This window comes from Mya arenaria, chromosome 10 (genome assembly GCF_026914265.1).
Source record: "Mya arenaria isolate MELC-2E11 chromosome 10, ASM2691426v1".
NCBI classification, from domain to species: Eukaryota; Metazoa; Mollusca; class Bivalvia; order Myida; family Myidae; genus Mya; species Mya arenaria.
This window is the reverse complement of record NC_069131.1, coordinates 47003450-47075538: the sequence shown is the minus strand read 5'-3', so window position 1 is coordinate 47075538 and position 72089 is coordinate 47003450. Positions and strand designations below refer to the sequence as shown.

The following is a 72089-nucleotide window of genomic DNA, read 5'->3' as shown; positions in this document are numbered from 1 at the left end:
AGGAAAAGGAACAAAGGGAATAACTCTTGCAATTCGCTGAAATAGAGTAATTGTTCTTGTACACCGCAGTTCTAATCATTTAGGGGGAGGGGGCAAAGTCACCATGCTGGAATGACAACTTGAAGGGAAGAATAAGTTTCTTGATTATATGGGGAATTCATCATGAAAAAGTGACATGAAATAACCATTTTTGTAGTACTTTAATAAACATTATCATTTCGTATGAAAGTTACAAACATAAATAGAACATAATTATTGAACTGTTACATAAAAAGAGAACATTGTTTACTAGATGAAATGCATTTATAACATAACATGCCTTGTTTTTAGCTGTTTAATAATACTACAATGTATGAAATTGGACAAATTGCATAAAAACTGGTCAATGGAGTTATTATGTTAACTTCTCCATTTACATGGTAAAGAAGAGTTGAAAATGGATGTTTTTAGTTCATAGTGATATTAACACAAAAATAGCATGTGTCTTATAGGACAATGGCATTTTTTTCAAATATGATAAAATAATGCATACAAACTGAATATGTATCAGACTATGCATGAAAGAATAACTGTTTCTATTTTTCACAAAGGTTTTGAAATATAACAATGCACATATAAGCATAAATAGGCCAAATATGCACAAAATAATAATAAACAATGTGTGAAAGTGATACTGAACACTTAAAATAATTTCTTTGTGTATTAAATGAATATATACCAGAAAAGCAATACTGAATCAAGTCCAAAACGTATAATAACATGAAGAACACCCCTTTATGAATATCTTCATAACAAATCAGAGTACATGTAAACAATAATCATTTATATAATTAGTATCAAATGTGTCTACTTTAAAGTTTGTTTTCATTTGCATTAAATTAATATATACCAGAAAAGCAATTATAAAAATCCTTAAATGTATAAGAAACTGAAGACAACAAAGAATAACACCCATTTATGAATATCTCCAAAACAAATCAGAGGTCACCTAAACAATAATCATTCATACAATTAGTATCAAATGTGTCTAGTTTTTGTGTGTCTGTTCATTATCTTTAAATGAGCATCTTTAAAGTGAAACTCTTATTTGAAATCAATACATATAACGGGGCTTCCATTAGGAATTTGAAACTGGAAGTATAAACTTCCTGTCCATCAATTTTGGAAGTTTTACACTGAAATGTGGAAGTTAAAATCTCCCGAATACAATATCTTTTTCCACTATTTTTCAATTAGAATGTTAAAAATCAAGTAATTTGTAACTTTAACTTGCCAAATTCAAAGACTTATATTGTAAAAAATCATTTTATTTTATTTTATCAAAAGACTGATTGAAATTGTGACCATAAAAATATTATTGACACAAGGTTTGAATATTTTGAACTTCCAAGCTTTCTACTTTGGTGGTTTTCTTCAAAATTATGGTTTTGTAATTAAGTTTTTGTACTTCCTAGAAATCAATTTTGAAAGTTTTAACCCATTTCTAAGGAGTAATATACTTCCTTTAATGGAAGCCCTGCATATAATTGTATTTATAACACACATCAAATTGACTGATAAAACAATAACTACTTACTTAATAATGCATTTACTGAAATATTGTTTACTGATTTATAACAAGCTTGTGACTCTGTTTATAATAGCAGAAAGCATGACAAATATTAAATGATTGGTGATTGCTAAAAGATTTACTGTGGTCTTCTGTAGTATCACAAGGCAGAAATACCATGTTTTATGTTCATTCTTATTAGCAAATTGAACTCAAAATCCTTCATTAGAAACATTGTTGTTGACATCTATCAACCCATTTTGAAAAATCAAAACAATAATATTAATTGTGATAAGTCTTGTTTGGGAGTAAGAGTGCATCTTTAAAAATAGTGTGTGGTTTTTTTCACTTTATATGAAATATGTACCAATTCAATTTGACAAATGAGACAAAAAATTTAAGTTAGGAAACAGAAGTAGTAATTGTACATAATACAAAACAACAACAAAATTGACAAAGCTCAATATAACAGGAAATCTATTTGAAAACAAAAATTATTAAAGGCCATAATTATTTAAACTGAATTAAGGTATTTAAGTTATACACACTTTAATAAAAAGTTTTCACCGACAACATAGTTATTATCAAGTTACACTATGGGACTTTTATCCAAATTTTGAAGATATTTTACCGTGAATTAAAGTTATTTAAGTTTCATTACACCCAACCCCAAACTCCAAGGGCTACAAAGAGCGAAAAGTAAATATTTCGTCTATATTTGATTTTTGTTTCACATTATCAGAGCTTATAAAATAAACACAACAGTTTCTGGTGAAATAAACTTCAGTTAACAGAAAACCTAAGTTCAACCGAACAGCATTATTGATACACATGCAAAAAAATCATTTTGATTGATCTTGTGAGTCTTCTGAACAGAGCAGTATTTCGATGTTTGAAAATATAAAGCAGTTTTATAAATTCATAAAAAATAATTAATAATAAGACAACCTGCTGAAATCATTTTAAATATTTTCTTTGATGTCTAATGAACAATTTAAAAGACAATTTATGATAGTTTACCGTTCAATTTTGAAGAAAATATACATAATGTCATGTAACCATACATTTTTATAGCTAATAAAATGCTTAAAAATCAACCCTTTTCTTGTAAAAATTGATAAAGCTTTATTGGACTTATTCATAAAATGTAATCATTCAAATAAATGAATTTTACATATGATACTAACTCAGAATTCAGATTTAAAAACAATGAATGTACTTTCAAATTAAAATATGTAAAGAAACAAGAACACTATGTACATGTAGGCGGTAATGCCCCTCCAAAAATGGCAGAGTGAAAGTTCTCAACTATTTTGTCTTTTTAATATTATAACATGTAAACAGTCTCTGTAGGTAATCGATGTCTATTTGTTTTATTTTGTCAATGGTATTCTTACATTTAGAATTTTTCACAATAACTCTTTACTCTTCAACATTTGAAGTTTGGTCTGTTCCCATGCGTTTGTACTTGTAGTGTGTGCACAGATGATAAATACTCAATGCTGAGTCAATGCTGATTTGGTTTTTATGCCCCTTCAGGTTCTTTACCCATCTAGAATGTTTAGTGCTGTAAAGGAAAAAAATGTACTTTAAAAGCCTTTCTAACTTATTAGTATAGATAATAATACCGCCATACATATACAAAATAAAGTATAAACAGTTTAATATTTCTCGACATTATTTTTAAAAAAACAACAACAAGCTGATACATACATGTAGATAATATATAAAGAAAATTACTAGATATATCAATAAAATTCATCATCATCATCATCGTCATCATTGTCATCACCACCACCACCACCACCACTTGATTATTGAATACAGTGAGTTTATAAAACAACAAACACCAACTCAAATATATTTTATATGAAATACTCACATCATCTCAATCTGATGTGACTGCCTTGTGGATGACATGGATGTCAAATCTGTCTCAATGATCTAACATAGTATTTAATTCAGGCTGGAATTCTTCATAACCCCAGTTTGTTGACTTAGTAATATTCAGTCATTTTCCTACCTGAAAGAAATTAAACTTCTGATTATCAACCGGTAGAAACTACAACTGTGAAAGACAAATGCACATGTACCAATTATACATTCTGCACTAATATCCGTTTTAGCCAAGAGTAAATTGGTAAGCACAAATGTGTAGTTGTGCATATGGTTGATAATGATTCACAACAGTACGGGGTTTTAACGAGACCTACACCAAGCAAATGAATGTCGCTAGTGTCAAAGCTGTCGTGGCTTCCAGCCCGAAACTATGTATGTCTTTTCTTACAGGTTTATTTTGAAAATATGCAGTTTGTAAACAAATAATGGATATGTTCACATACCAAAACACATCATTTTTAAACAAAATTTTAAGCCTAATATTTTCTAAGATAAAACAATCAAATAAATGATTACATACTCACATCATATACATAAATAATGTGCATAAGTACATTTAAAAATATGAAACATGTACATAATGGATCAATGGGGTCCGGGGTTATGCCGGGGATAGCCAGGGAAACGGGCTGTGTTTTTACCTTTCAGGTGGCCCTGCAGTGCCGGTGGTTTTGTCTTCGAGCAAAATATAGCGGGGAATATGCCTTACCTAGGCTCCCTGGGGTGCAGGGGCATATGGCAGGGATTTGACCATCAGTTCGTCCTCGCAGGACGAGGATTGGACCGAAAGTCAAAGTAACCATGCCCCACCACCGCATTCACCCGGCACTGTGGGGACACCTCGAAGGTAAAAACATGGTCCTTTTCCCCCGCTATCCCCGGTATACCCCCGACCTGGGGGGGGGGGCGTGGTTACAACTGACTGATGCATAAGTAGATATAACATGTATATTTATAATAACATATAATTATAGTACATGTATGTAAAATATTAACACGCTGTCTTAACATTTAGCAAATAAAAATGATTTAAGAATTCCAAAGATAAATTAAAAAACAAACATTTTTGAACACATCAACGTACAAAACTACTCAAAGATACTTACATACATAGCCTTTTGATACGAATATCCCAGCTCCATGCCGATTGTTGACATTCGTTTTTTCGACAGAAAATCTTCTCTTACGCGTATAATTCACTTATAACCCATGTTTTACTGTAATGACTCAAATTATTAGGTGTATCGTAATCAACTGTCAGTGTGCACTTTGAGTGTTTACTTATTTTAAACGTATATTCATGATAAAATCATCATCCGAGTTTCCAACTGCTACGATGTAGAAATTCCATTATTGACCTATGAATAGCGGGGAAATACCTTCTGGTTCTAAAAATAGCAACATCCGGTATGTGTTACAACTCGGGGACAATCGTAATAAAATTTTACTAATGTCACCTTCAACACATTAACAAATAAAGTTAGGTGAACATTTAATTCCAATATCGATTAGATTAAAGAAAAAAAGATAACCCCATGGTTAATCAATGCAGTAAACATATCAAAACAAAATAAAACATAATTATTCCCATTCACATAATTACCGGTCCACACATTTTACATTTCCGGCACATGATATTTCAGATATTTCAGGTAACCAATCGGAAAACTTAAACGAATCGGGAACAGTAATTAAACTTATGTGTCGTTCTTCCGAAATAATGTTTTGAAGATAAATTAAAGACTATCTATTCAACCATAAAAAGCATTTTTAACATCCATGCAATCGCAACCCATTTGCATTTTTTAATCATTATAAAATAACAGTAAAACCCAACTGTCAACCAACTTAAAAACCGCTCCTACCACTAACTAAAATAAATTCCCATTCCATAATAGGCGCGCACTTCAGTGCGGCGCCAACAAATGCACTGGTTTTTGCCAGTGCATAGTACATTCATGGCATACTAGTCATGTTCAGATGTTTGTAACAATTCCACCAATTTCCTATGTAGAGAATACATGTCTTTGGTCAAAACCAGCGTGAATCATGACAAAGTTCTCTCACCTTTAGAATGAACAACATATGCATGCGCTTCTTTGCATATTTCACAATAGATAGTTTTGCAAAATTAATGTCATAAATAGATGCATACATTTGAAGTTTCTGCTAAATGATTTAACATTTTGTGCAGGTTTTATCTAGCTAACCTTCATGTAAAATTTGGTTTACATTTGAGAATTTCTGCTTAGCAAATCATCAATTCCATGGCTAATTTACATAAAAGGGATGTTACTCTTTAGTCAAGCCTACGGTAAGAGACGGCCTTTCTTTAAATACAAACCTTGTCTTTGATAGTACTCCATTGATAAATACTTAGGTTTTTGAAGCTACTTTTGTTGTAACATAGCACGACATTCCTTTTGTCAGTCAAATGACTGCCACTAAATCAGCTTGGCATTGTCGTCGTTTTGTGTGTCACTACTGTTATACCAAGTTTTTCATGAGCATTTAAGTGACTAAATTTTTGATGGCTGGCAATTTTTTTCTTGGTCTTTCAACAGCACATATGGTCAAAGGAGTGGATTGGACAGAGACAAAGCTGTTGCCTTTTTTGGGTACTTAGGGGTAACATACCTAGCCCCAATTGAAATTCTAGAATTGCCCCTGCATATTAGACTGATACTGGTACACTAAATTATTCACAGATTCAGACTTCAGCCGGTTCAGCCTGTGTTCAGCCTGTGAACTTCAGGAACACAGCATTTATCGTCAGCTTGAAACTGTTTCAAACTTTCAGTGTTTGACTTGGTTGAACATATTGATTCGTTCCATTACTTCTGTTAACTTTCAAATTAAAAGCGTCTACTTCGGAAGATTAAGCAGAATCCATATGTTTTACTCGTTATTTTGGTGATAAAACCATGTTAGTGGACTGGAAACCTCGGAAAGTCCATGTTTTTTTTACTGAATTTTCGCGGACGCGGAAGTTGACATGTCGATTGACTGGCTCCCGTTTCATCTTCATTCTCTATCAAAACCGAGAGGCAGTATAAAGGGAAGCAACTACGCACGTATAGCAACACCAAGGGAGGCAAGTCAGTCGAGTTTTTTCGGAAAATGCGGAATAGGGGGTAGTTTGTAACCAAACTGCCAGCTTATGAAAATGATTTGAACTGAATAACATATCGTATCAAACTTGAAAATTATCAATCTTTTATATCGTTATGTAATAATTAAATGTCAAATATCAGTTCAGTTCTACTTTAAAGTGTATTAAAACACTCTCCATTTAAGACCACATATACATATTCTATTTTATACGTACTTAGTATTTATATCAATGTATTATATTGTATAAACTACCTTTTAGTTCTTCCAAGCTTCTTCGCACCAAACCTTAGACATTTTGGTCGCTTTCATAACAAATGATATAATTAACGTTGGTAAGCTAGTACATATACAGTCGAACCCCATTGGCTCGAACTCCCAGGGACCGGCGAAAATACCTTGAGTATCGAAAATTCGAGCCAAGCGGGAATGCTATCCTTCAGGTTAAAGAAATCGGTCCTTTACATCAAGTTCGACCTAATGAGGAATTCGAGCAGAGCGATCTCGAGCAAACGAGGTTCGACTGTATATTGAAATACATCAATCAATAGCACATACCGATGCCAGATCAAAGACTTGATTTTCGATGCATGTAGCACCAGTTTCCGTTTGGACAGCAACATTTGGCGTTGTTGGGACATTTAACAGGAGGACAAACGTTGAAAACACGTTCGGTGATGGCAATGTTTGACAAAAGGCTTTGCCAATGGATCTGTCGGTGTTACACATGTAGCAAAATATGTTTTTGTAATCATAATCATAAACGGCAGTGTAGGCTAGACACGCTTTCTCTATCCAGGGGTTGTATATTTGCCATTTGCCAGTTTCATTGCATGTTGTAATAAGATCAGGATTACAAGTAGGCGGCATCCAGCCCGTAAGATAGTTATATATAATGTTACATCCCTTCGATTTCCTGATATCGTCGATTAAAGTCTCCGTATCTGCTGATGTGTAAGCGTCATATCTACATTTGATCTCAGCATTCCAAAACATAATGTCTTCCCGTCTGACCCCGTGACAACGAGCACAATACATGTTGTGATACGATATTTCTGTTGTAGTATCTAACACAGGTATGTGTGCATGCAAGTCCGTGAAGTTCATATAATTGTTGCATTTGTCCTTAACCTCAATGTCATCGGACGTGAGTGTGTCAATCGAAGGACACTTTCGAATCATCTTCATGCTTGAAGGATTTGAGAAGTAATCAGAGTAGCTATCAGTGCGCAGTTGTGCTGGTGCGCATGTTGCTTTCAGTCGGTTCAGAGAGTCTGACACTGGCGGAAGGTATCCAATGACATCCAAACAACACGTGTCTTTCTCGAAACATGTTGCTCTATCGCAGGAACAGGTTGAACAACAACCTCTCTCGAACGGTGGCGGTTTGAGCGGGAAGTCATCGTAGCTCATGTCTGTTTCATTCTTGGTTATAACCGGAGTGTTTGCATACGTGTACTCATCGGGATTTGTTCCACCAGTGGGTAACACCTGAGAGGTCGTCGCTTCTGGAGGAAGAGAATCCTTGTCCGTACACGTCAAAAGCTCGGTACAAAATTTCTGCTCAATTGAAACCAGAAAGCTAATAACGTCGTTACAACAGCCTACATGGAATGCTATAAAGAGTAAGGAGATTACTCGCATCGCCAACTGTGTGTTCATGCTGATTTCACGGTTAACACAAATAGACTATAAACTAAGTATGTATAGATCTTTCCGTAAGTAACCTATTTCGCAAATGCTCTGTATTATTTAACGCTATTAAACTATATACTTTAGATGTGGTTATTCCAATTGTACTTTTCAAAATAATCGTTGAAACGGGGAACGGTTATATACAACTAGCTTTCACTACAGATTAATAATTAAATATATTGCCAGTAAACGTAGTATCACTGATATACTATGTGATAACAGTATTCAAATATTTTCATTTATAATACAAGCGTACCACAGAGATAGTTTGGTATTCCCAAGATCCATCGATTTCAATGCTACCACAGCTCAAACTTTGACCGACAATGCTACTGGCGAAATATTAGCGAGTCGATTTGGAATAATAATCAACAACAAACCATTAGTAGTATTCATTAATTAATGAGGTATCGCATCAGTCTTCGTGGTTATTTATAAAGCTATCTGATCAGTAAACGTAAAGCTGGTTGTTTCATCGTTTACTTGGTTTCTTGTAATAGGTCATCAATCTATAACGGCTTCGTGGCAATGTCTGTTCAAATGGGTCATTTAATCATTCCCTTAATACCATTCTATAACCTCCTTTAGAAAACAAAATCAATTCTGTTCAATGGTATTATTTTGGAAGTCTCAGTGAAGCGATTTTTGAAACCGATAAACATATACAGCATAAACCGGCAAATTAGCAGAGTATTATGCCCACCTCAGATAAGTAGATCCAAAAATTTGACCATGCTAGAAATTCTTTTCGCCTACCTCAGATAAGTAGATCCAATAATTTAACCATGCTAGAATATAAGTATATTCCATGGCCGAGAGTGTAAGATAGGTTAATCCCGACCCGAGCGTAGGGTGTTTTTTCGGAAACGAGGTTTTCGCGAGGGTTGGGATGAACTTTTCTTGCATACCGGACGTGTGTTTCCGGTCATGTGACCGGTGCTGAAAAACTCATCTTACACACCCCATGTAAAATGAGTCACGCGCAACAACGCGCCACTTTTTATTTATTTTATTGTATGGTTTATGAAAAGTATAGTATGCAATTTCAATAAAGCGGAATCAAAAATATAATTATCACATGCTTACCCTTGTTTTCGGTGTGATATACCCATTGCAAATATTTTTATCTTACACATGTGTAATATAACGTATCAGACATTTCTATTGGCTAGACTAATCACACGCGACCTACATGTAGATATCCCTCCGCATTGTTTGTAAACACCAACGAATACTTACCTCAATAATGAAGCTGTAGGACTTCCGGGAGACAAATGGCTAACGAATCATAGTGTCAGAAAGCAAACTTTCTGATAGCAATGTTCCGCCAACCTGATAATTCAGATCACTAGTCACAGAAATATCAAGTCAGTCAACAAATACAGCCACATTAGTGACAAACAACACAAGAACATTTTAAAAATCTCCATCTTGACAAACGCAGTTGCTTCCCAGTTTAATCAGCTGTCGGTTACAAAAAAACACAAATAAGAATTCCGCAGCACCCTTAGTAAGTGAAGTTACACATCCCATTACTGGTTGAGTTTGTAAATCCGAACGGTTTTGACAGTTTTTTAACAATATCTTTGCGAGTTTTGGTTCTAGTAACTTCTAACTTGGCATTAATACTGTTTGGTTCAAACCTCAGCCTCTGCTGAAGTACACATTCACAAAATAGTTTGATTCATAAACGCAAAACGTTCATTTCAAGCATAGTAAATCACCATTCAATCGGTGAAAGTCACTAAAATGTTGTTTAAAACCATTTTGGGTACATACAATGAGATAAACAACACATCTGAAGATATTTAGTGTCTTTGATATACAAAAAAAAGAAACAAGGTATGTAACTCAAACTTACCCGATTTCACGGTAGAGTCCTGCGAAGAAGGATTACAAAAGTGTGACAAAAACGACTTCCCTCCATTGATGCAATCTGTAAGTTAATATTTAGATTACCTCTGGAGTCCTGTTCAAGTGAACGCAGTTTTGGCGCTTTCAGAAGACTCAAAACAAGGATCAACCATGTCAGACGCTTGCCCATATCGTTTGGCTTTGATATGTGTTCATAAAACATTCCAATCGACTGCACGTATACTCTGTGATTGCGATTCCAGACATTGAAGTGTTTTTGTTTTTTTAGCTTCTTATTCAGAAAAAAAGTTTATGGCGTATCTTGAATCAGTATTTGCTTACTTTATCAATCAACCCCGCGTTTTCCGCCGAGCCCGTCCCCGGCTCCTAATACCAATATATATAAATATATGAAGTTCTTTTCTTTACGCTCGCTTATTAAAAATAATAATACGAATTTTACGGTGGTTTTACATGGCCGAAGTGTCGTCAATGGCAAACTAAGAGATGTCCTAGAAAAAAATATAGGAGGGAGCATGCTCCCGGACCCCTCTGCACTGCCTCGGTTTGGATGTGCCTCTGGCTACGGCACTGGGGTTCAGAAAGTGGAACTAAATTGGTAATGCACCGTTTTAAGCATGTGATAAAAAAGATCTGACACTCGTCATTTTATACAAGATTTTTATGTAACCATTCATTATTATGCGATATCAATAGATAAGTTCCATAAACATTAACTTGATAAAATTATATCTTCAAACAAAACAAAAAAAAACCCTTAAAAGACGCGATATCGTAGAAACTTATTGACGTATGCAGTAAATACAAATTACTGCGCGTCATGACGTCAGTAAGCATCATCGCACGCGCTTTTTGGTGAATTGAACAACAATGCGCTATTTATGTATTTTCCTCACAAAACAATGTGATTTAAGGTATGCTTGAAAAAATATCTGTCATGTGTTTCCGTTCCGGATAGAAAAATCCGACCCTCGGGCACGCTGCGTTGCCGGTAACTCGGCAAGCCTCGTTACCTGGCAACGCAGGTGCCCTCAGGTCGGATTTTTCTATCCGGAACGGAAACACATGACAGATATTATTAATCCGTACAGGAAACACATGATAGATACTTATAATCGTACACTCTCGGCCATCATAGATGCTTTTTCTCCCACCTCAAGTAAACACAATTAAGTAAAAATGTATTGTTTTTGCTGGAACACTTTTGTGCGAAGTGAAAATAAATGCGTATGGATATGTGATAATTCGTGGTTGTCATGGATATGCGCACAGTGATCCAGATTATGTTAATAGTTAAATCGATCTTTATATAATTCTGAGGAGAGTGAAGCATTATTTCTTGAAGGTGCGTGAAAACCTTTTTATGGTGACATTTGAAGCGAGCAATAATTAATAAGCTTTCTATTTACACCAAGGCAAGGTTTCTATGATGCTACAGACGACAGTCTTCAACAGGGGAGGTAATTACAATGTGATGACCATTAAAAAGGAGTTCCATACGGCGCTTTATCTTTGCAGGTGGGCAAAAAGCATGGTTAAATTTTTGGATCTACTTTTCTGAGGTGGGAGAAAAAAAATTCTAGCATGGTTAATTTATTGGTTCTACTTATCTGAGGTGGGAAAGATTCTCAGCTTTGTAGGACATTATTATTTCCACATCATATTCTTCACAGGTCTGGGAAAAATAAGATCCTATTCTTCACAGTTTCAAACTGTGACATATATGATTGACCAAAATATATATATATCAGAGGATGAACATTAAAGATCTTTCTTTGAGAGCATTTTTAACAAACAGACATAATTTAATCAGTTCAGCTCTATTGTTAGATTTCAACAGCTGCATATATTTAAATACAGAAGGTCTTATAAAGTAACACTTATTGATATATTTCTTTCTTAAATTGCTAAAGGATTTACAAACACAAATAAAATGAGCTGTGTGAAGTTAGCTAAACATACGACATTGGACATTGGACATTCAAAATCGAATGTTGTGCTGGCACGACATTGGACATTGGACATTCAAAATCGAATGTTGTGCTGGCACGACATTGGACATTGGACATTCAAAAGTGAAAGTCGTGCTAGCACGACATTGGACATTCAAAATCGAATGTCGTGCTAGCACGACATTGGACATTGGACATTCAAAATCGAATGTTGTGCTGGCACGACATTGGACATTGGACATTCAAAATCGAATGTTGTGCTGGCACGACATTGGACATTGGACATTCAAAAGTGAAAGTCGTGCTAGCACGACATTGGACATTGGACATTCAAAATCGAATGTTGTGCTGGCACGACATTGGACATTGGACATTCAAAAACGATTGTCGTGCTAGCACGACATTGGACATTGGACATTCAAAATCGAATGTTGTGCTGGCACGACATTGGACATTCAAAAGTGAAAGTCGTGCCAGCACGACATTGGACATTGGACATTCAAAAGTGAAAGTCGTGCTAGCAGTTAGCACATTTAAATCAATGTATGACATGTTTTATGAATGAATGTTTTTTTTACCGACTTTAAATTAATTTTGATTGCATGCATTATTCGGATTTTTTGTTTGTTTGAGATATTGTCTTGAAATTATTTGAAAAGGGTCAGAGATCACAAAGCAATGAACCATTATAAAATTTATTAACACCAAGATAGCATTGTCATGACGATTCCATCGCAATATTTGAAACTTAAGCATGATTCAGATATATATGATGTCACATATGCAGCGAAAGATTCAAATGAATATACTTATGAATGGTCGTGGATTATATGTAGACAAACAGTGAGAATGCTTTCAAAATGGCATATTTTTAATAAGCTTAATTGTTTACACACCACTGCTACACATCTAGTACCATTTATAAAGGAAGTGAAGATAATTATATCCACAGTATATAATGACATATGGAAAATATAGACATGCATTGATGATTCCTACAAGTATAAATGTAATCGTCCGTACATCTTTTTTATCTGGTTTTACGTAAACACAAAAAAAATATTGTCAATGAGTCGATAAAGTAACCTATTCCTGCCTGTCGACTTGTTTTTTTATCGACTCAGTTAGTCGAACATGCTACGTCGTCTTCATTTGGTAAAGTTTATATGAAATAATTGTGTTCGATAAACCTTTTTGATAAGTCGACAGAATTACACAAAGCGTTTTATAATCAATCGCATCGACATTAAAGAATTCAAAATGACGTCTTCATCACATACGACATAAGTTCTTATAGGTTTTACAGAATATACAATTTATACATGTAAAATGTGACACCAGCGCCATTGGAAATGGCATCTTGGGCAGAACTGACAATGGTTGAAAGGGTTGAAAGGAAACAAAGCGCAAATAATTATATAAACCCAACAAATGTGCACTTCAGTATGTGTTTATCTACAGAGCTTTAGAATAATTATATTACATTAATGAATGTGTCTGCATTTACATGGGAATATGTATGTATATCAATCGAAAGGATTGTTTTAATACAACTCTCAATAACAATGTTGCGGACTTTCAAATACAAGTTTCTTTGTTAAATATGTGTTAGGTACCTCAAATGTATAATATTGTCGGACATGGATGTGACTTAAGGCAACATACACACACAGCTAAACTTGTCAATGCATAAACCATTGGCGATAATGCTACATTTTGATGCATGGGGATCCCATATAATTTTGGTATTATTTTAAAGGGTACTCCTGACAGATAATTAATGAGTAAAAATGACCTATGTCCAACAATCATTATTTGTATACTGGTTGTCGTTTCATTATATTTTTTCTCTTAATATTTACCACTTCCATTGGATGCCTAAATAATATTTGGTCACTATGAATAGACAGATATACATTATTATAAACCATATTTAAAAAAATAAAAGCCAAGTTGAATGTCGTTATTTAACACAATAATTTGAATGGACAAATTAGAATTGCAGCCTTATCACCAGTCCAAGATTTCGGATATATATATTTCTGCCACCTCAGAAAAGTAGATTCAAACATTTGTCCATGCGTGAAATTCTTATCTTCCCAACGGGCAAAGATAAACAAGTACCCGTATGGAACTCTTTTTTATTGCCTTCACTTTGCTGCATCCAGAACTATTTAAAGAACGATTTGACTATTAACATAATCTGAATCACTGCGCGAATATCTATGACAACCAGGAACTTTTGAATGTCCAATGTCCAATGTCGTGCCAGCACAACATTCGATTTTGAATGTCCAATGTCCAATGTCGTGCTAGCACGACTTTCACTTTTGAATGTCCAATGTCCAATGTCGTGCCAGCACAACATTCGATTTTGAATGTCCAATGTCCAATGTCGTGCTAGCACGACTTTCACTTTTGAATGTCCAATGTCCAATGTCGTGCCAGCACAACATTCGATTTTGAATGTCCAATGTCCAATGTCGTGCCAGCACAACATTCGATTTTGAATGTCCAATGTCCAATGTCGTGCTAGCACGACATTCGATTTTGAATGTCCAATGTCGTGCCAGCACAACATTCGATTTTGAATGTCCAATGTCCAATGTCGTGCCAGCACAACATTCGATTTTGAATGTCCAATGTCCAATGTCGTGCTAGCACGACATTCGATTTTGAATGTCCAATGTCCAATGTCGTGCCAGCACAACATTCGATTTTGAATGTCCAATGTCCAATGTCGTGCTGGCACGACTTTCACTTTTGAATGTCCAATGTCCAATGTCGTGCCAGCACAACATTCGATTTTGAATGTCCAATGTCGTGCTAGCACGACATTCGATTTTGAATGTCCAATGTCCGATGTCGTGCCAGCACAACATTCGATTTTGAATGTCCAATGTCCAATGTCGTGCCAGCACAACATTCGATTTTGAATGTCCAATGTCCAATGGCGTGCTAGCACGACATTCGATTTTGAATGTCCAATGTCCAATGTCGTGCCAGCACAACATTCGGTTATGAATGTCCAATGTCCAATGTCGTGCCGGCACAACATTCGATTTTGAATGTCCAATGTCGTGCCAGCACAACATTCGATTTTGAATGTCCAATGTCCAATGTCGTGCTAGCACGACTTTCACTTTTGAATGTCCAATGTCCAATGTCGTGCCAGCACAACATTCGATTTTGAATGTCCAATGTCCAATGTCGTATGTTTAGCTAACTTCACACAGCTAATAAAATGATATTCATCTTCGATGTCATAAGAGTTACAACACAAACAATATCTTTGGTTGCGTACAACTTTATTTCTATTGTATCTACCAGTTTTAATATGGAGTGGGTGCACGGACAGCCGTAGTCTACAAAAGATAAAAACGTAAAATCTTTGGTAAAATATCTAAATAAGGTTCATATTCCAGACAGGTTTTAAAATGTCTATACACATCTAACACCGTGCTATTTTCTATAGTACTATACCAATCTTGTTTAAAAGTATCGTGAATTCTACATTTGAAATTTTCTATGAATGATTTAACATCAATATTGTAAATATCATCAAACACATAACTAAAACCATAATCATTTAATATCTTTTTAACATTATACACCCAATTACGGCAACCTTTATCACTATCACTCTTAGCCTGTTTGTATACAGATTTTATGATAATATTATCACTGTTAGCAAACCTTAAACCAATAAGACAATATACGCACATATCTATGAATATAATATAATGGATATCTACCCAACTCTCCGTAAACAGTGGCATTGCAAGTGTTTGTTTTAACGTTCAATAATCTTTTACAAAATTTCAAATGAATTCTTTCTTATTCCTTTGATTTAATATACCCACAAACCTCTGCCGAATAATTTAATATAGAACCAACAAATGCGTCAAATAACTGACACATAATTTTGGGTTTACTAAATCTGAATCCCCAACTACTGACTGGTTTGCAGTTGAACATTCGCGAATAATCGACTGGAAATGGTCGAATATCCGACTGGCGAATATACGAATAAAAGTAAATCAAAACAGTGTTTGTCGCAAAGATACATATGTGTACATGCATAAAGAAACATTTGGCGATTATTTTTCCCATATGTGACCCTTAAAACCGTACATATAGACATAATCTGATTTCCCAACTACTGACTGGTTTGCAGTTGAACATTCGCGAATAATCGACTGGAAATGGTCGAATATCCGACTGGCGAATATACGAATAAAAGTAAATTTAAACAGTGTTTGTCGCAAAGATACATATGTGTACATGCATAAAGAAACATTTGGCGATTAATTTTCCCATATGTGACCTTTAAAACCATACATATAGACATAATCTGATTTCCCAACTACTGACTAGTTAGCAGTTGAATATTCACGAATAATCGACTGGAAATGAACGAATGTCCGACTGGCGAATATACGAATAAAAGTAAATTAAAACAGCTAGTGTTTGTCGCAAAGATACATATGTGTACATGTATAAAGAAACATTTGGCGATTAATTTTCCCATATGTGACCTTTAAAACCATACATATAGACATAAACTGAATCCCCAACTACTGACCGGTTTGCAGTTGAACATTCGCGAATAATCGACTGGAAATGGTCGAATATCCGACTGGCGGATATACCAATAAAAGTGAATTAAAACAGTGTTGTCGAATTCCCAACTGGCAACTAGCAGGTAGTTGAATATTCGAATCCCCAACTGGCAACTGGTAAGTAGTTGATTATTCGAATCCCCAACTACCAACTACCTTCCAACTTTACCGTCATACAAATGAGATCTTATTTTTCCCAGCTGTGAAGAATAGGATCCTATTTTTCCCAGTCGGGAAGAATATGATCTGGAAAAATAAGGTCTTACAGAGCTTACAGACGTGATCGACTGGCCGAGAAAAAAAGTGAGATAAAACCCTCCTTCTGGGGAAAACTCAGAAACCTCTGCCCGTTTGCAATCCAGATTTACAGGATTTGTCTCGTACCACTTGATGTCGGGCCTCATCACCCGTAAGCTCCTTAACAGTAATGTATAAAAGCATATAATTTATATAATTCATGTACACGTACTATATCAAGTTATACAAGTGTCAATTACAACGTTATGTATATAAGCGATAACAAATAGATCATTCATATGATGAAATTGCATAATAACAGAAAACTTTCAACATTTGCTTGTAAAATTAAACAAACAATTGTATCTATGTGAATGTATCGCTGAATGCCTTTATATTCATATACGCACGAAATAGTCGTGCGTATAATTCACTCGTGCTTATAAAACGTCACCAGGCAACACACAAGAGAAGATAATTTTCTTGTAATTCGTTTTACTCAAACGCAGAAAATATTATATATACTTGAATTAACGTATTCTAGAAACAGACAATTCTTATTTCAGGATTAAATGTGCAAGTTGAAGTATTCAATAATTAATCTCGTAGTTGACGCTTCTTGCCTAAACGAAGCACTTGGTGCCATGTGTATGGTATCAACAAAAACGCCCTAGTGATGGCCGCTGCTGGGTTTCCACGGTGTTTATTTCATCTCCACTAGTTTAGATTTGTGTCACCAATGTGCTGACTTAACAATCTCCTTTCTTGAGTGACCAAGAATTTCTATGTAGTTTAATAAATTTGCTTCTCTCGTGGCTGCCCCTCGAGTACTATCAGCGAAACCTCTCAAATGTATCAATGACTAGTGAAAGCTGGAAAAAAAATGATCGAAATTAACTTAACATTAGTTTTGTAATAACCTTTATTCCTAGACATTCAAGCATGAATAAATACCCTGATCACTATTTAAACTGATTGCTCACTGGCTTGTGACAAAACTCAGTAACGTCTTTTTCAATTTGTCTTAGTATTTTTTTTTTTTTTTTTTTTTCGCACACCCTCTTTCTTTTAACAAAAAAGCATTATAATACAATATCGAACATAACTTTGTTGTTGATTGTTACATTATAAACTCTACAACATGTTTTTTGAAAATACCTGGTATATGATTACTATAGTTAGTTCTGTATTGATATTGTTTTGTTGATAAGTGAACAAAAAAACAACAACTCAATATGATCTTACGCTCCTGGTGTTCAAGGCTGATTTGCCACTGACGGAAAGCAATGTCACACGAACAAAGCTTTGTACTGCCTTCTTAGGACATACAACTAATGTATTGAATCAAGCACAGCTTCTTGTATACATGAAGTTTACGGTGAAACAGGTGTTAAACCGTTATCAATAGAGTAAAGAGTATAGAGTTTCGAACTATTTCATATTTTATCACTATTGTACCCTAACTAAGTTAGCAACAACTAGATACACCATTAGGTTCAGTAATTCTATATCAGATATTATTTTACGTAGAAATACTTTTCTTTGGATTTCATTTGTCAATTTTTTTTATAAATTGTCTGAACAATTATTTGGACTCACATCGCTTGTAAAGCCAAACAGTCCAGACTTCACGTTGTGCGACAGTTGTGTACCTATGTCTGTTAGTTCGGCAAATGTATGGTTTGTCAGTCTTGCAATATGGATATTCTACACCATTAGTTGTTCTAAAGTGTTCTAAATGTCCTAAACTGGACTATGCAACAGGCATAGCGTTTATATATCAATACTCTTTAAGGAGAACATTTTTTGTTAGATAGATAGATTGATAATTCTTTATTTCCTCCTTTGAAGAAGAGATTGAACATGGCATTACATAATACATATACATAGACATATTTATAAGTGTGATCGAGTATGTACATATATACATGGAGCATAGTTGTATGACTTAACATGTGATTTATAAGACAATTATAATATAATTCCAATATCTATAAGTAAATATATTTACATGTATGTACAAGTACTTATGATTAAACAATACATATATAGATTAAAGGAAAATAACTGCGATAGTTAATTCGTGTTGCCATTATTACTACATATGAAATCACTCAAGCGCAAATTATGATTTTGTGAAATTATAAATGTTTTCAATGCCAATAGCCTAATGCCTAATTCAGCCGAAAGCGAAAATGATTAGACCGTGTATTATTTTTTATTTTATTTAGTGTTAACGCTTTGCTCTCAACCTGTTCAACACATATTATTTATAATTACTTGTTAGGTTATGCTGATGGTTATATATTGTCATTATGTTAAGCCACAGGGTGCACTGAACTATAATGAATGAATGCAAGCTTCTTGCATATAACATGCTTAAGTGGCATATATGGCGGTAATGATAAACGCAGTATTTAATATTTCAAAACTGATGTAATACGACATAGCGCTTTAAACATATATGTTCAAAATTGTGACTTTCGTTTTCGCCATCATTTTATACATTATAATGGTCATTATTGCTTCTTAAGACGACATTGGTATATAAATCATTCATATTATAGTTATAGTCATTACCAAGATTGTATTGTTCTTAAATCACATAAAATATGATGCTGATACATGTTATGCTTAGTCTAGGCTTTTCACTATCACCATGATTAATACTACTTTATGATAGAACTGACTGTATTATGATTTAATAAATTCAATAAAATTGTTACAAAAAATCAAGATCTTTAAATTGTTACCGCTGATCTGGGAGTGGAGGATATGCTCAACAGTAACACAACGCCTACTCTTAAGATTCAAGATTCAAACATAATACTAATTAGCGTACACATATACATGTTATTTAACATTATTATTTATTACTTAAGTGAAAATAGTAACTGCAGTGATTTAATGAGAATAAATAAAAGATTATAAGTATCTTCCATGGCCGAGAGTGTAAGATAGGTTCATTCCGACTCGAGCGTAGGGTGTTTTGCGGAAACGAGGTTTACCGCAAAACACCCTGCGCGAGGGTCGGGATGAACCTATCTTACACGAGCGTCTATGGTAGATGCTTTTTCTCCCACCTCAAAATTATGTAAAAATGTATTTTTTGCTGGAACTCTTTTGTGCTTAGTAAAAATAATTGCGTATGGATATGCGATAATTCGTGGTTGTCATGGATATGCGCGCAGTGATTAATATGTTTATGTTAATAGTCAAATCGGTCATTAAATAGTTCTAAGGAGAGTGAAGCATTATTTCTTGAATGGAGCGTGAAACTGTTTTATGGTGACATTTGAAGCGAGAAATACTTAATAAGCGTTCTAAATATTGCCAAAAGACAAGATTTCCATGATGCTGCAGGCAACAGTCTTCAACAAAGGAGGTAATTGCAATGAAATGAGCATTAAAAAGGAGTTCCATACGGGTTAGCATGGTTAAATTATTGGATCTACTTATCTGAGCTGGAAGAAATACTTTAGTATACAAGTGAAAAAAATATATAATAAAGTCTGATTTGATTCTCGTGTTGAACACCCGGTTTATTAGGTTTCTCATTCTCAAGAGCTGCAACACTTTGTCGAAAACTGACAAAAATCTTATACCATGAGCAAAGTCGACATCATGGCTCATACCACGAACTCATTTCACGTGTTCATTTGATGTGTGTGACACGTGCAGCGAGAGGTTCTGTGCCATGCAAATACGACTTCTTGGGTAAAATGCGGGATCATTATGCCACAATCTCACTCATTTAGGTTTCTTAAATTCTTATGTTAGTCTTGAAAACAAAAATATGCAACGACTAGTAATACGAAATCGCTTAAAGTGTGTTTTACGACATTTCATGTAAATTCCAAACTATATGTTTGGCTATTGTTTTTACCGGGAAACGCATATGATAAAAACAATCTTACACACATTCTTATATAGTGCACAATTCTACTCGAACAGGAAAGGTTAGCTCACTAACATATTTTCTTTAACTCGTTGAATGAAAGTGTGCATTATAGGGCGACTCGTGACAAAATCCTATATACATGTGCCTGTGCAATGTGTCATAAATATGAGACAAAACAGATTCTAGGAATTATTGGTATACAAAGGAAGCAGCTAAACAATCTGCCGTCATCATGAGCAAACCTCAGATCATTCAATTTCCACGCGTCCCAATGATACAGACATAGCTTCCTACTGGTATTGATTATACGCCAGCCACAATATTCCCCTACAAGGAAAAGTGTACAAGTCCGCATGGCTTTCAGAAAACTCCTAGCAAACACATTAACGATGTCTAGGAATAAGATGATATTGGATGACATTGGATATTTGTGGATAAATACGCCGGCATATTTGTGTCCATACTGGGGTGAGTAACAATGGAACATTCAGTATTGGATTGGTTATGGGTACTGTAATGGTAAATTATACACCAAAGTAATATAGCAGTTATATCCGTGTTCGTTTTGATTCTAATGCTTATTTAAGAAGTCTTTATCTAGCATTTTTTACCAATCCATCCATTAAACGTTGATAATGGTTAAACTCATTTTCGAACCAATGGGGGTGTCAGTATTGATCAAGAATGACTTGAATCCCATATTGATCAACGTTTTACGTACCGTACGTATTTGTTGAAACGTCAATATGCTGGCCGATCCAATTACATTTAGACTGTTTATGTGGCGATGAAAGTTCGCGGGTTTGCTTAGACTTACTCGAAATGTTTAAATTCAAAAATCTATTTGTTGTGAAACCGACTTTTAATAATGCGTGAGTCACCAAAGACAAGAGGTTTTCTTGTAGATGACAACGCTCGTCCGTTCGTCAAACAGCACCAAATCAACATGGTCTGATAACTTATCATTAAAAATTCAAGATGGTTTTGCTGATCTTTGTAATTCGTCTTGAGTTGTTTAGGGAGTAGTCTTTAACTGTTTTAATCAGTGTTCAACATTTGTTAGTGACGACAATGTAAAACGCCTATGAGCATGGATGACAAGCCCTTCGGAGATTTTCTTGAGAAAGACAAACAACAAAACCAACAAGAACAACACAACAATCTTAAATGTGGTACAAAGTAAAATTAAATCCAATACTTTTTTCAAGGATACAATGAAGAATATGACAAAAACTAGATATGTTGAAATGACGAAACTCCAATTGAGGTTAGGCTCGAACGTAAATCTCCATAAAGACCAAGTTAACATTAACCTATACAAAAAAGTTAAGTTTATTTGAATCAAAACGTAATACTTATGAATGCGTACACCCTAAAAGTGTTTCAAAACAAACATATATAAGTACAGTACTATGACAGATTTATAATAAGGCAATGTCATTCGAGATATGACTATTTTTTATATATTCTTATATAGCTCGCAATGTCTGATCCGAGTCTATTTATTTCGTAAACGTGCTTTAATAACAGGATTTCATGGTCGATTCAACATTTCATTCATTCTGCGTCACTTTGTTTAACTTGATTTATTGATCAATAAAGAGTCTTAAAGTTGTTCTCTTGGAAAAAGCACAATTAGTAACAAGACAGCCAACTAAGAAGTATTTGCTTGTTTAAGTACAAATACAAAAAAACGGGAACACGATTACGAACAGTCGCCTGTCATAATCTAGACTCAGACTCAGAAAATCAGATTAATGAAGGAACGAAAAATCGTCTTTTTACCATTTATTTTTATTAAGATATACGTAATATGAATAAATACATGAAACATGTAGGTACAAATACTGAAACACTCATTCGAATTCATGCGAAAATGTTAATAAATAAAACTATGACAGCATTTCTCCCGAAACTTTCCGAACACCACTCGTAAAAGTAAAATATTCAGATAGTAATATAATTCAGCAAAGCTCACCATGAATGCTCTGCTAGATGAAATGTAAAAATGAAACAAAGATTGCATTTTGAGTCTTGAGTCTGAACTCAAACTTTGAGACTGTTTGTAAATTACGGACCCTGTTTGATATTCTGTTCGTATTGCCGACCAACGAGAGAACACACGATAACAATATACACACAAACAAGGCATTTTAAGTATACGACTGGTCCATTGCAATTCATAAGATAGTCATTCTAAAATGCAGTCCAGGCTTCTTTTTTAATGATTTTTAGTCCAGGCTAAACATCTTTAAAAAAGAAGCCTGGACGGCATTTTAGAATGACTAAAGACGCTAAGTGTATTTGATTTTGCTCTGCATCAAAATCACAATATTTATAGCCATTCTTAGCAAGCGTCTTTTATTTAGTTTTATCAATACACGGTTGTCTTGGATATGTATTGATGAAGATGAAGGAGCGGTTCCCTCCTCGTTCCTCCGACTGCTATTGATCCTGTTGCACACAGATTGTAAGGCAACGCTATTAAAGGATATCGACAATCTGTCCTGAGTATTCAAAGCATTTGAGTAATGAGGGGCAGTGATGAACGAGTGTTGTAATAAGGGGCAATGATGAACGAGTGTTGTAATGAGGGGCAGTGATGAACGAGTGTTGTAATGAGGGGCAGTGATGAACGAGTGTTGTAATGAGGGGCAGTGATGAACGAGTGTTGTAATATTGACAGTGGTTGTTATTTCAATACAATCCTTAACATCTTGTATAATTGCACGGGTTAATGGCTGGAGACATTTAACTATACAATCTTTACCATCTTGTATTATTGCACGGGTTAATGGCTGGAGACATTTAACTATACAATACTTACCATCTTGTATTATTGCACGAGTTTATGGCTGGAGACATTTAACTATACAATCCTTGCCATCTTGTATTATTGCACGAGTTTATGGCTGGAGACATTTAACTATACAATCTTTACCATCTTGTATTATTGCACGGGTTAATGGCTGGAGACATTTAACTATACAATCTTTACCATCTTGTATTATTGCACGGGTTAATGGCTGGAGACATTTAACTATACAATCCTTACCATCTTGTATTATTGCACGGGTTAATGGCTGGAGACATTTAACTATACAATCCTTACCATCTTGTATTATTGCACGAGTTTATGACTGGAGACATTTAACTATACAATCCTTACCATCTTGTATTATTGCACGAGTTTATTGCTGGAGACATTTAACTCTACAATCCTTACCATCTTGTATTATTGCACGAGTTTACGGCTGGAGACATTTAACTCTACAATCCTTACCATCTTGTATTATTGCACGAGTTTACGGCTGGAGACATTTAACTATACAATCCTTGCCATCTTGTATTATTGCACGGGTTAATGGCTGGAGACATTTAACTATATAATCTTTACCATCTTGTATTATTGCACGAGTTTATGGCTGGAGACATTTAACTATACAATCCTTACCATCTTGTATTATTGCACGAGTTTACGGCTGGAGACATTTAACTATACAATCTTTACCATCTTGTATTATTGCACGGGTTAATGGCTGGAGACATTTAACTATATAATCTTTACCATCTTGTATTATTGCACGGGTTAATGGCTGGAGACATTTAACTATACAATCCTTACCATCTTGTATTATTGCACGAGTTTACGGCTGGAGACATTTAACTATACAATCCTTACCATCTTGTATTATTGCACGGGTTAATGGCTGGAGACATTTAACTATATAATCTTTACCATCTTGTATTATTGCACGGGTTAATGGCTGGAGACATTTAACTATACAATACTTACCATCTTGTATTATTGCACGAGTTTATGGCTGGAGACATTTAACTATACAATCTTTACCATCTTGTATTATTGCACGAGTTTATGGCTGGAGACATTTAACTATACAATCCTTACCATCTTGTATTATTGCACGGGTTTACGGCTGGAGACATTTAACTATACAATCCTTACCATCTTGTATTATTGCACGGGTTTACGGCTGGAGACATTTAACTATACAATCCTTGCCATCTTGTTTTATTGCACGAGTTTACGGCTGGAGACATTTAACTATACAATCCTTGCCATCTTGTATTATTGCACGAGTATATTGCTGGAGACATTTAACTATACAATCCTTACTATCTTGTATTATTGCACGGGTTTACGGCTGGAGACATTTAACTATACAATCCTTACCATCTTGTATTATTGCACGAGTTTACGGCTGGAGACATTTAACTATACAATCCTTACCATCTTGTATTATTGCACGGGTTAATGGCTGGAGACATTTAACTATATAATCTTTACCATCTTGTATTATTGCACGGGTTAATGGCTGGAGACATTTAACTATACAATACTTACCATCTTGTATTATTGCACGGGTTTATGGCTGGAGACATTTAACTATACAATACTTACCATCTTGTATTATTGCACGAGTTTATGGCTGGAGACATTTAACTATACAATACTTACCATCTTGTATTATTGCACGAGTTTATGGCTGGAGACATTTAACTATACAATACTTACCATCTTGTTTTATTTCACGAGTTTATGGCTGGGGACATTTAACTATACAATCCTTACCATCTTGTATTATTGCACGGGTTTACGGCTGGAGACATTTAACTATACAATCCTTACCATCTTGTATTATTGCACGAGTTTAGGGCTGGAGACATTTAACTATACAATCCTTACCATCTTGTATTATTGCACGAGTTTACGGCTGGAGACATTTAACTATACAATCCTTGCCATCTTGTATTATTGCACGAGTTTACGGCTGGAGACATTTAACTATACAATCCTTGCCATCGTGAATTATTGCACGAGTTTACGGCTGGAGACATTTAACTATACAATCCTAGCCATCTTGTATTATTCCACGGGTTTATGGCTGGAGACATTTAACTATACAATCCTTGCCATCTTGTATTATTGCACGATTTTATGGCTGGAGACATTTAACTATACAATCCTTACCATCTTGTATTATTGCACGGGTTTATGGCTGGAGACATTTAGCTATACAATTCTTGCCATCTTGTATTATTGCACGGGTTTATGGCTGGAGACATTTAACTATACAATCCTTGCCATCTTGTATTATTGCACGGGTTAATGGCTGGAGACATTTAACTATACAATCCTTGCCATCTTGTATTATTGCACGGGTTAATGGCTGGAGACATTTAACTATACAATCCTTGCCATCTTGTATTATTGCACGGGTTAATGGCTGGAGACATTTAACTATACAATCCTTGCCATCTTGTATTATTGCACGGGTTAATGGCTGGAGACATTTAACTATACAATCCTTGCCATCTTGTATTATTGCAGGGGCTAACGGCTGGAGACATTTAACTATACAATCCTTACCATCTTGTATTATTGCACGAGTTTACGGCTGGAGACATTTAACTATACAATCTTTACCATCTTGTATTATTGCACGGGTTAATGGCTGGAGACATTTAACTATATAATCTTTACCATCTTGTATTATTGCACGGGTTAATGGCTGGAGACATTTAACTATACAATCCTTACCATCTTGTATTATTGCACGAGTTTACGGCTGGAGACATTTAACTATACAATCCTTACCATCTTGTATTATTGCACGGGTTAATGGCTGGAGACATTTAACTATATAATCTTTACCATCTTGTATTATTGCACGGGTTAATGGCTGGAGACATTTAACTATACAATACTTACCATCTTGTATTATTGCACGAGTTTATGGCTGGAGACATTTAACTATACAATCTTTACCATCTTGTATTATTGCACGAGTTTATGGCTGGAGACATTTAACTATACAATCCTTACCATCTTGTATTATTGCACGAGTTTACGGCTGGAGACATTTAACTATACAATCCTTGCCATCTTGTATTATTGCACGAGTTTACGGCTGGAGACATTTAACTATACAATCCTTGCCATCTTGTATTATTGCACGAGTTTACGGCTGGAGACATTTAACTATACAATCCTTGCCATCTTGTATTATTGCACGAGTTTACGGCTGGAGACATTTAACTATACAATCCTTGCCATCGTGAATTATTGCACGAGTTTACGGCTGGAGACATTTAACTATACAATCCTAGCCATCTTGTATTATTGCACGGGTTTATTGCTGGAGACATTTAACTATACAATCCTTGCCATCTTGTATTATTGCACGGGTTAATGGCTGGAGACATTTAACTATACAATACTTACCATCTTGTATTATTGCACGAGTTTATGGCTGGAGACATTTAACTATACAATCTTTACCATCTTGTATTATTGCACGAGTTTATGGCTGGAGACATTTAACTATACCATACTTACCATCTTGTATTATTGCACGAGTTAATGGCTGGAGACATTTAACTATACAATCCTTACCATCTTGTATTATTGCACGGGTTTACGGCTGGAGACATTTAACTATACAATCCTTACCATCTTGTATTATTGCACGAGTTTACGGCTGGAGACATTTAACTATACAATCCTTACCATCTTGTATTATTGCACGAGTCTACGGCTGGAGACATTTAACTATACAATCCTTGCCATCGTGAATTATTGCACGGGTTTATGGCTGGAGACATTTAACTATACAATCCTTGCCATCGTGAATTATTGCACGGGTTTATGGCTGGAGACATTTAACTATACAATCCTTGCCATCGTGAATTATTGCACGGGTTTATGGCTGGAGACATTTAACTATACAATCCTTGCCATCTTGTATTATTGCACGAGTTTACGGCTGGAGACATTTAACTATACAATCCTTGCCATCTTGTATTATTGCACGATTTTATGGCTGGAGACATTTAACTATACAATCCTTACCATCTTGTATTATTGCACGGGTTTATGGCTGGAGACATTTAACTATACAATCCTTACCATCTTGTATTATTGCACGGGTTTATTGCTGGAGACATTTAACTATACAATCCTTACCATCTTGTATTATTGCACGAGTTTACGGCTGGAGACATTTAACTATACAATCCTTACCATCTTGTATTATTGCACGGGTTTACGGCTGGAGACATTTAACTATAAAATCCTTACCATCTTGTATTATTGCACGGGTTTATGGCTGGAGACATTTAGCTATACAATCCTTACCATCTTGTATTATTGCACGGGTTTATGGCTGGAGACATTTAACTATACAATCTTTGCCATCTTGTATTATTGCACGAGTTTACGGCTGGAGACATTTAACTATACAATCCTTACCATCTTGTATTATTGCACGAGTTTATGGCTGGAGACATTTAACTATACAATCCTTGCCATCTTGTATTATTGCACGAGTTTACGGCTGGAGACATTTAACTATACAATCCTTACCATCTTGTATTATTGCACGAGTTTACGGCTGGAGACATTTAACTATACAATCTTTACCATCTTGTATTATTGCACGGGTTAATGGCTGGAGACATTTAACTATACAATCTTTACCATCTTGTATTATTGCACGGGTAAATGGTTGGAGACATTTAACTATATAATCTTTACCATCTTGTATTATTGCACGGGTTAATGGCTGGAGACATTTAACTATACAATCCTTACCATCTTGTATTATTGCAAGAGTTTACGGCTGGAGACATTTAACTATACAATCTTTACCATCTTGTATTATTGCACGGGTTAATGGCTGGAGACATTTAACTATACAATCTTTACCATCTTGTATTATTGCACGGGTTAATGGCTGGAGACATTTAACTATACAATCCTTGCCATCTTGTATTATTGCACGGGTTAATGGCTGGAGACATTTAACTATACAATCCTTACCATCTTGTATTATTGCACGAGTTTATGACTGGAGACATTTAACTATACAATCCTTACCATCTTGTATTATTGCACGAGTTTACGGCTGGAGACATTTAACTATACAATCCTTACCATCTTGTATTATTGCACGAGTTTACGGCTGGAGACATTTAACTATACAATCCTTGCCATCTTGTATTATTGCACGAGTTTATTGCTGGAGACATTTAATTTTACAATCCTTACCATCTTGTATTATTGCACGAGTTTATGGCTGGAGACATTTAATTATACAAACCTTGCCATCTTGTATTATTCTTGTATTATTGCACGAGTTTATGGCTGGAGACATTTAATTATACAAACCTTGCCATCTTGTATTATTCTTGTATTATTGCACGAGTTTAGGGCTGGAGACATTTAACTATACAAACCATGCCATCTTGTATTATTCTTGTATTATTGCACGAGTTTAGGGCTGGAGACATTTAACTATACAAACCTTGCCATCTTGTATTATTCTTGTATTATTGCACGAGTTTAGGGCTGGAGACATTTAACTATACAAACCTTGCCATCTTGTATTATTCTTGTATTATTGCACGAGTTTATGGCTGGAGACATTTAACTATACAAACCTTGCCATCTTGTATTATTCTTGTATTATTGCACGAGTTTATGGCTGGAGACATTTAACTATACAAACCATGCCATCTTGTATTATTCTTGTATTATTGCACGAGTTTATGGCTGGAGACATTTAACTATACAAACCTTGCCATCTTGTATTATTCTTGTATTATTGCACGAGTTTATGGCTGGAGACATTTAACTATACAAACCTTGCCATCTTTATGTAAACAACAGCAGTAACATTTATATTAACGGTTTTGTTAGTTATATTTTTTATTTTGTCGAAGCCGGACATGTCTCTATATTGGGTTAGAGTGATTATACGCCAGTGAGCCAGTGACTCTATTAATTGTTGGCAAACTATTTTCAAATCAAAAGGAGGCCATTAACGGTATGCAAAAAATCGGACTAAGGTCAAACTAACAGTTATTAGGAATAGGACCATTACTTATATATAGAGGTCTGTGTTCCTAATCGGGGATAACCGTGATGCACCGTATATTATAAAGGTGATAAAAATGTTCTGTCCTGTCCTGTTCTGCTCCATTCAACTGCACGGTTTGATATGAAATTTATAAACATTTTGAGGTCATCACAGCATTTTTTGCGCTGCTGGAAATAAAAAGTTGACACTAATTTGTAACGTTCATTGGGCGTTAATTATGCAGGTTAAATATTCGGTAATTCGGAGTCTTATAAGGGGCATTTCAACAAAGAAAAATAGTTTAAGTGAAATACGACATACGCAGGTTAATTTCAATGTTAAATAAAATCAGTAAAATGATAACTGATATTCATGGATGTTTTATCATAACTATAGTCGTTTATTTTCTCTTTTACCTTCCAGTACTGGATTAAAGAGAGTGACAATGGCGAGGATGGAGTCTTTCCCTTATGAAGATATGATCACTGGGAACAAATGCCGGGTGTCTGAGTTATAACAAGTAAGGATACTTGTGTAGAAATGTCGGTTCTAATACCACCTGAATGTAAATTGCAATTATCGGACACAATCAGATATTATACATGCACGTCCCCCCCCCCCCCTCTCTCTCTCTCTCTTATATTTATTACTGATACAGTTAAATAGCTTTTTAATTCATAAAAACTATCGTCCTATATTGTAGCGCAACTGCACGTTAACGTGAACTTCAGGCCGTCACCATGATGAAGCTAAAACGCCAGAACGTGCGGACCCTCTCGCTGATCGTCTGCACGTTCACGTACCTCCTCGTCGGCGCCGCCATATTCGACGCACTCGAGTCCGAGAACGAGGTATGGATTGAGAGACGATGATGGGGACACTTTCGAGGTGTTTGCAATTAAGGATATTATTATGTTCATATTGACACGAACCTGGTTTATAGTTCCGTGATATAGTGTTATTTTTTTTTTCATTTTTGTATTGTTTAAGAGAAAACTCACAAAACGAAACAAGTCATTCCAGATCCCCATTCAAAAAGATATTGATGTTAAAAATCTCCATAATGCTTTCAATGGCGTTTGCAGCCCTTTCGGTAACATTTGAAGTTTGTCCTGATCATTTAGACTTAAATTAGGAATGATTTGAGTTATCTTTATTCAGGTCAAACGTCGGGACCATCTATTGAGCGAAGAGAACATGTTACGTAGCCGATACAACATTACGGACGAGGACTTCAACTTTCTGCGACGTAACGTGGAGCGGACGGTGTCCTACTATGCCGGGATCCAGTGGAAGTTCAGCGGCGCGTTCTACTTTGCGTTGACTGTTGTCACTGCCATTGGTTTGTTCTTTCATGATCATGTTCAGCTGGGTTTACAACGCCGATTGTCAAATCTCTCAATTTAAACATCGATCCTTACTTGTGTCGGGTAACTGCGTAGAATGCATTCGCTTTGTACAGGCTTTACCTGGTCTAAGGATCAGTCGACGTATTCAAATCCTGTTGACAAACAATAACAAAACTACCTGAATGGGATTCCTTCTATTATCCTTCATTCAAGAGAAGCAAACCATAACAGTACACACCAAAGGAGCAGTTTGCAGAACCTCGTTTTCATATAAAATATAACAAACAATGCAGCCGAAGTCAAGGGAATGAATCTAGCACGAACCATATCATAATGTTAAGGAGTATTAATTTACCTTGAATATGTTCCGATCAGGAACAAAAACAAAACAAAAAAACTCGTACCTTAATAAGACTAGACTAAGATTATATTCTAGCGAACACACAATTCAAGATTGCTAAGTTCTGAAAACTGTCAAATGGTAGGAGTGGGTGCCACTTGATATATATATATATATATATATATATATATATATATATATATATATATATATATATAGAGAGAGAGAGAGAGAGAGAGAGAGAGAGAGAGAGAGAGAGAGAGAATAATATATATATATTGTTTTTTGTGGGGAATAATTGTGATTTTAAATGAACATTTTTATGGTCTGACAAGACGTATTGAACGTTTTAGTAAAACAACCTCCAAGCGAAACACAATCCCGAGATATGTATCGTCTTAATCTACCTCCTTCTTTAAACAACAACAACACCACCACCTTTGTCCTCTGTGAATTTTCATTTTACATCCATTTTCTACAATATTTTTCATGTTAAAGCAAGCCTTCTGTATGTTTAACAATTATGTTATGGCTTGGTTGATCATGACTGTCTGGGTACATTCCGGACGGGTAATCTTCCGGAAGTACAAACTACATCCACGGTTTTAACATTACATTTCCGGTTTGATTGAAACTGTTCATTGACCGCATTGATCACTTTTCTCGAATAACACTATTAAGAGTTGTTAATACGAAACGCTTAACTGTCGACTGACCTTCGTGTTTCAGGTTACGGTCATAGCACACCGCAGACAACTGGCGGAAAGATATTCTGCATGTTCTACGCGCTGGCCGGTATTCCTCTTTGCCTCGTGATGTTCCAAAGTGTGGGTGAACGTCTTAACATCTTTATTACGTATGCGCTGAAGCAGATCAGGAAGTGTTTCAAACTGCACAACCAAGAGGTCTCAGAAACACACGTGATTCTTGTCACTACGCAGTTATCAAGTTTAGTTTTATCAATGGGTGCTTTGATGTTTTCTTACTACGAGGGATGGCGTTATTTAGAATCGTTTTACTACTGTTTTATTACATTGACTACCATAGGTTTTGGTGACTATGTTGCTCTGCAAAAAGGGGAAGCGTTACAACAAGATGTTAAGTATGTTATATTCAGTATTGTTTTTATTTTGTTTGGACTAACTGTTATTTCTGCTGAAATGAACTTATTAGTGTTGCGATTTTTGACGATGAATACCGAAGACGAACGACGAGACGAACTCGAGGCTGCAGTTGCCGCCCAGAATGCAATTCATCTCGATGGTGACGTCATCACTTCCAACGGAAATGTTCACGTTGTATCTAACGCTCAAGAACGCCAAACACCAGGGACACAGGAATACAGTGAAATTGTGTCCGTCTGTTCGTGCTCCTGTTATAAATGGCGCTCGAATCGCGAAGAAGACGAACAAGAGAGTAAACGCCGTGGTACGATTTTTACAACATCCGGAAGCAAAAGTAACACAAACGTCCACCACGATGACAGTAGTGAGGAAACAGACTCGTTTTTACAGTATCACTCGAAAAGAAACTCGCTTTAGATTTAACTGTACACACCGAATGTATATTATGTCCATTGAAGTATGTTTTAGCGGTATATTGCTTCCCTTTGTTGTATGAGATTCACTGTTTTCTGAATGTCTTCAAACTACAGCGTGTTTTCGAATATGAAGATCAAAGGTTTTTGGTCATTTGATATTTGTTTTATTCAAAATTCAGAATCGTCTGAAATACATTTATCCTGATCTCGTTGCATACGGTAAAACATTTTGAGATTTAAAAAAAACCTGAAGGGAATTCCAACTCGTTGATTAAACCTCCATTTAAATGCTAAGAAAGTCAACGGACAAAAAGCATGTTTGGGCATGAAATGTACTCCAATATCATTATCATTTTATTATTTTTTGTATTGTATGTCATTATTCAAGATCATCATCGGAAGCCACGATAAACGTTTAGTTAATACAAAAAAGTACCGTCCGTAATGACGGTGAAAGGCGCGTTTGAATGAACATGTGTAGGAAGTGTGCGTTTTCAGCTCTGACCGTTACCGTTAATATCGACACGCACAATTTCATTGAAAAATACTGACTTAAAACGGGTAATTAGCGGGAACAGCAACTGGCACCATGAGAACGTGAAACATCAGTAAGGCATGCAAATTGAGTGCTTATGTTGTTATAAAACATATTAGTTAGTTTTTGTGTACAATAAAATGTGAGATACATATGTGTTGTACTTGAATAAATGGTGGCTTTATTATCTGCCGGAAAACAAAATGACGTTTAACAAAGCTTTAAGCAAAGGTTTGGAGCACACGAGCGATCCTTTAATAATTTTGGCGGTGTAAATGTAACTCATTAGTGAAATTATTCTTACATAAGATGCTCGACCTGTTGGCTACGATGCGCCGTAAATCAATTAGACAAACGAGTTGGTAATAAAGTGGTGCTTGGAAGAACAACAGCACTAAAATGCTTCAAATCATTATTTGTTATGATGTTTTCCATCAGTTAGTAAAGAATTGTTCGTTTTATGTGAATTTTATAAACGAAAGAATGTGAACATTAATTTAAGTTTTCTTATTGTGAGTACTTTATTACGGGATTAACAGTCTTTGAGTCTCCAGGCATATTGATGACAGTCAGTCAACACGCTCGGTTCAATGTGTTGAATTATCATATAGTACATAGCTTTCGTTCACCCTTTTTAGATGAGTAAGATAAAAGCAATAATGATACAAAACATTTCACAAATTACTTTGCAGCGATTGGCAAATCTTCAAAGAAAATGCGAACATTCATGAACTGCTCATTTATCGGAGCTATTGTTACATTGCCAACAACTGAACTACTTTCTGATATACACACAGAAAGAAAAGTTTTCCAGAGTAATTGAAATAGTATTATATAATTTAGGACATGACATGCATTTTCGACATACACGTGTACAATGAGCTACATTCTGTCTCACAGGTCTGCACCCTTGCCAAACGTGTGAGAAATTAACACTTTAAATGTGTTCTGTGTGATTTCGAAACATTTCGACTAGGTTTTGTCCGATGGTTGTGTACCTGCTTTTACAAAAATGAAGCGTTAATGTAAATCAGCATCATCAGAGAAACTGCATTTTCTATAAGCATTTTCGTTTTGGGGAGGGGTGTTGTCGCAATGGTCTCCGTCGCTCTTTTAAGTGGATTCAAGGCCCGTTATAAACTCCTCCCACCGATTACTTCCCGTTACTCTCACGGCCATTATGTTATCGCGTGCTGCTGATCAAAATATCGCGGTTGCGTTCAAATTATTTTAGATATGAAACGATCATTGATTTTAAAGATTTTATGAATACGTAAATGTATATATGTTATAAAATAAAACAAATATTTGTTTAGAGAGCTAGATCTAGAATCAAGCTGTTTTTCAAAATAATTTTTTTCAGGAATTCTTGGATTTGCTATTTGAGAAATCAATAAATGCATTTGTCAAGTTTTGATGAAAAAAAGGACTTTTCGAATACAGTGATTATACCATTTTCGTTTTAGCGAAAGTTTTTGCCAACTTCATGCTGACACTTCGCAGACATAACGCCGATTACAAACTAAACATGATGTCAGATCTCTAAGCGGATCAACACTAACTTCTTTTAACGTTTGTATATACTCTTTGAATCTGTGCATTGCATTATAAATATATGCGCTTTTATGTGTACTGAGTATACTTGTATATGGTTATCATCTCGTAACATCCGCAACCAGTTATAGAACACGTGAGATATTTCAGAGATAAATGGATGAGAGAACGCTTGTTTCTTTCTCAAAATATTTATAGCAATATATTAGTTGATTAACCGATGTGTTTCCTTCCCCTTTCGCTGTTGTAAAGAAAGTAAATAAACAATATTGATGTGATATCTCAAAGACTTTACATATCAGTATAGTTCCAACTAGTTAAACAGTTATAATATACAGGGGCGGCCCAGGATTTGACGTTAGAGAGGGCATAACTTATGGTCGTAACCTTTTGACTTGCATCCCTCCCTCAGAACCGAAATCTATTTGGTTGGAAATGTTGATTTGTAGGTTTGGGGGTATACCCCTAGTAAAAAATGACCAATTGCTAGTCCAAAATGGGGTATTTAGGGTGTTTTTTATTACTTTTTTCTCCTATATTGAAAAACAAAGTAAACTTGGATGATTTTAGGGGGGGACCGCCCCCTCTCCCTCTCTCCCCCCTGGATCCGCTAGTGATTTGTGTCTCGGTGCTCGGGGTTCAATAGTTCCAATCCAGGCGTGCTGACTATGAGAATAATAACAATGCAAAACATTATTTTAATACAACATACAAACATTAGTCTTTGTCTAATATTAAGTGCGAGAATTCCTCGCGTTGAGTTGAAAAGTGAAACCGACTAGAAGAGAAAACATGTACGAAAGAGACACTAGATAGACGCTAATGAAAATGTATCGGGAAATGAGTGTACAGGATAATTACGACTGTCAGAATGGAATGAATGCAAGGATAGACTGATGATGCACGTATAAAGATACGTTAACAGAGAAATGACCCTGCTTCATTCACCCTTCTCGCCCTTCTCTTCCTCCTATTATTCAAAATCACTAATAACAAAACACAATAAACAGTGCCATTTATTTTCAAATACACATGTAGTTGCTAACCTACTAGCCAAGTACAAACTTTGCTCCATTCATTGAAAAGTCATACTTTAATAGCAAACTAATAATGAATATAATCATGAAGTTCCCATACAACTACTTTGAAAAACATCAGATCAAGCTGAATAACCACAGATCAACGGAAACCAGATTAAAGCGACCCATTCGTCACTATTCACCTTGGATTCTCACGAACTCGCGTCTCACGTCGTTGCGGCTCTGACAAGACCGGCGAACCCGAGGAAGCAACACCATCTCAAGAGTCAGGCTTCAAGGAGTCGGGAGCGTCATTAACATAAGGTGCGCGCAAAAAAAAATCCAAAACATTGCAACAACACATTTCTTGTTCACAGGATTTCTGCAAAACTCCTTTCCACACGCAGATCGCAGGGATTGTTGAGCTGATCAACCACCATATACACCAAACGGTCAAGCGATCAACTAACGTGTGCCCAACCTTCCAAACCAGGACATGATCACCTGACTCGACCCTACAAGCCATTTCTCGAAGAGCGTAACGATGCTTAAGTCTCCGACCAAACCATTGACTTCACGACCTGCGGCCTAGTATGCAAAATGCAAACAAGACATCGGATCCCCCAAAAATGATGGGTGTAATACAGGTATAATACTGGGAAACGCATCGAGTGTCAAACGTGGGTTTCGACCCAACACACAAAAATGAAGCGTTTAGCCCGTATTTCCATGCCTAGTTGCAATTATACACATTCTCTAACGCCTCTATTCGCCTTCCAATCCCTATTCTACTCCTACAAAAAGCCGCTAATGTTCATCAGAGTCTGATTAAATTGTTCCACCATGCCGTTTGCCTGATCATAATAAGGAGTGGTACGGCTCTTTTTTACATTAACAATCATACATAGCACACTAATCACGTGGCTCTCAAAGTTTCGACCCAGGTCATTGTGTAAACAGAAACCGTAAATGACAAAAAAGACATGTAAGGCGATAACCTAGGAGTCTGGACAAAGCATCTACGTTTACATTTTACTTTATACGTTATGTAGACATTGTAAGTAGAAAAGGCAGCTGACCACCGACGAGAAAGGGTATCAAATTCGATCATGGTGAAAGATAACGTTTGCGTGTATTTATCCATACAAACATGAAACTGCTTATCATGAAGGTGATCATATTGACAACTTGTCAACCACTGTCCACTTAACACAAAGAGCTTATGCGTAGGGTAGTTGTACTCACTCTGTCCCAAACCACAGGAGGCGTAAGGTACGGCACGTTCAAGTCGTCTTTCTTCTGTTATGGAACAGCTCCATGTCCGTCTCTATTGGCATCCATTTTCAAAATGGACGGTTTGAAGAAATAGAGAGTCAAACGCCTGCTGCTGACTTTTGTCCCAGACCTACAAAACTGGACTGTTGGACTTCTTCTGATTGGTGGAATCCTCAATCGACAGCATATTCCGGTAGTTCAACATCTTCACGTTTTGTATGAAACGCCTGTAGAAGCTAGCCCTTAATCGGTTAAATCGTTTTCAAATAGAAAAAGGTCTTGGAGTTCAAATGATTGCAATCAGAAAGTGCATCATCAGGGACAATAATTCTCCATTTCTTCAACTCTCGTCAGAATTCCGCGTCTTGTCTAGCTTTCCATTAAAAGAATCAACCTGCCGGACCACATCATCCTCTTTTAAAGGCTTTGGAAGAAGTGTTATAGGCCAAGCGTTCGTGTTGTTAATAAGGACTTCAATCCTGCAAAATGAGTTACCTAACTAAACTTGAACTAATCTGGGAAAACATCTCTACAACATCTCTCACAGTTCCAATATGTTTGCGGGTCTACAAAGGCTTCATGCCATTCGGTCTCTGACTAAGCAACCATAGCATGTGCCTCAGCAAAAGTCGATATTACATTATTCAACTCAAAGAGCATCTGCATACAAAAAGAGTACCAATCGCCTTGTTCTACCAACACTTGAACATCCAGCTGGTGTTTAGTAGATAATGGAATACCAATGTCCAACAACACATGAATCCAGCAGCTCCAGTATGATCAGATTAATTCAACAAGGCTGGACGGGGTTCAATAGAGTTAAACAACTGATTACCTAATGGTTAACATGGAATCAAAGCAATTCAGGCCAAAACCGTTTATCAGAACCTGTGATTAACTAGACTGGCATACAACTAAAGAAAACACATGTGTGGAAAGACCTATTATCGACACCCGGAGCGGTGTTAGAAATTTACCTACGACTCTTGTTCCTTGTCTTGGGGTCTGGACTGTATCTCCCCTGAGCTGCTTTATCTGGTTGCCCAACTCCTGCAACTAATGCAACACATTGTGTGTAACAACACTCAAATGTTGCAACCAGTAAAATTCTCAAACTTGTAACACCGGGACACATCTCGCAACCATGAAAACCAGACCACAACCGGTTATGAAGCATAGTTTTCTTACTGCTATGATCAAGCTTCATGTAAGAAATACTAATGAGCTGTTCTAAACGAATGCTGCAGCAACACTCTCGGTGACTTCACTCTTGGCACGGAAGAACAGCTCATTCAGCTTCATCGTAAAATGCACATTGCCATATATCCCTTCCAACTCAATATATCATCAACAGCGGCTCAATCTTCCATATGTAATAAAACCAACATTGCAATGCATTGTCCTTCAAAAACCTTCTAATGGCTTAAAGAATAGTGTGGGCAGTGTAAACTTACTTCAGGTCGTTCTTCCGCACGTTAAATTCCACACAACCAACAACTTGAGTCACCTTTACCAAGTAAATGGCAGCCGAGCTATTCATATGTGGTACAGAAGAATGAAACTTTATAGAAGAACTGGAAGTAAAAGGGGGATTCACTCTAGCAACCCACGACTGAAACCAAACAGTGCCAGTAGAAAACCCATCAGAACACCCAGCAGCCACCAAAGCCTTCTCAAAATATACGCCATGATGGCTGGGACTACCAACAACAGGAGACCACCTTCTATGAACAGGTTTTGGTGTGCAGGCCTATGTTCCCTTACAGAGCGGTTAAGGTGTGGTTAAGGTGAGCTTCTCAACCCGGTTTTCATACTACAGGCTTAAACATTGAACCTACCAGAGTTGCACTCAATCTCTTCCAGACCAGAGAGTTCTTGGGTATCCCCTTTGAAATAAAGATCACCCATGGTAAACAAAAGAACTTGCCGAAGGAAAAATACAAGATGAGAAAAGGACGAAATAAATTGGAGGGATACTCAGGACATTCAATAGGTCCATGAAAATATAATAGGTCCATGAAACTATAAACTTAATACAAACAATACATGTTTTTCACTTTATTTCAAATTTGTTATTCACTAAACTCCACACTTACCTAATCACCAACATAGATCTCATATGTGAATGTTTACAGCAAAACTGCAGATAAACACTAAGAAATATCTATTCAATGCAATGCACTCAACATTTAGAAAGATGATTAACATCGATACTACCGTTTAATATTCTGCTTTGAATTTTTACAAGAAAAATAAACTAAATTTTAATACTCAAACTACTTTTAACTACGCACTTCTTGACACTCACAGGTTACGTGATGGTACACAGTAAATGAAATCAATAGATGTTATACGATATGAATAAGTAACCGATCTAAATATAAGAAAATGCAAACGAGAAGCTCACCAGTACATGCCATGCAATGGTTAAACATTCATAATTATAATACTGGAGCGCGATAGACGAAGAGCATTTGCAGATATCAATACGAAACAAGGCAAATACAAAAAGTATAACAACAATTATTCTGGGCGCCGACTAATAACAACAATTCAACAATTAACCACTGTAGTAAGTTATAATACTATAAGTATATATTCACTAGAAAATCTCAATGTAAATTATTTAATTGTCCGCAAATATCTAACAATCACTTTTTCGATGTATAATCTGTATTACAATGTAGTTGTCAATTTATTGATAAATATGTGGTGCACATTGTCGAACAATGGATGACGAAAAGTAGAGGTGTCAAAATGTCATGGTCAGATATAATATAAGTAAACTGCTAAAATAGCAACGCAAAGCTGCACAATGAAGTCATACTATTTGTACATTGGGTCGACTAACCCAATTTCTGTTTTACACAATGTAGATGAGAAGGAATATGACCGTCACAGTCATGATTTACACAATGTTGATGAGAAGGAATATGTCCGTCACAGTCATGATTTACACAATGTGGATGAAAAGGAATATGTCCGTCACAGTCATGATTTACACAATGTAGATGAGAAGGAATATGTCCGTCACAGTCATGATTTACACAATGTAGATGAGAAGGAATATGTCCGTCACAGTCATGATTTACACAATGTAGATGAAAAGGAATATGTCCGTCACAGTCATGATTTACACAATGTAGATGAGAAGGAATATGTCCGTCACAGTCATGATTTACACAATGTAGATGAGAAGGAATATGTCCGTCACAGTCATGATTTACACAATGTAGATGAGAAGGAATATGACCGTCACAGTCATGATTTACACAATGTAGATGAGAAGGAATATGACCGTCACAGTCATGATTTACACAATGTAGATGAGAAGGAATATGTCCGTCACAGTCATGATTTACACAATGTAGATGAGAAGGAATATGACCGTCACAGTCATGATTTACACAATGTAGATGAGAAGGAATATGTCCGTCACAGTCATGATTTACACAATGTAGATGAGAAGGAATATGACCGTCACAGTCATGATTTACACAATGTAGATGAGAAGGAATATGACCGTCACAGTCATGATTTACACAATGTAGATGAGAAGGAATATGACCGTCACAGTCATGATTTACACAATGTAGATGAGAAGGAATATGTCCGTCACAGTCATGATTTACACAATGTAGATGAGAAGGAATATGACCGTCACAGTCATGATTTACACAATGTAGATGAGAAGGAATATGAAAGTGAATGAAAATGTATATGATTACTTTTTGAATGAAATGATTGACTGCTGAAACACATAAAGACACATGCAAAAACAGCTACATGGAAAAATGACTATCATCGTGAAAGAAATCAAGTATATTACTCTCGTTTTGGACAGTAATTCAGATAACATTTTCTTCATGTTTTTAACGTCATACTGCGTATGCCACTTATTTGCAAACAAACAGCTAGCATTTTAGTCATCCGTCATATATTATGTGATGCGTTTTTTCTCCAGTGCAAATCGAATAACTAAGTACCACTTCAATTTTCTCTTTTTTGAAATATTCGTTTTGTCATTATCCTTTATAATAAAACATAACTTTTCCATTTCGAAATGGGTTTTTTATCAGCTCCTACTTTTGTGGATTTTGTTACATATCGTTGCTCTTTGTTGCCAGAAAATAAATAATTATTATTAGACCATTAAATTTGAAGACTTTGTTTATCTAAATGCGTTAATACATTAAAAGTAATGAAAGTGATAGTAAAGATTTATATTTGAACATCGTTAATGACAGGAGGATGCACATCAAATTGAAACAAAATATTGATGGTTTTTTTTTTATTTTATAATACACAACATTAATAAACGATGTTTAGAACGCAGGGTCCCATATTAATCAATCTAATACTTAAAAGCGCAGGAAATGCAAGGAAAAAAACACAAAAACTAAAAAATAATATAAATATGTTCGGCTTTAAATATCGCGTGTGTGTAAACAGGAACTGGGCTTTTATCGCGTGTTTGTAAACAGCGGCTTTGTGTAGTGTTTGTTCGGCCTTTATCGCGTGTTTGTAAACAGCGGCTGTGTGTAGTGTTTGTTCGGCCTTTATCGCGTGTTTGTAAACAGCGGCTGTGTGTAGTGTTTGTTCGGCCTTTATCGCGTGTGTGTAAACAGGTGCTTTGTGGCTACTGGGCTTGTCACTGTAGGTGCATTCCATCATTGTATATAAAGTGCGGTACGCCAACTTGCTAAAACAATAATCATTCCAAGCACTTCAAAAGCGTTCACATTACTCGCGCTAAACAAATAAACACTAGAAAAAAAATAATTAATTCTCCGAAATAGAAATTGAACGCAAACAAATCCAACACGCCATTAGCATGATACGATCAGTTCCTTGACTGATGTATATATTAAATTTGCTACTATACTTACACAATATGCCATGTTTTTTCCGTTCCAATTATATATGGGATCTACAGTTATAGACGATATAACATGTACAAAAGAAATAAAATTTAACTTTCGATAATGACAATGATTCCAATTTGAAGAAAGTCAGACCACAATTAAATCTTTAAGGTTAAAAAAAACACAAGCATATAATATATGACATATGCTTTGTATATATATACATATATATACATATATATATATATATATATATATATATATATATATATATATATATATATATATATATATATATATATATATATATATATATATATATATATATATATAACTCTTTTTTACGGAAACATGAATGTAAAACATTAATGCTTTACATGCAGGGGCGTAGCTAGCCCTCTATTCATGTGGATTTATAATTGTGCTAGGGGGGTCCGAGGGCATGCTCCCTCAGACGTTTTGAAAACCATGGTGCATTCTGGGCGTTCTGAGGTGCTTTATTTAATACTGAAAAATGGACAGCTTATGTAGTCAATTACGCATACTGCAACGATGGCTGATTTTTTTGTCAGAATCATGTGGATTCAGCCGCGTACTCGCGTACAGGCAGCTACGCGCCTGACATGTATACTTCCTAAAATCTTAAATATAACGTGTTGGTCATAGGCTTGTCCTTGAATACCTTTGCCAGTGTATATAAATAAAATCTTTAATCTTGACACAATGTGTTAATGCAAACATTTTCTATACCACTAGACCGATTGTTATCCACCCTGGGGAACAAGGGAAACGCATCAAGTATGACGTCATTCCTACTGTGCAGTTTAACTGAAAATGAGAAAAATATCCCAAATAATCCATTTTGGATTATATAGCACTTAAATGATTTCATGGTAAAATTAAGCTCGTACACAAAACAAATGATAGCCATGTCGAATACAACATTTCCTCATTTCGGATACTAATGTCATGTTAAAGGTCAGTGTTCCATTATGTCTTGAATTAATCAAGATAGTGATTTAATTAAGTTTGTTTTTTATAATCTAACTGCTCTGGGCAGAAAATGAATCCTAGTTTCAAACGGGATTACCGTCAAATATAACAGAATAATCCGAAATAGTTCGTGACAGTTATTCGTTCTGGAAGATTGGGAGCTTCTTGTCATCTGATTTTAGACTCCGGATTAGACCAAAGAATGCTCGCATTATCCGCAACAAATCGCATATTCACACAATAAATTAACTGAAAGCACTCTAGTGACAGTAATTCGTAAGGGAAGTTTTGAAACATCTTTTTGTCGGATTTTCGACCAAATCTGTACATGAATGCGCATTATCTTAAACTAATACGGTTTTGTCTAACTTGTGGAACTCGGTTGCCTTTCTCCATATCTGCTATTAACGCCCTCGTCATGTATATTGTAATATATCGAACGTTTTAATGATACATAGAACTGAGAAAAAAAATATTGTAACTTTGTTCTTTATCGCCGTAAAGTTTAAACAAGAGATCCGTCTCCAACATGAATTCGAAATGCATTTGTAAAGTTAAGGGATAAAATTTAAAATTATGCGTTGAAATAAAAGTCTACCTGTTTTTACCTGGCGTTTATCTAATCAAGTTAGCAAAATAGCGTAATTTAACGAATATTAGAACAAGATGTTGCCTAAGAAAACCGGCATATAAATTCCACTCATAATTTACCCTGTGTATCCCATACTTCAGCAAATACCACTGAATTAACCCTGTGATAACAGTCATTGTATTTCCAATCAAAAGTTCACCTCAATGAAATATAAACGTCGTGACCAAGCACCTGATTCCCAAGCCCATTAAGAAAACGGATGGAATTTCCAACTACCCTAAATGCATTTTTCTTCTGACGACAAAAAGAAGACCTAATGGACCCAAACCTAAATTTATCCGTACAAAACATCAGTGCGTTTTCCAAACAATTTAAAAGAATGTATGCGCATGGAAATAAACCCATTGTCCTCGTTAATGTTAATTCATATTACATTTCGCACATCGTCCTTCGCTAATGATGTAGCCCACAAAGAGTTTGCTTGAATACAAAATATATTATTTGTCATTTTCAATTTATGAATACAATAATTATGTGCTTCAAGAAATTCTTAAACATTACACAGTTAGTTAATGTAAATCTTCAATATATCAAACTTAGAAAACAACAACACATAACTTTGATGAGATAACAGAACTGTTGAAGGAATGGAAAAGGACCCCATACTTGTCAAAACTTAGAGATGGAAGAGATAGTAGAATTTAAATTCAAATAATTTATAAAATAACACTAAATTTCAAGCTTGTATCTAGTTGTCTGGTAGCATATTGTTTGGAAATTTCAACCGCCTACTAAGAAATAATCAAGAAACTATTAAATTCTTAAAGTATCGCATGTTTGTCAGTAAAAGATCAAATTGGGAGTGAAATAAAAATACCGATATATATCCGAAGAAGAAATTATGAAATATATATATATAAACCCATACTGAAAAAAAGACAATTATTTAGTACTGCTTTCAGGCTGTTGACGCAGTTGCACAACCATTTGTTTTGTGTAAGTACTTACAAACAACCTTTCACTTTTCAGTGGTCTGCAGTTTCTTGTGTAAACTACCAACTAAATGGGACAGCCACTGGTTGTATATATCGCTTCACATGTTTTAAATCAATTACAACTGACTGCATATTTACTGAAATAAATTTATTGAAAACATTGAAAATACTGCCTTCTCCTTGGGCGAAAGAAAATGGCGATCACTAATAGTATTTCTGTCGTCCGAAATATACACGTATGCTATTCACAGGCAAACGATGCGCGGACATTGGGCCGATTGTTCAAGACTTTGTTTAAGTTCACAACGTGATTTACGACATCGTTGTTAACTTTTCAACGTCAACTATTTGATGATGTGCTCACATATTTAAATATCAACAAGAACAGCTGAAACAGTCGTCTCAAATCTTGTTAGATACGCAGGAGATGACAAGCGTATCCATTACGAACTGCCAGAGCAGTAACGAGTTGAACGTTAACAACTATTATGTTAACAACGTTGTTAACTTCAACAGAGTTCTGAACAATCGGTCTTGCAATGCATACGAATGTTGTCCCAATAGTGAAACGTTTCTTTCTAGATACTTTATTTCAGAGAATATTGCCGCGCAACCGCCAGAAATAGCACCAGCGGGATGCAAGAAGTCATTAGAAATTGGCATTACGTTCTACGACGAGGGATGCTTTTGATTGAAACTTAGGTGAATAGAGCTGAAATGATAATTTCTCAGTCGAGTATCTCTCGGAAATGAGGAAAGGGTGTATGAATGATTTCAGTGGCTCATACTGGTTGTTAAATGGTTTAGTTTTGGATGAACACAGTGGAAGCGCTGGGGATTTAAGAAATTGAAATATATCACTTTGTGATAAAAGTGTAACTGCTTTCTACAAGGCGTAAAGAGAAGCGGAGCTATTAAGCTCGGCGATGGCTTATTTTTTTTGAAATATCGTTTATCTATTTGTCGTGAATTTACAAAATGGCTTTGGTGTAACAAAGAAAATTAACAGTTAAAGGTGTGTTTATTCCGTTGTTTAAAACATGTTTATCTAGAAATGCATTGCATAATTTTAAGAAAATGATGGATTAAAGACAGGAATGTTATGAACATTATATAAATGGAAAAAAGCAAAATAAAAAACCTATTATTATAGGTATGAACTCTTTGAAACTAGACATTGATGCGCCCAGACAAAATTCCGCAGTCGTTCTTAATTAACAGGAATTACTTCATCATGCACGCGTTATAGTTGAATGCACTTCGATGGCGAAAACAGAACCCTGGAATAACATTTTGATTAAAAATGACACAGAAACAGTTGATAATCTTCCAACGGCAGATGATTTTCGACGATTACAGTTGGTTAACGACACAAACACTACACTTATCAACTCGGGACCAATTTTTGATGCTTATGAACAAGCTTTAGCAGACATATACATATATCCATTGTGCATTCTCTTGATTTTTATTTTTGTTGGTGTAATAAGCAATGGATTTGTGTTATATATTTTCTCTAAGCAGTGGGAACGTAATAAAACTTCTGTTTTTATCATCACTCTAGCAGTGTTAGACATCGCAAACTGCACTGTCAATATGCCCGTCGAGGTATCTGTGTTCGCTAAACCATTAACGTTTGATCATGAGCTATTTTGCAAATGTGCGCGGTGTTTTTCTTACATAAATACGGCCGCTTACTCATTCGTTTTAGTTGCCGTAGCCTATGACAGGTATTTAATGGTATGTCAACCCCTGAAAAGACTGACATATGGTACCCGCTATGCAAGAAGGGCATGCATAGGAGCAAGCGTGCTGGCAATCGTAACACAGTGGCCCTCCTTCTTTCTGTATGGGACATTCACATTCAGAATTCCCGTTCAAAGTCCTGGAACAACTATCAAAGAAAATGTTTACGTTGAAGGCAAAACATGTTTAATAAAAAACGAATACTACTATGAAAACCCACTGCCAACTTACCTTTTCCAAGGGTTTCTGTTCATAGGTCACGTAATAATATTTGTGACACTGACGGTGGTCTACATAATCATTGGACGACGTTTATATATGGAGTCATATGTAGACACAATGGATGGGGAAAACCATGGAGGACATCTGAAGAAGAGCATCATGTCAGCAATTACTGGTATGGTAACTTTAATATCATATACATACAGCGATGGACTTTAGTGGGTTGGTTTGTCTGCCATGATATAACCCCAATTTCTCGAAATATCTAGTTTTTCATAAATATCCTTAAAAGGAGAAAATTATACAATTTATACCAAATAAATTAGAAAGCTTAGCTTGATCCTGTGTTACGGGATTTAAGATCAAGATTGTACGAGGCTGGGGCATGGAGACCTTTGTAATAAAGATATTAGTGTCGATTTTAGTCGTACAATGTGTAATGAAATTACCTTAGTGTTATACTTTCATTAATTTGCTACATATCTGTGCGTTTAGAAATGATCTTTATCCAGTATAATAAATGAACACAGCGTAAATAAGGAATACTCGTGTGTTGCCATGTCGGACGTTTATACAGATTTATGAATATAGAGGTTACGAATAAAATTATTAATTGAAACGACCAAATGTATATTAGTCAATTTTAACTGATTTTATTAAACACTATTACAAGACCTTAGTTAGATTAGTTAATTAAATAACACGATAACTGAATAAAATAAAATTGGTGAATGAAGTAACTGATTTACGGCCCTTCTTTACGGTCCTGATGTTAATTTCTACTTAAGAAGTGCGTTTTTTTTAAATATTAAACCATAGTAACACATTATATGGAATTGGTTGTAAAGTGTTAGATAACTAAGACAAGCGTTGTTGTTGTTGTTGTTGTTTTGTTTTTAAATTCTAGAATACGATGATCTTTACAAATATGAAATGAAACATATAAACATAGAATATGATCTTGGATAATACACTATGCAAATAATGGGAACATGACAATCAGTAATATTATTATGGTAAATTATAATAATATTGATTCAAGAAAATAAGACATGGAAAAAACATCACAACACAGATTAAAAAATAAAGCTCGGAAGAAATATTGATGATTACAAAAGATATTTGTTTGCGAAAATTGCGACGGCACTGAATGTTGTCTGGTTCTAGAAAAAATGATTGGGTACTAGAGGATTCCACTTTGCCCTGGTATGCGAACGGGGCATCTGTTTTTGTTCAATTTTCAATAAAAAATATAAACTGACGTTGATATATAGCTGTGCGAGATAAAGCTTGCAGCTGCATTTATCATTCAAGCATGTTCATAACTATATTCGTGATGCAGTACATGATATCATTCAAGCATGTTCATAACTATATTCGTGATGCAGTACATGATATCATCCAAGCATGTTCATAACTATATTCGTGATGCAGTACATGATATCATCCAAGCATGTTCATACTATATTCGTAATGCAGTACATGATATCATTCAAGCATGTTCATAACTATATTCGTGATGCAGTACATGATATCATTCAAGCATGTTCATAACTATATTCGTGATGCAGTACATGGTATCATTCAAGCATGTTCATAACTATATTCGTGATGCAGTACATGATATCATTCAAGCATGTTCATAACTATATTCGTGATGCAGTACATGGTATTATTCAAGCATGTTCATCACTATATTCGTGATGCAGTACATGCTATCATTCAAGCATGTTCACAACTATATTCGTGATGCTATACATGATATCATTCAAGTATGTTCATAACTATATTCGTGATGCAGTACATGGTATTATTCAAGCATGTTCACAACTATATTCGTGATGCTATACATGATATAATTCAAGTATGTTCATAACTATATTCGTGATGCAGTACATGATATCATTCAAGCATGTTCATAACTATATTCGTGATGCAGTACATGATATCATTCAAGCATGTTCATAACTATATTCGTGATGCAGTACATGATATCATTCAAGCATGTTCATAACTATATTCGTGATGCTATACATGATATCATTCAAGCATGTTCATAACTATATTCGTGATGCAGTACATGATATCATCCAAGCATGTTCACATCTATATTCGTGATGCAGTACATGATATCATTCATTTGATAAAGTATTGCCAAGGGTTGTATAATCACTATAATAATGTCGAACAACTTATGTAATAGTTTGATTACTTGACTGTCATGATTATGACTGGTAAATATGTCATATGAAAATATTATATACTAGGTCTAATAACGATGACTAAACGACCAGTTTCAATATCTAAGAAATATTACACACCACTGAGGGTCATATGATATTATAAGGACCGGCCAGTTGGCCCCCGAATATATATTGCATTATCATTGTCTCAGAACAAGAATCACCTTCCAATAAAATGGAACACTTTAAGTACACATAATAACATATGTTAATAAATAATAACGAGAATGTTACCATGACACTGTTTCAAACATGCTGTCCATTTACAGGTCGTACAAAAAACAGTCGGCCAACTCGTGTTGAAGATATACAACTGGAGGAGTTCAGGACGTTTCCAAAGCGCTCCCCGAAGACTCCCCACAGAGCAATAGGCCATCCTCGTGACGAGGGTGATTCCCCACAAGAAATAAAGCCGTCTTCTTTGACTAGGAGTTTATACGATTTGAGAGAATTAAAAGTGAAAGGAAACGGAGTGTTAAATGACATTAGTAATAAAATTGCGTGTCAACAAAACTGTGACTCGACCAGCAACAATGTGTTTAAACCAGCGAATGAAAATGGCGCTAACGATGACCCGGTGTCAACACATTCGAAACCAAATTACAATAGAAGTGTGAGTATGGATCTAAGTCAACTACATTCCACAAGGTTAAATAGCCACTCAAAAGCAGGAAAAGATTTAAAGGAGTTGTCTTTAAAACGGAACACACGCATAATGAGAATGGTAACCTTCACCTTCATTCTTAGTTACCTCCCTTTCTTGATCTTAGTTACTCTAAGATACTCAAATAAAGATATACCAACAAAGCTTAGTAAACAGGACAAGATAGTGTATCACGTATTTCTGAAAAGCTATTTCTTTAACAGTGTTATAAGACCTTTTATTTACATTGTTATGAATAAGCAATACAGAAGCAAACTATGTCTAATATTAAAAAGGTTTATTGGTCGCCATGATGTTTAAAAACAAATATCAATTTAACTCTTTGCACAATATTTGATGTTTGTTAAATAGATTAAGTTCCATTGTATTATTGTTAGTTTCTATACATATATATTGTTTAATTCTTTACTGCCTAATATTATCCATCAACTGTGACTCGCGTGTGTTATATTATTGGCGTTGGTACAGTTCTTATCAAAATAAGAAAAATAAAGCTACCGAGATAGTATATGAATCCGAGGCAATGTGGCACAGATATCTATTCTAATCACCGGTATACACAGGTATGCTATAGCCACACAACATTGTATTGCAAATCTAGGATACACCCAGGCAAAACACCAGTATTATATAGCCACACAACATTGTATTGAACATTTAGGATACATATAGGCAAATCACAGGTATGCTATAGCCTCACAACATTTTATAGCAAATCTAGGACACACCCAGGTAAAACACCAGTATAATATAGCCACACAGCATTGTATTGCAAATCTGGGATACACCCAGGAAAATCATCGGTAAGCTATAGCCTCACAACATTGTGTTGCAAACCTGGGATACATCCTGGCGAAACACCGGTATGCTATAGCCACACACCATTGTATTGCAAATCTAGGATACATCCTGGCGAAACACCGGTATGATATAGCCACACATCATTATATTGCAAATCTAGGATACACCCAGAAAAAACACCAGTATTATATAGACACACAACATTGTATTGCAAATCTGGGATACACCCAGGAAAATCATCGGTAAGATATAGCCTCACAACATTGTATTGCAAATCTAGGATACACCCAGGCGAATCACCGGTATGCTATAGCCTCACAACATTTTATTGCAAATCTAGGATACATCCAGGCGGATAACCGGTATGCTATAGCCTCACAACATTGTATTGCAAATCTAGGATACACCCAGAAAAAACACCAGTATTATATAGACACACAACATTGTATTGCAAATCTAGGATACATCCTGGCGAAACACCGGTATGCTATAGCCACACAACATTATATTGCAAATCTAGGATACACCCAGAAAAAACACCAGTATTATATAGACACACAACATTGTATTGCAAATCTGGGATACACCCAGGAAAATCATCGGTAAACTATAGCCTCACAACATTGTATTGCAAATCTAGGATACACCCAGGCGAATAACCGGTATGCTATAGCCTCACAACATTTTATTGCAAATCTAGGATACACCCAGGCGAATAACCGGTATGCTATAGCCTCACAACATTGTATTGCAAATCTAGGATACATCCAGGCGGATAACCGGTATGCTATAGCCTCACAACATTTTATTGCAAATCTAGGATACACCCAGGCAAATCACCGGTATGCTATAGCCACACAACATTGTACTGCAAATCTAGGATACATCCAGGCAAATCACCGGTATGCTATAGCCACACAACATTGTACTGCAAATCAACGATACACCCTGGCAAATCATCGGTATGCTATAGCCACACAACGTAACATTGTACTGCAAATCTAGGATACACCCAGGCGAATCACCGGTATGCTATAGCCACACAACATTGTATTGCAAATCTAGGATACACCCAGGCGAATAATCGGTATGCTATAGCCACACAACATTGTACTGCAAATCTAGGATACACCCAGGTAAATCACCGGTATGCTAAAGCCACACAACATTGTATTGCAAATCTAGGACACACCTAGGCAAATCACCGGTATGCTATAGCCACACAACATTGTATTGCAAATCTAGGATACACCCAGGTAAATCACAAGTATGCTATAGCCACACAACATTGTATTGCAAATCTAGGATACACCCAGGCGAATCACCGGTATGCTATAGTCACACAACATTGTATTGCAAATCTATGATACACCCAGGCGAACCACCGGTATGCTATAACCACACAACATTGTATTGCAAATTTAGGATACAGCCAGGCAAATCACCGGTATGCTATAGCCACACAACATTGTATTGCAAATCTAGGATACACCCAGGCAAATCACCGGTATACTATAGCCACACAACATTGTGTTGCAAATCTAGGATACACCCAGGCGAATCACCGGTATGCTATAGTCACACAACATTGTATTGCAAATCTATGATACACCCAGGCGAATCACCGGTATGCTATAGCCACACAACATTGTATTGCAAATCTAGGATACATCCAGGCAAATCACCGGTATGCTAAAGCCACACAACATTGTATTGCAAATCTAGGATACACCCAGGCAAATCACCGGTATGCTATAGCCACACAACATTGTATTGCTAATCTATGATACACCCAGGCGAATCACCGGTATGCTATAGTCACAAAACATTGTATTGCAAATCTAGGATACACCCAGGCGAATCACCGGTATGCTATAGCCACACAACATTGTATTGCATATCTATGATACACCCAGGCAAATCACCGGTATGCTTTAGCCACACAACATTGTATTGCAAATCTAGGATACATCCAGGCGAATCGCCGGTATGCTATAGCCACACAACATTGTATTGCAAATCTATGATACACCCAGGCAAATCACCGGTATGCTTTAGCCACACAACATTGTATTGCAAATCTATGATACATCCAGGCAAATCACCGGTATGCTAAAGCCACACAACATTGTATTGGTAATCTAGGATACATCCAGGCGAATCACCGGTATGCTATAGCCACACAACATTGTATTGCAAATCTATGATACACCCAGGCAAATCACCGGTATGCTAAAGCCACACAACATTGTATTGCTAATCTAGGATACACGCAGGCAAATCACCGGTATGCTATAGCCACAAAACATTGTATTGCAAATCTAGGATACATCCAGGCAAATCACCGGTATGCTATAGCCACACAACATTGTATTGCAAATCTAGGATACATCCAGGCAAATCACCGGTATGCTAAAGCCACACAACATTGTATTGCAAATCTAGGATACACCCAGGCAAATCACCGGTATGCTATAGCCACACAACATTGTATTGCTAATCTAGGATATACCCAGGCGAATCACCGGTATGCTATAGCCACACAACATTGTATTGCTAATCTAGGATACACCCAGGCGAATAACCGGTATGCTAAAGCCACACAGCATTGTATTGCTAATCTAGGATACACCCAGGCAAATCATCGGTAAGCTATAGCCTCACAACATTGTGTTGCAAACCTTGGATACATCCTGGCGAAACACCGGTATGCTATAGCCACACACCATTGTATTGCAAATCTAGGATACATCCTGGCGAAACACCGGTAAGCTATAGCCACACAACATTATATTGCAAATCTAGGATACACCCAGAAAAAACACCAGTATTATATAGACACACAACATTGTATTGCAAATCTGGGATACACCCAGGAAAATCATCGGTAAGCTATAGCCTCACAACATTGTATTGCAAATCTAGGATACACCCAGGCGGATCACCGGTATGCTATAGCCTCACAACATTTTATTGCAAATCTAGGATACACCCAGGCAAATCACCGGTATGCTATAGCCACACAACATTGTACTGCAAATCTAGGATACATCCAGGCAAATCACCGGTATGTTATAGCCTTACAACATTGTACTGCAAATCAACGATACACCCTGGCAAATCATCGGTATGCTATAGCCACACAACGTAACATTGTACTGCAAATCTAGGATACACCCAGGCGAATCACCGGTATGCTATAGCCACACAACATTGTATTGCAAATCTAAGATACACCCAGGCGAATAATCGGTATGCTATAGCCACACAACATTGTACTGCAAATCTAGGATACACCCAGGTAAATCACCGGTATGCTAAAGCCACACAACATTGTATTGCAAATCTAGGACACACCTAGGCAAATCACCGGTATGCTATAGCCACACAACATTGTATTGCAAATCTAGGATACACCCAGGCGAATAACCGGTATGCTATAGCCACACAACATTGTACTGCAAATCTAGGATACACCCAGGTAAATCACCGGTATGCTATAGCCACACAACATTGTATTGCAAATCTAGGATACACCCAGGCGAATCACCGGTATGCTATAGTCACACAACATTGTATTGCAAATCTATGATACACCCAGGCGAACCACCGGTATGCTATAACCACACAACATTGTATTGCAAATTTAGGATACAGCCAGGCAAATCACCGGTATGCTATTGCCACACAACATTGTGTTGCAAATCTAGGATACACCCAGGCAAATCACCGGTATACTATAGCCACACAACATTGTGTTGCAAATAGGATACACCCAGGCGAATCACCGGTATGCTATAGTCACACAACATTGTATTGCAAATCTATGATACACCCAGGCGAATCACCGGTATGCTATACCCACACAACATTGTATTGCAAATCTAGGATACATCCAGGCAAATCACCGGTATGCTAAAGCCACACAACATTGTATTGCAAATCTAGGATACACCCAGGCAAATCACCGGTATGCTATAGCCACACAACATTGTATTGCTAATCTATGATACACCCAGGCGAATCACCGGTATGCTATAGTCACAAAACATTGTATTGCAAATCTAGGATACACCCAGGCGAATCACCGGTATGCTATAGCCACACAACATTGTATTGCAAATCTATGATACACCCAGGCAAATCACCGGTATGCTAAAGCCACACAACATTGTATTGCAAATCAAGGATACATCCAGGCAAATCACCGGTATGATATAGCCACACAACATTGTATTGCTAATCTAGGATACACCCAGGCGAATCACCGGTATGCTATAGCCACACAACATTGTATTGCAAATCTAGGATACACCCAGGCAAATCACCGGTATGCTATAGCCACACAACATTGTATTGCTAATCTAAGATACATCCAGGCAAATCACCGTTATGCTAAAGCCACACAACATTGTATTGGTAATCTAGGATACATCCAGGCGAATCACCGGTATGCTATAGCCACACAACATTGTATTGCAAATCTATGATACTCCCAGGCAAATCACCGGTATGCTATAGCCACACAACATTGTATTGCAAATCTAGGATACACCCAGGCAAATCACCGGTATGCTATAGCCACACAACATTGTATTGCTAATCTAAGATACATCCAGGCAAATCACCGTTATGCTAAAGCCACACAACATTGTATTGGTAATCTAGGATACATCCAGGCGAATCACCGGTATGCTATAGCCACACAACATTGTATTGCAAATCTATGATACTCCCAGGCAAATCACCGGTATGCTAAAGCCACACAACATTGTATTGCAAATCTAGGATACACCCAGGCAAATCACCGGTATGCTATAGCCACACAACATTGTAATGCAAATCTAGGATACATCCAGGCAAATCACCGGTATGCTATAGCCACACAACATTGTATTGCAAATCTAGGATACACCCAGGAAAATCACCGGTATGCTATAGCCACACAACATTGTATTGCTAATCTAGGATACACCCAGGCGAATCACCGGTATGCTATAGCCACACAACATTGTATTGCTAATCTAGGATACAACCAGGCGAATAACCGGTATGCTAAACCCACACAGCATTGTATTGCTAATCTAGGATACACCCAGGCGAATCACCGGTATGCTAAAGCCACACAAAATTGTATTGCAAATCTAGAATACACCCAGGCGAATAACCGGTATGCTAAAGCCACACAACATTGTATTGCTAATCTAGGATACACCCAGGCGAATAACCGGTATGCTTAAGCCACACAACATTGTATTGCTAATCTAGGATACACCCAGGCAAATCACCGGTATGCTAAAGCCACACAACATTGTATTGCAAATCTAGGATACACCCAGGCGAATCACCGGTATGCTATAGCCACACTGCAATGTATTGCTAATCTAGGATACACCCAGGCAAATCACCGGTATGCTATAGCCACACAGCATTGTATTGCTAATCTAGGATACATCCAGGCGAAACACCGGTATGCTAAAGCCACACAACATTGTATTACTAATCTAGGATACATCCAGGCGAATCACCGGTATGCTATAGCCACACAGCATTGTATTGCAAATCTATGATACACCCAGGCAAATCACCGGTATGCTAAAGCCACACAACATTGTATTGCAAATCTAGGATACTCCCAGGCGAATCACCGGTATGCTATAGCCACACAACATTGTATTGCAAATCTAGGATACTCCCAGGCGAATCACCGGAATGCTAAAGCCACACAACATTGTATTGCAAATCTAGGATACATCCAGGCAAATCACCGGTATGATATAGCCACACAATATTGTATTGCTACTCTAGGATACACCCAGGCGAATCACCGGTATGCTATAGCCACACAACATTGTATTGCAAATCTATGATACACCCAGGCAAATCACCGGTATGCTATAGCCACACAACATTGTATTGCTAATCTAGGATACACCCAGGCGAATCACCGGTATGCTATAGCCACACAGCATTGTATTGCTAATCTAGGATACTCCCAGGCGAATCACCGGTATGCTATAGCCACACAACATTGTATTGCAAATCTAGGATACTCCCAGGCGAATCACCGGTATGCTAAAGCCACACAACATTGTATTGCAAATCTAGGATACATCCAGGCAAATCACCGGTATGATATAGCCACACAACATTGTATTGCTAATCTAGGATACACCCAGGCGAATCACCGGTATGCTATAGCCACACAACATTGTATTGCAAATCTATGATACACCCAGGCAAATCACCGGTATGCTATAGCCACACAACATTGTATTGCTAATCTAGGATACACCCTGGCAAATCATCGGTATGCTATAGCCACACAACGTAACATTGTACTGCAAATCTAGGATACACCCAGGCGAATCACCGGTATGCTATAGCCACACAACATTGTATTGCAAATCTAAGATACACCCAGGCGAATAATCGGTATGCTAAAGCCACACAACATTGTACTGCAAATCTAGGATACACCCAGGTAAATCACCGGTATGCTAAAGCCACACAACATTGTATTGCAAATCTAGGACACACCTAGGCAAATCACCGGTATGCTATAGCCACACAACATTGTATTGCAAATCTAGGATACACCCAGGCGAATAACCGGTATGCTATAGCCACACAACATTGTACTGCAAATCTAGGATACACCCAGGTAAATCACCGGTATGCTATAGCCACACAACATTGTATTGCAAATCTAGGATACACCCAGGCGAATCACCGGTATGCTATAGTCACACAACATTGTATTGCAAATCTATGATACACCCAGGCGAACCACCGGTATGCTATAACCACACAACATTGTATTGCAAATTTAGGATACAGCCAGGCAAATCACCGGTATGCTATTGCCACACAACATTGTGTTGCAAATCTAGGATACACCCAGGCAAATCACCGGTATACTATAGCCACACAACATTGTGTTGCAAATAGGATACACCCAGGCGAATCACCGGTATGCTATAGTCACACAACATTGTATTGCAAATCTATGATACACCCAGGCGAATCACCGGTATGCTATACCCACACAACATTGTATTGCAAATCTAGGATACATCCAGGCAAATCACCGGTATGCTATAGCCACACAACATTGTATTGCAAATCTAGGATACACCCAGGCAAATCACCGGTATGCTATAGCCACACAACATTGTATTGCTAATCTAGGATACACCCAGGCGAATCACCGGTATGCTATAGTCACAAAACATTGTATTGCAAATCTAGGATACACCCAGGCGAATCACCGGTATGCTATAGCCACACAACATTGTATTGCAAATCTATGATACACCCAGGCAAATCACCGGTATGCTAAAGCCACACAACATTGTATTGCAAATCAAGGATACATCCAGGCAAATCACCGGTATGATATAGCCACACAACATTGTATTGCTAATCTAGGATATACCCAGGCGAATCACCGGTATGCTATAGCCACACAACATTGTATTGCAAATCTAGGATACACCCAGGCAAATCACCGGTATGCTATAGCCACACAACATTGTATTGCTAATCTAAGATACATCCAGGCAAATCACCGTTATGCTAAAGCCACACAACATTGTATTGCAAATCTAGGATACACCCAGGCAAATCACCGGTATGCTATAGCCACACAACATTGTATTGCAAATCTATGATACTCCCAGGCAAATCACCGGTATGCTATAGCCACACAACATTGTATTGCAAATCTAGGATACACCCAGGCAAATCACCGGTATGCTATAGCCACACAACATTGTATTGCTAATCTAAGATACATCCAGGCAAATCACCGTTATGCTAAAGCCACACAACATTGTATTGGTAATCTAGGATACATCCAGGCGAATCACCGGTATGCTATAGCCACACAACATTGTATTGCAAATCTATGATACTCCCAGGCAAATCACCGGTATGCTAAAGCCACACAACATTGTATTGCAAATCTAGGATACACCCAGGCAAATCACCGGTATGCTATAGCCACACAACATTGTAATGCAAATCTAGGATACATCCAGGCAAATCACCGGTATGCTAAAGCCACACAACATTGTATTGCAAATCTAGGATACACCCAGGAAAATCACCGGTATGCTATAGCCACACAACATTGTATTGCTAATCTAGGATACACCCAGGCGAATCACCGGTATGCTATAGCCACACAACATTGTATTGCTAATCTAGGATACACCCAGGCGAATAACCGGTATGCTAAAGCCACACAGCATTGTATTGCTAATCTAGGATACACCCAGGCGAATCACCGGTATGCTAAAGCCACACAAAATTGTATTGCAAATCTAGAATACACCCAGGCGAATAACCGGTATGCTAAAGCCACACAACATTGTATTGCTAATCTAGGATACACCCAGGCGAATAACCGGTATGCTAAAGCCACACAACATTGTATTGCTAATCTAGGATACACCCAGGCAAATCACCGGTATGCTAAAGCCACACAACATTGTATTGCAAATCTAGGATACACCCAGGCGAATCACCGGTATGCTATAGCCACACTGCAATGTATTGCTAATCTAGGATACACCCAGGCAAATCACCGGTATGCTATAGCCACACAGCATTGTATTGCTAATCTAGGATACATCCAGGCGAAACACCGGTATGCTAAAGCCACACAACATTGTATTACTAATCTAGGATACATCCAGGCGAATCACCGGTATGCTATAGCCACACAACATTGTATTGCAAATCTAGGATACACCCAGGCAAATCACCGGTATGCTAAAGCCACACAACATTGTATTGCAAATCTAGGATACTCCCAGGCGAATCACCGGTATGCTATAGCCACACAACATTGTATTGCAAATCTAGGATACTCCCAGGCGAATCACCGGAATGCTAAAGCCACACAACATTGTATTGCAAATCTAGGATACATCCAGGCAAATCACCGGTATGATATAGCCACACAATATTGTATTGCTACTCTAGGATACACCCAGGCGAATCACCGGTATGCTATAGCCACACAACATTGTATTGCAAATCTATGATACACCCAGGCAAATCACCGGTATGCTATAGCCACACAACATTGTATTGCTAATCTAGGATACACCCAGGCGAATCACCGGTATGCTATAGCCACACAGCATTGTATTGCTAATCTAGGATACTCCCAGGCGAATCACCGGTATGCTATAGCCACACAACATTGTATTGCAAATCTAGGATACTCCCAGGCGAATCACCGGTATGCTAAAGCCACACAACATTGTATTGCAAATCTAGGATACATCCAGGCAAATCACCGGTATGATATAGCCACACAACATTGTATTGCTAATCTAGGATACACCCAGGCGAATCACCGGTATGCTATAGCCACACAACATTGTATTGCAAATCTATGATACACCCAGGCAAATCACCGGTATGCTATAGCCACACAACATTGTATTGCTAATCTAGGATACACCCAGGCAAATCACCGGTATGCTATAGCCACACAACATTGTATTGCAAATCTAGGATACACCCAGGCGAAACACCGGTATGCTAAAGCCACACAACATTGTATTGCTAATCTATGATACACCCGAGCAAATCACCGGTATGCTATAGCCACACAACATTGTATTGCTAATCTAGGATACACCCAGGCAGATCACCGCCATGCTTAAGCCACACAACATTGTATTGCTAATCTAGGATACATCCTGGCCAAACACCGGTATGCTAAAGCCACACAACATTGTATTGCTAATCTAGGATACACCCAGGCAAATCACCGGTATGCTATAGCCACACAACATTGTATTGCTAATCTAGGATACACCCAGGCAAATCACCGGTATGCTATAGCCACACAGCATTGTATTGCTAATCTAGGATACATCCAGGCGAAACACTGGTATGCTAAAGCCACACAACATTTTATTGCAAATCTAGGAAACATCCAGGCAAATCACCGGTATGCTAAAGCCACACATTATTTTATTGCTAATCTAGGATACACCCAGGCGAATCACCGGTATGCTATAGCCACACAACAATTTATTGCAAATGTAGGACACATCCAGGCAAAACACCGGTATGCTATAGCGATACAACATTGTATTGCAAATCTAAGATACATCCTGGCGGAAGACCGGTATGCTATAGCCACACAACGTAACATTGTACTGCAAAACTGGGATACTCCCAGGCAAATCACCGGTATGCTATAACCACACAACATTGTATTGCAAATCTAGGCGAATCATCGGTATGCTATAGCCACACAACATTGTATTGCAAATCTAGGATACACCATGGCGAATCACCGGTATGCTATAACCACACAACATTGTATTGCAAATATAGGACACACACAGGCGAATCATCGGTATGCTATAACCACATAACATGTATTGCAAATCTAGGATACACACAGGCGGATAACCGATATGCTTTAGCCACACAAGATTGTACATTGATTGCAAATCTAGGATACACCCAGGCAAATCACCGGTATGCTATAGCCTAACAACATTGTACTGCAAATCTAGGATACACCCAGGCGAATAACCGGTATGTTATAGCCACACAACATTGTACTGCAAATCTAGGATACACCCAGGCGAATCACCGGTTTGCTATAGCCACACAACATTGTATTGCAAATCTAGGATACACCCAGGCAAATCACCGGTATGCTATAGCCACACAACATTGTATTGCAAATCTAGGATACACCCAGGCAAATCACCGGTATGCTATAGCCACACAACATTGTACTGGAAATATAAGATACACCCAGGCGAATCATCGGTATGCTATAGCCACACAACATTGTATTGCAAATCTAGGATACAGCCAGGCAAATCACCGGGATGCTTTAGCGATACGACATTGTACTGACAATCTAAGATAAACCCAGACAAATCACCGGTATGCTATAGTCAAACAACATCGTATTGCCAATCTAGTACATACACAGGCGAATAACCGGTATGCTATAGTCACACAACATTGTATTGCAAATCTAGGACACACCCAGGCGAATAACCGGTATGCTATAGCCACACAACATTGTATTGCAAATCTAGGATACACCCAGGCGAATAACCGGTATGCTATAGCCACACATCATTGTACTGCAAATCTAGGATACACCCAGGCGAATAACCGGTATGCTATAGCCACACAACATTGTACTGCAAATCTGGGATACACCAAGGGGAATCACCGGTATGCTCTTGCCACACAATACTGTAGGTATGCTATAACCACATAACATGTATTGCAAATCTAGGACACATACATGCGGATCACCGGTATGCTATAGCCACAAAACATGTATTGCAAATCTAGGATACTCACAGGCGGATAACCGGTATGCCATAGCAACACAAGATTGTACATGTATTGCAAATTTAGGATATACACAGGCGAATCACCGGTATGCTATAGCCACACAACATTGTGTTGCAAATCTAGGATAAATCCAGGCAATTCACCGGAATGCTATAGCCACACAACATTGTATTGCAAATCTAGGATACACCCAGGCAAATCACCAGTATGATATAGCCACACGACATTGTACTGCAAATCTAGGATACACCCAGGCAAATCATCGGTATGCTATAGCCACACAACATTGTATTGCTAATCTAGGATACACCCAGGAAAACATCGGTATGCTATAGCCACACATCATTGTATTGCAAGTCTAGGATACACCAAGGAAAAACACCGGTATGCTATAGCCACACAACATTGTATTGCAAATCTAGGATACGCCCAGGAAAAACACCGACATGCTAAAGCCACACAACATTGTATTGCAAATCTAGGATACACCAAGGCGAATCACCGGTATGCTATAGCCACACAACATTGTATTGCAAATCTAGGATACACCCAGGCGAATCACCGGTATGCTATAGCCACACAACATTGTATTGCAAATCTAGGATACTCCCAGGCGAATCACCGGTATGCTAAAGCCACACAACATTGTATTGCAAATCTAGGATACTCCCAGGCGAATCACCGGTATGCTAAAGCCACACAACATTGTATTGCAAATCTAGGATACACCCAGGCGAATCACCAGTATGCTATAGCCACACAACATTGTATTGCAAATCTAGGATACACCCAGGCGAATCACCGGTATGCTTTAGCCACACAACATTGTATTGCAAATCTAGGATACACCCAGGCAAATCACCGGGATGCTTAAGCCACACAACATTGTATTGCTAATCTAGGATACCCCCAGGCAAATCACCGGTATTCTAAAGCCACACAGCATTGTATTGCTAATCTAGGATACATCCAGGCAAATCACCGGTATGCTATAGCCACACAACATTGTATTGCAAATCTAGGATACATCCAAGCAAATCACCGGTATTCTAAAGCCACACAACATTGTATTGCTAATCTAGGATACATCCAGGCGAATCACCGGTATGCTTTAGCCACACAACATTGTATTGCAAATCTAGGATACACCCAGGCAAATCACCGGTATGATATAGCCACACAACATTGTATTGATAATCTAGGATACACCCAGGCAAATCACCGGTATGATATAGCCACACAACTTTGTATTGCAAATGTAGGACACACCCAGTCAAATTAACGGTATGCTAAAGCCACACAGCATTGTATTGCTAATCTAGGATACATCCTGGCGAAACACCGGTATGCTAAAGCCACACAACATTGTATTGCTAATCTAGGATATACCCAGGCAAATCACCGGTATGCTATAGCCACACAACATTGTATTGCAAATCTAGGATACACCCAGGCAAATCACCGGTATGATATAGCCACACAACATTGTATTGCTAATCTAAGATACACCCAGGCGAATCATCGGAATGCTAAAGCAACACAGCATTGTATTGCAAATCTAGGATACATCCTGCGAAACACCGGTATGCTAAAGCCACACAACATTGTATTGCAAATCTAGGATACATCCAGGCAAATCACCGGTATGCTTTAGCCACACAACCTTGTATTGCAAATCTAGGATACACCCAGGTAAATCAACGGGATGCTTAAGCCACACAACATTGTATTGCTAATCTAGGACACACCCAGGCAAATCACCGGTATGCTTAAGCCACACAGCATTGTATTGCTAATCTAGGATACACCCAGGCGAAACACCGGTATGCTAAAGCCACACAACATTGTATTGCTAATCTAGGATATACCCAGAAAAATCACCGGTATGCTATAGCCACACAACATTGTATTGCAAATCTAGGATACACCCAGGCAAATCACCGGTATGATATAGCCACACAACATTGTATTGCAAATATAAGATACACCCAGGCGAATCACCGGAATGCTAAAGCCACACAGCATTGTATTGCTAATCTAGGATACATCCTGGCGAAACACCGGTATGCTAAAGCCACACAACATTGTATTGCTAATCTAGGATATACCCAGGCAAATCACCGGTATGCTATAGCCACACAACATTGTATTGCAAATCTAGGATACACCCAGGCAAATCACCGGGATGGTTAAGCCACACAACATTGTATTGCTAATCTAGGACACACCCAGGCGAATCACCGGTATGCTAAAGCCACACAGCATTGTATTGCTAATCTAAGATACATCTTGGCGAAACACCGGTATGCTTTAGCCACACAACATAACATTGTACTGCAAATCCAGGATACATCCAGGAGAATCAACGGTATGCTATACCCACACAACATTGTATTGCATATCTAGGATACATCCAGCAAATCACCGGTATGCTATACTCACACAAAATTGTATTGCAAATCTAGGATACACCCAGGCGAATCACCGGTATGCTATAGTCACACAACATTGTATTGCAAATCTAAGATACTTCCGGGCGAAACACCGGTATGCTATAGCCACACAACGAAACATTGTACTGCAAATCTGGGATACTCCCATGCGAATCACCGGTATGCTATAGCCACACAACATTGTATTGCAAATCTAGGCGAATCATTGTTATTCTATTGCCACACAACATTGTATTGCAAATCTAGGATACACCCAGGCAAATCACCGGTATGCTATAGCCACACAACATTGTCTTGCAAATCTAGGATACACCAAGGCGAATCACCGGTATGCTATAGCCACACAACATTGTCTTGCAAATCTAGGATACACCAAGGCGAATCACCGGTATGCTATAACCACACAACATTGTATTGCAAATCTAGGATACACCCAGGCGAATCACCGGTATGCTATAGTCACAAAACATTATATTGCAAATCTAGGCGAATCATCGATATGCCATATTCAAACAACATTGTATTGAAAATCTAGGACACACATAGGCGAATCACCGAAATGCCATAGCCAAGGAAAATTGAATTGCAAATATTTAGGACACACACATACGAATCACCGGTATGCCATTGTCATTCAACATTGTATTGCAAATCTAGGACACACCCAGGCAAATCACCGGTATGCTAAAGCCACACAACATTGTACATGTATTGCAAATCTACGATACAACCAGGCGAATCACAGGTATGCTATATCCTCACAACATTGTATTGCAAATCTAGGATACACCCAGGCGAATCACAAGTATGCTATAGCCTCACAACATTGTATTACAAATCTAGGACACACCCAGGCAAATCACCGGTATGCTATAGCCACACAACATTGTATTGCAAATCTAGGATACAACCAGGCAAATCACCGGTATGCTATAGCCACACAACATTGTACTGCAAATCTAGGATACACCATGGCGAATCACCGGTATGCTATAACCACACAACATTGTATTGCAAATCTAGGATACACCTAGGCAAATCACCGGTATGCTTAAGCCACACAACATTGTTTTGCCAATCTAGGATACACCCAGGCAAATCACCGGTATGCTATAGCCACACAACATTGTACTGCAAATCTAGGATACACCCAGGCGAATAACCGGTATGCTATAGCCACACAACATTGTATTGAAAATCTAGGATACACCCAGACAAATCACCGGTATGCTATAGCCACACAACATTGTATTGCAAATCTAGGATACACACAGTCGAATAACCGGTATGCTATAGCCACACAACATTGTATTGCAAATCTAGGACACACCCAGGCGAATAACCGGTATGCTATAGCCACACAACACTGTATTGCAAATCTAGGATACACACAGGCGAATCATCGGTATGCTGTAGCCACACAACATTGTAGGTATGCTATAACCACACAACATGTATTGCAAATCTAGGACACATACATGCGGATCACCGGTATGCTATAGCCACACAACATGTATTGCAAATCTAGGATACACACAGGCGGATAACCGGTATGCTATGGCAACACAAGATTGTACATGTCTTGCAAATCTAGGATACACCCAGGCGAATCACCGGTATGCTATAGCCACACAACATTGTGTTGCAAATCTAGGATACATCCAGGCCATTCACCGGTATGCTATAGCCACACAACCTTGTATTGCAAATCTAGGATACACCCAGGCAAATCATCGGTATGCTATAGCCACACAACATTGTACTGCAAATCTAGGATACACCCAGGCAAATCATCGGTATGCTATAGCCACACAACATTGTATTGCTAATCTAGGATACACCCAGGAAATCATCGGTATGCTATAGCCACACAACATTGTATTGCAAATCTAGGTTACACCCAGGAAAAACACCGGTATGCTATAGCCACACAACATTGTATTTCAAATCTAGGATACGCCCAGGAAAAACACCGGCATGCTAAAGCCACACAACATTGTATTGCAAATCTAGGATACACCCAGGCAAATCACCGGTATGCTATAGCCACACAAAATTGTATTGCAAATCTAGGATACACCCAGGCGAATCACCGGTATGCTAAAGCCACACAACATTGTATTTCAAATCTAGAATACACCCAGGCAAATCACCGGTATGCTATAGCCACAAAACATTGTATTTCAAATCTAGGATACACCCAGGCGAATCACCGGTATGCTATAGCCACACAAAATTGTACTGCAAATCTAGGATAAATCAAGGCAAATCACCGGTATGCTATAGCCACACAACATTGTATTGCAAATCTAGGATACACCCAGGCGAATCACCTGTATGCTATAGCCACACAACATTGTACTGCAAATCTAGGATACACCCAGGAGAATCAACGGTATGCTATAGCCACACAACATTGTATTTCAAATTTAGGATACACCCAGGCGAATCACCGGTATGCTATAGCCACACAGCATTTTACTGCAAATCTAGGATACACCCAGGCGAATAACCGGTATGCTATAGCCACACAACATTGTATTTCAAATTAAGGATACACCCAGGCGAATTACCGGTATGCTATAGCAAAACATCATTGTATTGCAAATCTAGGATACACCCAGGCGAATCACCGGTATGCTATAGCCACACAGCATTGTATTGCAAATCTAGGATACACCCAGGCAAATCACCGGTATGCTATAGCCACACAACATTGTATTTCAAATCTAGGATACACCCAGGCAAATCACCGGTATGCTATAGCCACACAGCATTGTATTGCAAATCTAGGATACACCCAGGCAAATCACCGGTATGCTATAGCCACACAACATTGTACTGCAAATTTAGGATACACCCAGGCGAATCACCGGTATGCTATAACCACACAACATTGTACTGCAAATCTACGATACAACAAGGCGAATCATCGGTATGCTATAGCAACACAAGCCGAATCCATTTGCCCTCTCTCGTTCCAAAAGTAACTGATAACTAATATTTACATGATATATTCAAAATGAAAGAAGGTTTCAGTTATAATGGATTGGATTAATATAAGTAAAAAATGTGGGTACTGGTGACATTAAAAACACCTTAAAACTATTATTTTTTTTCTTGTTAACAGACATTAAGATATCATATTATTGTATGTGTTGAGTAATATAAAGTGTTGGGTTAAGTTGATTCTTACAAAGGGTGTTAAGTTCAAAAAGAAAATGTACCTTTCCACGTTGAATGATTGTACAGGATACCCTAATAAGACAGGTTGGATTCATTGATGTATTTTCCAGCATGTAGGTAATGATAAAATATTTCTTTCTAATCTTAAACATAGATTAAATGACAATTTTATTAAAGACTGGAATGGAACATTAGACGGATCTTGTAAAGCATTTTTTCCAAGATTTTAGCAAGTTTTAAACGTCAACCTTCATTCTACATATAGAGCCAATATAATGGCAAAAAAGCAATCATTCAGTAATAGACTTAATCATTTGGATTACAACTTTCGCAGGTGTTTAAATGTCCGCCTACTGTCATCATCAAATACACACTCCTTGTGTCAGATTTTGCGTTGACAATGTGTCAGCCAATGAGGTTGTATTCTATGTCATTTAGATGACCTGAAGTAAAATATAAATGATTAGGTAAGGCCTGTGCGCTACGCTCACTCCGCCCGTTCTTAATCATTAAGATTTTGCTTCATGTCATCTTAGACTAACAATTCTTAAGTATTTAGGTCCGGACCAAGAGGTAAAAATTTAACAAAAATGATCTTGATCTCGTAAATTGTTAATGCTTTGATAGGTTCTGGAGGTACACAGCCATCTCAACCCATATTAGCCTTTTTCAATTAATAGGTACGTGGCCACAAACTCCCCCGTTATGACGGCGCCAAAGACTCGATAACCATTTATTACTCATTATTTTTTTTTACATTGAGTTCAAATCAACAGATACATATCTTTGGTATCTTTGTATGCAGTCAATCGTATCATCATAATGTAGGTTTTAAAGATATAATTTCAAAACATATCATTAAATAACGCCTGATTCAAGGACATCTTATCTTCTGTAGCGTTCTTTGTGCTTCAAGTAAGATATTGAAAACAGAAATGTGAATGATGGTATAAATGGTATTTCTTTGCGTAAATGAATTATTACATTAAAATAGAAAGATGCATATAAGTGTTGTTCTTATTTGAATACCATGGTAAGCTACCTCTTTTGTAATCTCTTTTCTTCATTTTTCGATGTATTAAAACACATTTTAAAGCATTCCATAGGGATTCTGACAGTGTTATTGTTGCTATGTTATACTCCAAAACTGTTAGTAATTTTAGGATTTGTAGATAGTATTCTTAGTCTCAATTTGTACTGAAAGCTGCGTTGTGATTAACGTATTTATTTGAATAAATACGTTTTTTCTTTTCTTCAAATTAATGTTGTTTTCAACGTCCAGGAATGCATGGTGCATGATGGGTTTTAAGGCTTTATTGAATGGCGCCATGGTGGGTTGATATGACTGTGCTGTACGGCGCCATGGTGGGTTGATATGGCTGTGCTGCATGGTGCCATGGTAGGTTGATATGGCTGTGCTGTATGGTGACATGGTAGGTTAATGTGGCTGTGCTGTATGGCGCAATGGTGGATTGAGATGGCTGTGTTGTATGGCGCAATGGTTGGTTGATATGGCTGTGCTGTATGGCGCCATGGTGGGTTTTATGGCTTATTTGAATGGCGCCTTGGTGGGTTGATATGGCTTTGCTGTATGGCGCCATGGTGTGTTGATGTTGCTGTGCTGTATGGCACCATGGTGGGTTGAAAAGGCTGTGTTGTAGGGCGCCATTGTGGGTTGATACGGTTGTGCTGTATGGCGCCATGGTGGGTTGAAATGTCTGTGCTGTATGATGCCATGGTGGGGTGAGATGGCTGTGTTGTATGGCACCATGGTGGGTTGATATGGCTATGCTGCATGGCGCCATGGTGGGTTAAAATGGCTGTGTTGTTTGGCGCCATGGTGGATTAATAAAGGCTGTGCTGTATGGCGCCATTGTGGGTTGATATGGTTGTGTATATGGCGCCATGGTGGGTTGATGTGGCTGTGTTGCATGGCGCCATGGTGGGTTGATATGGCTGTGTTGTATGGCGCCATGGTGGGTTGATATGGCTTTGCCGTATGGTGCTATGGTGGGTTGATGTGGCTGTGTTGTATGGTGGGTTGATGTGGCTGTGTTGTATGGCGCCATGGTGGGTTGATGTGGCTGTGTTGTATGGCGCCATGGTGGGTTGATGTGGCTGTGTTGTATGGCGCCATGGTGGGCTGATGTGGCTGTATTGTATGGCGCCATGGTGGGTTGATGTGGCTGTGTTGTATGGCACCATGGTGGGTTGATATGGCTGTGTTGTATGGCGCCATGGTGGGTTAATATGGCTGTGTTGTATGGCGTCATGGTGGGTTGATATGGTGTGTTGTATGGCGCCATGGTGGGTTGATGTGGCTGTGTTGCATGGCGCCATGGTGGGTTGATATGGCTGTGTTGTATGGCGCCATGGTGGGTTGATATGGCTTTGCCGTATGGTGACATGGTGGGTTGATATGGCTGTGCTGCATGGCGCCATGGTGCGTTAATATGGCTTTGCCGTATGGTGCTATGGTTGGTTGACATGGCTGTGCTGCATGGCGCCATGGTGGGTTGATGTGGCTGTGTTGCATGGCGCCATGGTGGGTTGATATGACTGCGCTGCATGGCGCCATGGTGGGTTGATATGGCTTTGCCGTATGGTGCTATGGTGGGTTGATGTGGCTGTGTTGTATGGCGCCATGGTGGGTTGATGTGGCTGTGTTGTATGGCGCCATGGTGGGTTGATGTGGCTGTGTTGTATGGCGCCATGGTGGGTTGATGTGGCTGTGTTGTATGGCGCCATGGTGGGCTGATGTGGCTGTATTGTATGGCGCCATGGTGGGTTGATGTGGCTGTGTTGTATGGCACCATGGTGGGTTGATATGGCTGTGTTGTATGGCGCCATGGTGGGTTAATATGGCTGTGTTGTATGGCGTCATGGTGGGTTGATATGGTGTGTTGTATGGTGCTATGGTGGGTTGATGTGCCTGTGTTGCATGGCGTCATGGTGGGTTGATATGGTGTGTTGTTTGGCGCCATGGTGGGTTGGTATGGCTGTGTTGTATGGTGCTATGGTTGGTTGATATTGATGTATTGTATGGCGACATGGTGGGTTGATATGGTGTGTTGTATGGTGCTATAGTGGGTTGATATGGTGAGTTGTATGGCGCCATGGTGTGTTGATGTAGCTGTGTTGTATGGCGCCATGGTGGGTTAATATGGCTGTGTTGTATGGCGTCATGGTGGGTTGATATGGTGTGTTGTATGGCGCCATGGTGGGTTGGTATGGCTGGGTTGTATGGTGCTATGGTTGGTTGATATGGCTGTGTTGTATGGTGCTATGGTGGGTTGATATTGATGTATTGTATGGCGACATGGTAGGTTGATATGGCTGTGTTGTATGGTGCTATGGTGGGTTGATATTGATGTATTGTATGGCGACCTCAGTAAGCTAGTACTTTATTATCAATACGAAAGATGGCACGACCGCAGCAAGCTAGTTCATGTTGATCAGTTCGAGGGGAGGCGCGACCGCAATGAGCTAGTTCATGTTAAGCAGTACGAGGGGCGGCGCGACCGCAGTGAGCTAGTTCATGTTGATCAGTACAAGGGGCGGCGCGACCGCAGTGAGCTAGTTCATGTTGATAAGTACGAGAGGCGGCCCGACCGCAATGAGCTAGTTCATGTTAAGCAGTACGAGGGGCGGCGCGACCGCAGTGAGCTAGTTCATGTTGATCATTACGAGGGGCGGCGCGACCGCAATGAGCTAGTTCATGTTGATCATTACGAGGGGCAGCGTGACCGCAGTGAGCTAGGTCATGTTGATAAGTACGAGGGGCGGCGCGACCGCAGTGAGCTAGTTCATGTTGATCATTTCGAGGGGCGGCGCGACCGCAATGAGCTAGTTCATGTTGATCAGTACGAGGGAACCATAATAATAAAATAAAAAAATCTTAAAGGTGAACCCTTTAGGTGGATGGGTGGCTCGCGGCGAAATGCATTGCATTGGCTCAAAGTTCGGTAAATGTCGTAACGCTTCCCAGCAATTATTCTATGAATAGCCTTCCTTGTACTACACGTATCACTCCTTTCTCTGTTTTATTCTGGTGTACACGTTTATTTTATACCATGTTTTAATATATGGCAAACATTTGCCCATGACGCAGGGTGTAAATTTACCGACATAGCAGGGACAACATTTGCCCCCGGCGTGGTTTTGGACGCGTATGGCAATTAACGAAAAGGAATATTTCAATAAAATGCAAATAGTCTGTGATATTACTCACGTTTGTTATAAATATTTGTATTTAATTCCACTCTTATTCACTTAGCAATATTATGTTGTTGTAATTTCAGGGTAATTAATGGAGAATTATGTGTGTCTTTCAAACAAAACATCGTCATATTCTTTTTTAATTTGTCATTTTGTGTTACAGTATCTCAATGGCGGACTTCAGGTTCATTCTCGATCATGCTAATAAGAATATCTTTGTCCAGTACATATTCAAATACCACATTTTAGCCTAAAATGTTATAATTATGGGAACTACTTTTATGCGCAGTCACCCATAGTCGCTTATCTGTTAATCCGATCTTGTCATTGTTCAGTTAAATTTCGTCCCGTCCAGACGTCCAGTATTTGACTATTTTTTTTATTGTAATTGTATCGAATATATTCGGAAGTGACGTCG

At 37.6% G+C, this 72089-nt stretch overlaps 4 protein-coding genes across 4 annotated transcripts; 3 read left to right on the top strand and 1 right to left on the bottom strand.

Moving 5' to 3' along the window:
- Positions 1–21177: 21177 nt before the first annotated feature.
- On the top strand, positions 21178–33409 carry LOC128206416 (two pore potassium channel protein sup-9-like). The gene is made up of 5 exons (XM_052908831.1): positions 21178–21309; positions 30147–30243; positions 30427–30574; positions 30885–31065; positions 32142–33409. Exons 3-5 carry the CDS (start codon positions 30464–30466, stop codon positions 32951–32953), a joined length of 1104 nt encoding a protein of 367 aa, XP_052764791.1. The 5' UTR covers positions 21178–21309; positions 30147–30243; positions 30427–30463; the 3' UTR covers positions 32954–33409.
- Positions 33410–40150: 6741 nt separating this feature from the next.
- LOC128204752 (histidine-rich glycoprotein-like) lies at positions 40151–41047 on the top strand. The gene has a single exon (XM_052906158.1). The coding sequence runs from the start codon at positions 40151–40153 to the stop codon at positions 41045–41047; it is 897 nt and encodes a 298-aa protein (XP_052762118.1).
- A 4424-nt stretch (positions 41048–45471) lies between these two features.
- LOC128206280 (uncharacterized) lies at positions 45472–50090 on the top strand. The gene is made up of 2 exons (XM_052908647.1): positions 45472–46923; positions 49261–50090. Exons 1-2 carry the CDS (start codon positions 46044–46046, stop codon positions 49953–49955), a joined length of 1575 nt encoding a protein of 524 aa, XP_052764607.1. The 5' UTR covers positions 45472–46043; the 3' UTR covers positions 49956–50090.
- Positions 50091–69264: 19174 nt separating this feature from the next.
- LOC128204751 (uncharacterized) lies at positions 69265–70437 on the bottom strand. Its single transcript, XM_052906157.1, has one exon. It carries the CDS (start codon positions 70435–70437, stop codon positions 69265–69267), a length of 1173 nt encoding a protein of 390 aa, XP_052762117.1.
- Positions 70438–72089: the final 1652 nt, after the last annotated feature.

Excerpts from the sequence above, each read along its gene's own strand:
- LOC128204752 (XM_052906158.1), top strand. The coding sequence starts at position 40,151 with ATGAAGTCATACTATTTGTACATTGGGTCGACTAACCCAATTTCTGTT.
- LOC128206416 (XM_052908831.1), top strand. The coding sequence starts at position 30,464 with ATGATGAAGCTAAAACGCCAGAACGTGCGGACCCTCTCGCTGATCGTC. Across the intron at positions 30,575-30,884 it reads CACTCGAGTCCGAGAACGAG|GTCAAACGTCGGGACCATCT; the intron begins GTATGGATTGAG and ends ATCTTTATTCAG. Across the intron at positions 31,066-32,141 it reads GACTGTTGTCACTGCCATTG|GTTACGGTCATAGCACACCG; the intron begins GTTTGTTCTTTC and ends TTCGTGTTTCAG.
- LOC128206280 (XM_052908647.1), top strand. The coding sequence starts at position 46,044 with ATGGCGAAAACAGAACCCTGGAATAACATTTTGATTAAAAATGACACA. Across the intron at positions 46,924-49,260 it reads CATCATGTCAGCAATTACTG|GTCGTACAAAAAACAGTCGG; the intron begins GTATGGTAACTT and ends GTCCATTTACAG.
- LOC128204751 (XM_052906157.1), bottom strand. The coding sequence starts at position 70,437 with ATGGCGCCAAACAACACACCATATCAACCCACCATGACGCCATGCAAC.